Source organism: Desmodus rotundus, chromosome 5, assembly GCF_022682495.2.
Source record: "Desmodus rotundus isolate HL8 chromosome 5, HLdesRot8A.1, whole genome shotgun sequence".
Classification (NCBI taxonomy): domain Eukaryota; kingdom Metazoa; phylum Chordata; class Mammalia; order Chiroptera; family Phyllostomidae; genus Desmodus; species Desmodus rotundus.
Window position 1 is genome coordinate 71693457 of NC_071391.1, and position 60948 is coordinate 71754404.

A 60948-nucleotide genomic window follows, 5' to 3' on the forward strand; every position below is an offset into this window, starting at 1 on the left:
TTATAGATGGGGCTCTAGGCTTATTCAGTTTGGCCCTTGCTTTTTAATTTCCACAAAAACATTCTGTGCTATCTTAAGCAAGGGGAGCTGAAAAGCCCAACTGACAAACTTCCTGGCCCAGCAAGTCCTCATTTCTTTGTCTGAAAAACGAGGGGATTAGACTACAGCAGTATTTTTCAAATTTGAAGGTTTTCTTTCATTAGAAAAAAAAAATTGAATACCCCTGTGTTAACAGAAATGCTTTTTGTTATATGATACATTTTTACATCTGGTTGCTTATCTGTTTTCCCCCATTAGACCGAGGTCTACATTTTACACATTTCCATATCCCCAGCCTATAGCAACTGTCTGGCACATAGTGGACATACAATATTAGAGGAACAAATGAACATATGTATTAATGAGAGAAAAAGTGGTGGGGCGAATGGAGGTCTGATACAATCAGGAGAGTCGCTAAAGATATGGGAATAATCCATGATGTGGTGATGGGTAATCTCTTGGGCCAAAGAATCATGAGAAGAGAGGATAAAATGGAATATGAAGACCTTATTCCAAAAAAGGCATAGATGTGCCCATGTCATGATGCCATCAATGAATGCAGCAATGTCTCAACCAGACCACACGTAAGGTTTGCTCATGTACATATGAGCTAGCACTGTGCTGGGAGCTCCAGAATCAGAAATGAGGAACACAATCCTACATAAGGAAAGATATCCATAGTCCTTCCCCTTAAAAAGTTCATGGTGAGGAAGACAAACAAACATGTAAACAGAATTGTCACAATGTATGAGTCTAAAACAGACTATATCAATCAGTACAAGCCAGTTAATGCTGCAGTAACAAATAATCTCCAATTTCAGTGTCGTTAAGGGCAGAGCTCATGCTATATGCCTATGACCTCTACTTGTGCTGTTCTCAATCCAGGGAAGAGGCTGACAGCCACAGTCTGGAACATTGCTGGTTGCTGTGGCAGAGGGAAAGGGAGCACTACTCATTAGCTCTTAGTGAGCACATCACTTTCATTCAATTTTTTTTTGTCAAACATACACACTTAACTTTAAGAGGGCAGAAGGAGAACTAGAAACATCTGGTGAACAGTGCTAATGGTTATGGCTCAGAGGTATGAGCAAATTGCACTGGAGCATGAACAAGGCTACTACCAACTCTGAGCAGGTAACTGGGGGCCTGTACAAAGAGGAGCTGCCACCTGAACTAAGTCATGAAGTACAAATACTAGTTACACTGATGCACAGTGTGCCGTGAATTACTCTGCAGTAAGTGTAATGGTTTCGGCTTTGCTGATGATGTTATAAGATGCTTAAAATCACTAATGTTTATTGAAGCACTTACTCTGTGCTTGGAGAGGTTTATTGGGTGCAGAGGGTCACCTGAGTAGCTCATTCACAAAGAACCACACATTTAGGCTATGATGCTATATCCAAAAAGTTATAAATGTAATCACAGAGATATCCTGAGAAGAAGATATTCATCATACACAGTTGTATCTAGTTTCTGGACACAGAGTCTACAAGCCCCTTGAGTTAATATTTTCTAGAATTCCTGTAATCATCTGGCATTGTATTTTTGGTACTCAAGTGATCATTCATTAAATGTACATGTTTAAGTTTTCCCCAAATTTATGTAATTGTGTTTTTGCTATTTATTTCCTATCTAAGAGCTGTAAAAGATAGAATGGCCTGAGCCCCTCTTAACCACTCACTCCTCTCACTGTTTAATTTACACAGGTTTACCACCATCCCCACCTTTCTCTTGGGGTTTCTGATTTCAATTGCCCTTCCTGACCCAAATAGTAGGGTGGAGGGAGGGTGACACATGGAGAAGAAGCAAACCCAGAGTCTTTTTTTTTTTTTTTTTTTTAGCAAAAAGTCAGGAAGGAGTCCCACAATTGCACAAGAATCTGGTGGCTCCCACAGAGATAGAATTAATCAATTAGTCAATCAATAAGAAGTTATTGAGTGTCACCTATAAACTCAGCCCCATATTGCAACTGAGTGCAACGGTGAGTTTGGAAGAGGAAAGAGGATTGGGGGCCTGGAGTATAAAGATGGTGAGACCTGGGCTGGGCTGTGATATGGGTGTGTCTAGTTCCCAGATCTGTGCTCTCAGTGGCCAGAAGGTGGCTGTGATTCAGAAAGTTAGAAAGACATCATTTTGAGCTATGGCTCACTGCTCTGGACCCCACAGCCACTGGTTGGTCCATTGTGTCCATATATTTTTAAAATTTTGGGTGTTTTCTCTTTTTTAGATTTTATTTATTTATTTTTAGAGAGAGGAGAAGGGAGAAAGAAAAAGAGGGAGAGAAACATCAATGTGTGGTTGCCTCTTGAGCACCCCCTACTGGGGACCTGGCCTACAACCTCAGTATGTGCCCTGACTGGGAATTGAACTGGCGACCCTTTGGTTTGCAGGCCAGCACTCAATCCACTGAACCACACCAGCCAGGTGTGGCCATATGTTTTAACAGGCATTTTAACAGGCACCCTGGCAGCTCCTGAATGTTTATAGAAGAGGTATTGTGGCAGCCATGTAGTGACTTTGGGTTTTGTTGTGAAATTGCAGTTATATACCTGGCATACTCACTCTGACTTAAATTGCAGGTAAATTTGGGGCAGCTGGGTGGTGGGTCTAGTCCCCCCCCAACAGGCACTGACAAGTATTTACTAAAGATCTTTAACCTCACATCATTATGCCTTTGCTGGGGATTTTATAGGTAAAACAAAGATTGAAGAGAATTGAGCACACTCTAAGGAATGGTGAATTTAGTAAATTTATAACAAACACAAATTAGAAATTGAAATATACCTAACTATGGTGCAGCTCTCATGTCATCTCCAGTTCTGTCTCACTGAGCAATGGGTAAAATTCTTACAGGGAAGACTGGACCCTAGTCTTCTGTTGTGCCCATTGACCCACAACGGTTCTGGGTGGCTCTGTCACAGAAGTCATGCCAGCCACAGGGACAACTTTTTCCCCATTAGCTGCAAGGAACAGAGCCTTTGCCAATGGTATTTCCAGAGTGCCAGCTACTTCTGTGGTGATGCTAGTAGAGACCTGTTTAAAGATGGAACTAAGGTGTCAGGACAGCTGGTACTCAAGGCTCATGACACAGATGAATCACCTGCAGAGCTTGTGGAAATGCAGTTTCCAGGGCCGCAATGCTGAAATTCCATCAGTGAATTGGAGGGGGCCAGGAATCTGCACTCTCCAAACACACCAGGAGATCCAGGTGGGACCACCTGTGGGAAATGCTGGTGTGTATGCTGGTTGAGAGCATGAAGTGTAGTTGGGCAAGTCTCAAGTCTGTACTCCCACCTCTCAAGTCTCATTATCTCTATTTTAAATGGGGAGAAGAGCATCTTCCCTTATGAGGCCAGTCAACTTAGATGAAATATTTTAGCGAAGTGCCCACCATGTCAGGTGCTTAGTACAGGTAAGGCTTTCTAACTGCACAAGGAGGCTTCCCTGACTGAGCCCAAGACCATGCAGCTAGTCCGCAGCAGGGCCCGACTAGCACTCAAGTTTGCTGGTCCTGATGTTGCACTTCACCTGGGTGGCAGAGTGGCTATAGAGGCTGTGGTATGGCCCCTCCCCAGGTCTCCATCCTCTGCAGGCCAAGTGGAGGTGCTGTGACCTTGAGGATTAGAAAAACATATGGGCAGCACTTGGCACAGCGGAGGCCCTCAGAAAACATCTGGATGATCAGACAGTGATTATAGTGATATCATTTTTGGGGTCTCCTCTCTGGTTCTGGGCCTCTGCTAGTGCTTCTGAGCCCTGTGCTGCAGGAGGGGCTGAGCTACACTATCTATCTATGCAGAGACTACTTAGGTGATGGCTTCCAGGTTTTCTCCTTCCCATCTCAGGCCAAATCAGAGCATGTGTCTCCCTTCATGCAGCCTCTCCCACCTTCCACTCTGCCTTTCCTGTGTCAGTCCTCATCTTCCTCATTCATAAAATGGGCCTAATTGGCCCTCTCTCACTTGCAAAATGAGATTACACCCGTCCTATAACATCTCGTAAAGGACGTTTCTAACCCCTCTGGTCCCCTGCCCACTAAAGATGGCCTGCTACATTAGCAGCAACTAGCCCTGAGGTCAGAGAGAGCTCTGCTAGGAGCAAGGGGTGTGGTGCAGAGGCTGGCAGGTGCTCCACGCTTGGATCAGCTCACTGGTGCTGCCTCATGGGTCTGTGAATGCAAGTGACCCTGCAGAGCACTGGGATTTGTCTTGTCTTGGAATTGCTGAAGGAAGTTAGAGATACCTGTGTGAGGAGAATGTAGGGGTTAGTAGGCCTCCGGCAGGTCATGGGTAGGGGGCATCCTTGGGGGACCTCATCGTTCCTGCAGTTCCTGAAAGCTTCACCATCTTCCTAAGAAATAGATCTCAGCAGATTCTGCTGCCCCTGCTGGAGCAGCTTTTCCTTTTCCCTTCCCTTGGTCCAGGGTGGGGGTATGTGGCACACCAGAGGGTTGGGATTCTTGAACATTGGTGTGCTTCAGAGTCCCCAGGAAGGTGTAATAAATGCACACCTCCAGGTGCCCCCTAGAGGTCCTGACTCAGAGGGTATGCAAAGAGGACAAGCCCGCCCACGTGTTCTGATACACATGGTCCTGTGGCTACAGTTGATGCTAACATGACCTGGGCTTGGGAGTCAGGCAGACCTGGGATTAGATCGTGGCCTCCATTTCCTCATCTGTGGATGGTGTGAACGTATTTGCTAGTGTGTGGTGAGGAATCAGTCAATTTAGATAAAATGCTTTAGTATAGTGCCTACCGTGGCAGGTGCTTAGTGCGGGTAAGGCTTTCTCACTGCCCAAGGAGGCTTCCCACCCTGAGCCCAGTCTTCATACCACCACGTGAGCACCAATCCCTTCTTATCTGGAAGGGCTGGGACTGTCTTCTGTGTCTCCTGCCTGACTGCTGGCTTGTTCTGTGGGCTGCAGGAGGACAGAGGTGCCCCGTGATGGAGGTGAGCTGAGGAGAGACAGAGTTCAGCTAACTCCTCTTTACTGGAACCACAGGCTGCACACTTTCATCTTGGACACCTTTGTGCCTTCACTCTTGCAGGTCCCCTGCCTGGAACGTCACCACTGTCCCAGCTTCCATATGTGGTAAATTACAAGCCATGTTTCTAGTCTCAACCCAAACACAACCTCTTCTGTGAAGTTCCCCTATCTGCATTCCTAAACAACACCCATCGTATTTTCCATACTCCTTGATAGCACTTGTCAAATTGTGTGGGATTTACCTTGCACTCTGTCCCTCTGCTACTAGGCCGTGGGCTCCAGGGTAAAGACTGGACCTGGTTCACCCCTAGTGTCTGTCACTGTGTCAGCTACAGAGGTGAAGCATGTCACATGTGAGTTTAGTGAAGAGATGAAGGAATGATGCTGAGCTGATTCTGCTGCCAGAACCTCAGGCCTCGCCTTTCAGAGAGGATCAGCCTGACGTAATGGGTAAGAAAGAGTACAGCCTTTGGAACTCAGATTCCACTTCCTCCTTCAAAAGTTGTTTGGTTTGGTGTGAATTAATCTTTTTTTAATGTAAATATTTTTCTATTGTTGTTCAATTACAGTTGTCCCCATTTCCCCCCCATTACTCTCCCCTGACCTACCCAGCCTCACCTCCCACATTCAGTCCTCCCCACCACTTGTCTTTATGCATGGGTCCTTTATATATGTTCCTTGACATCCATCCCTTCCCCTTCTTTCCTCGGTTACCCCCTTCCCCCTCCCCTCTGGTTATTGTAAGTTTATTCTTTATTTCCATGTCTCTGGTTCTATTATGCTTGCTTATTATTATTTTGTTGTTGTTGTTGATTAGTTTCCACTTATAGATGAGATCATGTGGTATTTGTCTTTCACTGCCTGGCTTATACTACTCTTTGTGACAGCATGGATGGAACTGGAGAGCATTATGCTAAGTGAAATAAGCCAGGTGGTTTGGTGTGAATTAATCTTTATATACTTTATTTTCCACATATGTACAATTGGGATTTACAGAATCTATTTTATACAGTGGTTATAGGGACTGTGATATGAAACTTACCCCCTTTTCCTTCTGTGTGTCTCCTTTATGGTCACGCAGAACATTTCACTTTTTTTTCTTCATTTTTATTGTTGACACTCTTTTGTGGGGGAGCTTTGCTCACAGAGCCCTGTCTGCCGTGGATGAGAATAAGTCTACCAAGACATGATCTGCTTGGGGAGGAAAGGTGGCCAATCTCTCAAAGGAGAAGGACCAGGAGCCTGTTTCTCAGTGAGCTTTTATTGGGTTTAATTTGCATAGGAACTCAGGGAATATAGGTAAAGCTCATCAATCATTGTCAGGCAGTGATGATCAAACAATAAATAACATTCAAAGAACTATGAGGGCTTATTCTGAGTCAGGGTCAGATAGCTAAAGGACCATAAAACTTTGGGGAACAAACTCATTTCATGCTTGGACCCTTATCATTTAAATTGAGGATATTAGCAAAGTAGGTTTCATAGGATTTTATGCATTCTTTCTTAGGCCTGATTGCCCCAGGGAACCTGCCCTGTTCAGCACAGTGCCACACACACCTCTGGCATTGTTTCAGGCTTAGGTGGAGCAGGGGAAGTAAGGCAGCCAAGAGATTAGGAGACTTCTTGCAGAAAGAATGAGGACTCAGGCTATGTCAAGCCAAGGGGCGAGGGTACAGCACCCCCTTTTTCTATAGCCCCCTAAGTCCTTCCCTGAGGGCCCCTTTGTGACCATGCCTGTCTTAGGTGGTCCCTCCTTTGAGGAATTTTACCTGTTATTGGCTAACCAGTCATCTGCCTGGGGCCAAGCAGGGTGAAGTAAAAGTGGGCAGAGGCAGCTCTCTACAAGGAAGATAAGCTTTGTCTCCTTATTGGCTTATGGTCCCAAGGTCTTTTTACTCAGCCTTAGGCATGGGGATTGCAGCTTCTGAAACCAGGCAGGGTGGTTCTCAACACTCTTTCACAGGTTCCCATTTTCCCCCCTTTGCCAACCTCCACCCAGCTCTCAGCCCCAGTTTCCCTCAGGCCATCACCACACTGTTGTCTGTGCCTATGGGTTATGCATATATTTTCTTTGGCTAATCCCTTCATCCACTTACCCCGCCCCTCTGATGTATCTGTTCCAGGCATCTGTACCTCTGTTTCCATTTTGTTCATCAGCTTATTTTGTTCATCAGATTCTCCATATAAGTGAGATCATATGGTATTCGTCTTTCTCTGACTAGCTTATTTCACTTAGTATTAATGCTCTCCAGGCCCATCCATGCTGTCGCAAAAGGTGAGAGTGCCTTTTTTTCTTAAGGCTGAGAAGTATTTTCTTGTATAAATGCACCACAGTTTTTTTAACCACTCACCTACTGTTTGCCACTTGGGCTGCTTCCAGATCTTGGCTATTATAAATAATGCTGCAATGAACATGGGATGCTTATATGTTCTTTCAGATTGGTGTTTCAGGATTCTTAGGATATATTCCCAGAAGTGGGATCACTGGATCATAAGGCAGTGCCATTTTTCATTTTTTGAGGTATCTCCTTACTGTTTTCCACAGTAGCTGCACCAAACTGCATTCCCACCAACAGTGCACGAGGGTTCCCTTTTCTCCACATCCTCACCAGCACTTGTTGTTTGTTGATTTATTGATAATAACCATTCTGACAGGTGTGAGGTGATATGTCCTTGTGGTTTTAATTTACATTTCTCTGATGACTAGTGACATTGAACATTTTTTCATATGTCTATTGGCCATCTGTATGTCCTCCTTAGAGAAGTGTCTATTCGGGTCCTTTGCCCACTTTTAATTGGATTATTTGTCTTCCTGCTGTTGGGTTGTATAAATCCCTTACATATTTTGGAACTTTACCCCTTATCAGGTGTATCTTTGGCAAATATGTTCTCCCATTCAGTGGCTTGTCTTGTCATTTGCAGAACACTGCGCTTTGGACACTGTGGTCACCACACGTGTGGAGGTTTTCCTCTCCCAACAAGCAATTCTCTGCGACACCAGCTGGGTGTCCCACAATTTAACTTAATTCTGATGCTACCAAACTGCAGGCAGTGTCACAGGTTAAGGGCTCAGTTCCATATGACTGCCCCTTCCATTTCAGAAGCCAATTGCAAGTCGTAGGTCTCCAGGTTACCCACAATTTCTGTCCAAGTTGGCTACAAATTGGAGGTTCCCAGGGCCTCCCCACCCTGGGATTCCATTATTTGTCGAGCAGTTCCCCGAACTCAAGGAAACATTTACTTATATTTACCAGTGTGTTAAAGGATATGACAAAGGATATGGATGAACAACCACATGAAGAAATACATAGGAGAAGGTCTGGGAAGGTCGCAAGCACAGGAGCTTCTGTCTCTGGAGTTGGGGTGTGTCGCCCTCCTGGCACACGGATGTGCTCAACAACCTGGAAGCTCTTGGAAGCCTGTGTTATTGGGACTTTTATGGAAGCTTTATCACATAGGCGTGATTGATCATTAACTCCATTTCCAGCTCTCTCCCCTCTCTGGAGGACGAGGGTGGGGTGCAGCAGAAAATTCTGAGCTTGTAATCATGGCTTGGTCTTTCCGGTGACCAGCCCCCATCCAGGAGCCTGCCCAGAGTCACCTCATTAGAACAAAAGGCACTCCTATCACCCAGGAAGTTACAAGGGTTTCAAACCCCCTGTGTTGAAGAGGTTCTGATGATGAAAGACCAGATACTAGAACAAACGGTACTCCTCATGTTCTTATCACTTAGGAAATTATAAGTGTTTCAGGGGCCCTGTCTCAGGAACCAGGGGCAGAGACCAATAGATATATTTTCTATTATCTCACAACCATCGAATAAGTCAGTACCTGTAAAATATTTGGCACAGTGCCTGTGTTAAATTAACAATCATAATTCCTGTCAAAGGACCTGGTCAAGCCATTTGACATGTTAGTTGATGTTCATTTTATTTTCTGTATATATGCTCCAAATTCTCCCCCTGTGAACATATATTACTGTTCTGACTAGGAAAACATGTACATACCTGCTGCTAAGTCCCATCCGCTGGGCCCCCACTCTTTGGGGCCTGGATTCGAGATCACCAGAAACCTAAATTCACCAGGCTCCTTTTGAAGTCTGTAATTTGGATAGATTCTTAGTATGAGACAACCACTAAGAACCTCAAAATGCAGTGAAAGATTACTGTCTGACAGTTACTGTATTTTTCAGACCGTAAGACACACCTAGGTTTTAAAGGAGGAAAATAGGAAAAACAATTTTGAAGCAAAAAGTGTGGTAAAATATTTAATAACATCCTTTAAAGCAGAAATCCTGTAGCAAACCAGGTAAGCTACATGTGGCCTATAAGACACACCCCCATTTTCCTCCCAAATTTGGGGAAAAGAGTGCGTCTTATAGTCTGAAAAATATGGTAAATTGTAAGGCAAACATAAAGGCTTCTAATGAGAACTAGCATTAGGCTTTGCCTGCCTGGCCTCAAGCACTTTGCGCTCCCTCATTGAACCCTCACAGTCATCTTCTGATGTAGGGGGTATTCTGCCCATTTTTCAGTTGAGTATTGAGTTGTAAGGAGCTTGAAGTGCTTCCTGAAGTCACGTGGCAAAACCACAACTAGGAGCCAGTCTGTCAGTGTTCAGAGCCCACCCACTCAACCCTCTTTGAATCCACTTGAAAAAGAATTCCTCTAAAGCCAGTAATGCTTGACTGAAATGTTTCATGTTGCTAGAAAAATATGTTAGAAAATTATGATGTTGTTTCTCTTCCTGAGCAATTCAATTCCCAAATCATTACATGGGCAAAACAAAGCGGGTGTCTGTGGAGAGCTGCAGCTTGGTGCGAAGTGTCAGCACCGGGGGGTGAGTGAGGTGGACAGACACGCAAGCATGACTGTGACTCCTGCAAGGCAGAGGGACAGGGCTTGGGAGAGGTGGCAGTGAATGCAGGCTTTTGACTCTGTATTTCTATGTTGTCTGATTTTTTGGAAATGAGTATGTAATTATGAATAGCTTACATCATCTTTATTTTAAATTAAAAGTAAAGTAAAGGAGAAAGAGAAAGGTGGAGTAGAGACTTAGAGGAGCAGTGGGCTGTTTTGGTAGTGAGGCTGGGAAGCGGTGGGTGGAACCCAAGGCTGGAGCGCTGAGATCTGAACTGTGTGGTCTCCAGCAGCGCCCACAGAGGCGCATGAGCTGGGAGGCCGGGTTCCTGGGATAGCTTCCCAGCCCCCTCTCCAAAAGCTCCAAGGTTCCCTCCCCCTGGGCCCATCTGGTTTATCTTTGGGGAGTCTCTGAGTCAGGGATATTCCTGAGTAGTTTTAAAAATGCCCGTCACTCTGACAACCCTCCCCTGTCTTTGTTGCTACTTGCTTGGGGCCCAGAGACAAAACTCTCTACTTTGGGAAAAGGGGAGGTTTTCTTGTCCTAGAAATGAGCTTTCCACAATACTTACCCAGCGTGATGTTCCACACAGGGTTCTATGAAGACACTCTAAATGATTTCCCTTGCACTTAGCCTTCGTGGGTGGGTTTTAATTTGAAATAAGATAATAGCTATATTTGTTGAGCTCCTTGGTTCCTGACTCCAGGCGCATTATCCCACTGAATCCTCCCAACAGCCCGGAGAGGTAGATTTGGTACAGAAAAATGTATTTTAAATGACTTCCCCATGGTCGCCACTTAAAAGTATTAAAGCTAAGGCACCAAACCAGTTTTTCTGATCAAAACCCAAACTGAAGTTCAGTATACCAAACTGCCTTTTTAATTTTACTCCAAAAGTTTGCTTGGAACTTTTTAGTTTTCACACGTGGTTTACTTTGTGAACAAAGATAATACTGTTAGACTTTTTTTATTTTTAAAGCATTGAGGGTATTCTATGTGCTGGCACTATGTTTAGTGCCTTATTTAGACAATCCGATTTAATCCTCACCCAAACCCCATGACTCCTACGTTACAGATGAGGAAACCAGGACCCAAGGTCTCACAGCGATCAGCGGGTGACCCTGAGGCAGAACTCTGGCAGTTTGTCTTGAGCACCCTTCCCTTTAACCACTTGCCTATGTCCCTCACCCCAAAACCACGGGAAATTCTCATTGACTTGTGAAGATTTAGTGAGCTAATGTGTACTTAAGCCTGTTTAATCAGAGCCCCTCAATGGGCAGACGGCTCAGAAGAGAAATAGTTGGAAACAAAGCCGGAGTCTTTCTCAGCCTTCCCCTCCCTTTTGGCCACCATCCTTCCCAGGAAACTCCATGAAGCCAAGGGCCTATTGGTTTGTTCAATTTTACATTCCCATTGTTGGTCACAGTAGGAATTTGAAAAGCCTTTGTTGAATGAATGAATGCCACCTCACCTTGCTGCTGAGCAGAACTTGGTTATACAGGCTCCTCACTGGAGCTTTGTATTGAATAGCTAGGGAAAAACTGATCATTTTTGGTTCCCTGCCCCAACTCTATCAGTGCTCGAATGGAACTCACCAGCTCAGTGAGAAGACCAGTTCCCCAGCTGATGTGCTGAACAAAGACTGCCCTGGACCATGCGGGGACTAACCCCCTGGCACAGACTGCAAGCCTGGAAGCAGGTGCAGTAGAGTGGAAAGAGCTCTGGGCTGGGAATCTGTGACCTGGGGTCTTATACTCTTGGCCTCCTCCCCTCTCTGGGCCTTACTATCCTTGGCTTTAAAAGGAAAGAGTGGACAAATGAGCTCTGACCACAGGGCTTTATTTAGCAAAAAGATAGATTGAGTGAGAGTATGAATTCATGGCCCGTGCAAATCGCTGCCCCAGACTGGTGTCTCTTCAGCAAGAGCTCAGAAGCAGAGCCACTGGGAAAGAAGACCTAGCATTTACTGAGCACTGTGCAAATGAATTGCCTTTGTGCTATTGTGTGGGATCCTCAAAACAAGCTTGTTGTAGAACACCCTTCGGCAATGAAAAGGAACAAACTATTGATACATGCAACAACTTGGACAATTCTCTAGGGCATTATGCTGAAATGAAAAGGTTGTATGCTGTATGATTCCATTTGTATAGCATTCTGGAAATGACAAAATTATAGAAATGGAGAACAGATTGTGGTTGCAGAGAGTGGGGATGGGTGGGTGGGTGGGGGCCTGACTATATTGCAGTAGAGTCCTTTTCTGTTTATGGAACAGTTTTGTGTTTTGATTGTGGTTGTGGTCACACAAATCTGCATATGTGATGAAGTTGCATAGAACTAGAGGGGAGGGGGACGGGGGATAACGGGGGAAAGAAGGGGAAGGGTCAAGTCAAGGAACATGTATAAAGGACCCATGGACAAAGACAACGGGGGGCGGGGAAGGATTGAAAGTGGAAGGTGGGGGGTGGGTAGGGCTGGGGAGAGTAATGGGAGGAAAATGGGGACAACTGTAATTGAACAAAAATAAAAAATTTAAAGAGGAAAATAAAAAAAGGACTATGCACAGACACGCAACGAGTGCATGTAAAACTGGTGAAATCTGAATAAAATCTGTGGATGGCACCAATGTCAATGTCCTGGTTTTGATATTTTGCTCTAATTAAGTAAGATGTTAATGATTGGGTAAAGCTGAGCAAAGGGTAGAGGAGGCCTTTCTGCACTATTTTTGCCATTTCCTGTGGGTCTCTATTTTCATTTACAGATGAAAGACCTAAGGGTCATGGAGGTCACACACCTCTGAAAAGGAAAGTGAAGATTCAATTCCATTTTTCTCCTCTGAACCCAGAGTTGCAAGCTTCTCTCTCCACCACAGGCCTTGGGTGTGGAAAGGGAACTGCCAGAAGTTGGCCCATGCAACCCTGTTATTCTCCACTCCAAGTGAGTGCGAGGAGTATTCTTTTTTTTTTTTTTTTTATTCCCACTTGGGCAGTGAGACTGTATGACTGAGCCAACCCATTGGTGGGAAACCCTTTTTGGATGGTCTAAACCATGCACTCTTATTAAACTTCTTTACCCAACCTTCATCAAGGCTTTGACTGAAGAAGCAGTGACCTTGAACACCTGCAGTCTGATTGCTCTCAGAGGAGTGAAACACATTTCTTTACCTGTATCTTCACTTTGTCTCAGCTCCTTTTCACCTCCCTTCATCTTGCTCTGTGTTTGGCACTTGCTAGACTGAGGTTGGGGTGGGGGGATCTACTATGAAGGCACCAAGACGAGAATTGGACAAGGATGTAACAGAGCCTATAGCCTGTTTGAGGAAAACAAGTAACAAAAACAAACAAACCAAACAATGACAGCAATTAAGGCAAGAGAGTATGTGGGTTGGAGAAGCAGCCACCAGCTCTTACTCCAGGTTAAAGCTGCTTCAAAGGGAGGAGGTATTTAACATGCATCTCGTGAGTAGGAGGTATGTACCACAGACTTGTTGAATTTCAAGATAGCAGAGAATATACATCCATTGTTTCTGATGGGAGGGACAGGTAATCTTTCAGAAAGGAGTTAGACTTCAAGGGAAGAGAATCCCAGGCCCAAAGAAAGGGATCACCAAAGACACAAGTACATTAAAATGCATGTCGTTATGGAGGAGCAGCCATGGGGAACCCATTGATTTGACCTATTCTGTCCTATATGGTAACCACTGGCCACATGTGACTACTGAGCACTTTAATTTTTTAAAACTCCCATCCTCACCCATTCCTCTTTAGCAACCATCAGCTCATTCTCTATATCTATGGGTTGTTTCTGTTTTGTTATTTATTTTATGTTTTTAGATTCCACATATGAGATCTTACAGTATTTGTCTTTCTCTGTCTGACTCTTAGCATCATCCATGTTTCCACAAATGGCAAGATTTCACTCTTTTTTATGACTGAGTAACATTCCATTTTATATAAGTGCCACATCTTCTTTATCCATTTATCTATCACTGAACATCTAGGTTGCTTTCATATCTTGTCCTTTACTACCAATGCTCCAATGAAATGGGGATGCATATATCTTTTCAAATTAGTGTCTTTGTTTTATTTGGACAAATACCCAGAAGAGGAATTGCTGGGTCATAAGATAGTAGTACTATTTTTAACTTTTGAGGAAACTCCATACCATTTTCCACAGTGGGGGCACCAGTCTGCATTCCCATTAACAATGCACAAGGGTTCCCTTTTCTCCACATCCTCACCAACACTTGTTGTTTGTTGATTTATTGATGATAGCCATTCTGACAGGTGTGAAGTGATACCCCACTCTGGTTTTAATTTGCATTTTCTGATGATTAATGAAGTTGAGCATCTTTTCATATGTCTGTTGGCCATCTGTGTGTCCTCTTTGGAGAAATGTGCATTTAGGACCTCTGCCTGCTTTTTAATTGGATTGTCTGGGGGTGGAGGGGCCAGTTGATGTCAGGTTGTATGAGTTCCTTATATGTTTTGGATATTAACCCCTTATCAGATATATAATTTTTAAATATCTTCTCCCATTCAGTAGGTTGTCTTTTCATTTTGGTTTCTTTGGCTGCGCAAAAGCTTTTTAGTTTGATGTAGTCTCATTTATCTGTTCTTTTGTTTTCCTTGCTTGAGGAGAAAGATGTTGCTAAGAATGATGCCAAAGAGTTTACTGCCTATGTTTTCTTCTAGGAGTTTTATGATTTCAGGTCTAACATTTAAGTCTGCAATCCGTTTTGAGTTCATTTCTGTATATGGTGTAAGAAAGTAGTCTAATTTCATTTTTTGCACGTATCTGTCTAGTTTTCCCAACAGCACTTATTGAAGAGACTGTCTTCAGCCCATTGTATATCCTTGCCTCCTTTGTCATAGTACTGAGCACGTTCAGTGAGGCTGGTCTGAAATGAGATATGCTGTAAGTGTAAAATCCATGCTGGATCAAAGACTTAGCATGAAAAAAAACATGTAAAACTCCCAATACTTCTTATATCTCCAGTCCAGGCCTGTACGGGAGGCAACCGGTCAATATTTCTCTCTCTCTCTCTCCCTCGCTAAATGATTTTGGGTGAGGACTAAAAAAAATTACTTATGTGGCTCTCATCATATAGCCTGCCTAGACCACCCTTTTCCTAATGCTTGCTTTTTTTTCATTCATTTTTGAAGCAGCCATAGTTTGGAGCAATTTCTTTTCTTTTTGCTTAAATGAAGCCTCCCTTCTCTCAGGGGATGATATTACTTATGAGGTACTTGAAAAGATGGTGAAGAGCCTCCAGGGCCGCTATGCTGAACAATACTGCCTTTGTAACAGACAGTGTTGATATTTAAAATGAATAAATGCATTGAGTATTAGAATCTTTGGGGTCTCTTTACTTCTGAAATTACCATTAGAATATTTTGTTTTACATTCCGTAGGTTTCCATGGAAGCTTGGGTTCTATTGGCCTCTTCATTTCTTGAGGTGTAATGCAAATTATTATTTCTGGGGATTTGGAAGTGATTTTTGATAGCACTTTAGTTCCTCTTGTTTTCCTTTCCCTTTTGTATGAGAAAAGACACATGGAAACATTAGAACAGGGCTCTTGGAAAATGAATTTTGATTTTCCTTCATCCTCCACACTTGACCTGCTTCTCTTTTCCCTGAGCTGTCTGGTCTCTGGTGTACCACAAGGAGCATGTATTTGTTCCTTCTCTTTGTTCATCTAACATTCAAGAAGGGGAATACAGAGCTGCAAGCCCAGGCCAGCAACCTCCAGCTGGGGGGTCCCTGCTTAACCTGTACTTCCCCTGGGTGGTGGTGATGGTTGTGGCGGGGAGCATCATAGACTGAGCCTCTTTCCTGACCAGGCACAGTCTATGAACAAATCATTCTCCTCTTACTACAATGGTGTCAGTATTTCAAATCAATACTAGGCCAAACTGCTGGGTTCAGATAAGATGGTGTATGTTAGTACCTTTAGGAAACGATGTGAGGCTGCTCGGATGCCAGTTAGCATGAGTGCTGGTGGAGAAACCAGCAGCAGGGAAAGCTCCTTAGAAGTGCTTCAGAAAGGGCCCCAGAGAAGCCCGCAGTCACTAAAATGGGAGGATGGAGGATGCCTTGTGCTTGGCCACTTCGAATTGGGCAAAACGGGGGGGAGCGGTAGTGAAAACTAATGATTGGCCCGAGGATGGTGCCCTTCAAATCCGATGCTCCTGTCCACTGGGCATCCTCAGGAGATATTCATGTGGGACACGAAGGCATAAATAATTCCTTAGTTTCTGGGTGGGTGTCAGGCTGTGGGCCAGGTGCTGGGGATACAGGGGCAAGGGAGACACCACCACGGCCTTCAAGGGCCTCCCAAGCTAGTGGCGGCAGGCAGGAACACCATGCAGAACTGAACAGCACCAAGCACCGAGGCCGTGTGCCACCACCACTGGCACGGGAGCAACACCTGAATCGTGGCAAAAGGAGGGGAGAGGTCACACAGAGCATCCTGCAGGAGATGGCAGAGTATAGTTCTTCTATTGTTGTGAAATACCCACAACATAAAATTTACCATCTTAACTATTGTGTTCAGTTCAGTGTACAGTTCAGTAGTGTTAAGTACACTCAAGTGTAATGCAACCCATCTCCAGGACCCTCTTCATCTGGCAAAACTGAATTCTATGTCCATTAAACAACGCTCTGTTCTCCCTCTCCCCAGCCCCTAGAAACCACCATTCTCCTTTCTGTGTGAACTTCACTGTCCTAGGGACCTAACATAAGTGGAATCATATGTATGGTTTTTCCCTTTCGTGTGTGTGTGTGACTGGCTTATTTCACTGAGCATGTCCTCAAGGTCTGTCCATGTAGCATGTGTCAGAACTTCCTTCCTCCTAAAGGACATTATGCATGTACCATATTTTCTCTAGCTGTTCACCCACCAGTGGGCATTTGGGTTGATTTTACCTTTGAGCTATTATGAATAATGATTCTATGAATATGGTTATATAAATACCTCTTCAAGACCCTGCTTTCAATTCTCTTGGGTATATACCCTGCTGGTGACTGAACTGTTCCCCTCTGCAAAACTCACATATTGAAGCCCTAACTCCACAATGTGACTGTATGTTCAGATATGGTCTTTAGCAGGTAATTAACGTTAAATGAAGTCATAAGGGTGGGGTCTTAATCCCAGAGGGGATGAATTTGTAGAAGTGGGTAGGAGGTCGGCCTTTTGTGGATTCAGTCACAAGTTTGTTCTTTATCCTGAAGTCCATGAAGAGTCCCGAGGGACTTAAAATGGTGGGGGAGGGGTGGTGGAGAGGGTTGACACAATCAGATTTAATTCTAACAGATCCACTGAAAAGAATGTGGAAAATGGGTCAGAAATGATGAGACCTTTAGAGGAATTCAGGAAAGAAATGGCCAGAGCCTGAAAGATATCACTGGGCCTTGGAAAGATGCTGAGGACATACCACAGGCTCAGAGACAGAGAGGTTGGGATTTAGGACAACTTCCACGGCAGGCAGACCCTAGGTGGCCCCCTTGATTCCTCTGATGTTCATGCCCCATATAATCTCTACCCCACCCCCACGCCCAAGTGTGGGCGGGACCTGTGACTTGCTTTCACGCAACAGAATATGGCACAGCTGAAGGGATTTCACAGATCTTAAGTTCACAGAACTTAAGTTTCCAAAGCAGTTGATTCTGAATTAACCAAAAGGGAGAGTATTTTGAATGGCCTGACGTAATCAGGTAGAAACCCTTAAAAGAGGGCCCAGGCCCTACCTGAGGTGAGACACAATCCTAGGGGCTTGATGACATAAGCAGTCCTGTTAGAGACACCCACAAGGCAGGGAAACGTGGGCCGCCTCCAGCCAACATTCAGTAACAAGAAGTCAGTCAGAAGGAAATGAATTCTGCCAGCCACCTGAGGGAGCCTCTGATGAGACTGTAACCCACCCACACTTTGACTGCAGCCCTGCCAGACCCTGAGCAGAGGACTCAGCTCAGCCACGTCCAGACTCTTGACCCAGGACACTGTGAAATAATAAATGTATTCATTTAAGCTGCTGAAGTAGCAATAATTTGTAACACAATGATGGAAAATGAATACAACTTCCAAGGTTCCTGGACTACCACCCTAGGAAACAGCTGGGGAGCAGGAGGAAGCAACGAGCAAATGGGAAGGCCGAGAATGTCTCCAAGCATTAGTCTGTACGCCTTCCTCTCCAAGGCAAACAATCCCCAATCAGAAAAAGCACGTGACTGCTGCTTTAGAATGCCAGAATCTGTGGGCCCTTAATCAAGGCTTTCTTCCTTTAATTACCGCCAGCTGGATTTCCGTAAATACTATGAAGCCTACTGAATCTGATGTATCCAACAGACAGGAATGAGCCTCAAGACATTTCAGGACTCACCTTCTGCTACATCTTCTCTGAAGAGAAGGCAAGGAATACTAAGACACATTTTTCATTACTCAGAGAAGTTTTATTTAGGTGGACACAACCATGTGGAACCAAAACAGTTTCCCCTTTATGTATGAACCCCACGGCCTTGACTCCAGCCTTTCATCCCCCCTTGGATGAAGTCAGCGTGATCAGAATGCAGATCTCAGACAACTGGCTCATATGGAAACACGAAATGTAATAGTGATAACCATCAAAATGCAAAGCTTTCAAATCGCTTGTGCTGTTTTTAAGGATAACTTTCTAAACCATGATATGTTCTCATCTTTTGACTTTTTTGTGGACTAGAAGCCCCCCTTCTTACCAAATGACACAGTAATGAGAACATACATGTTTTTCTTTAAAAGTTTTGAAGAAATTTAGTCATTAAGGAGAATTTAAATTATACGTAGAAGCACTATTAAATTGTAATTATGATGCTTTTAAAAAGCCAACTTGTCAAAGAGGAGCTGATGGCTTCGTTTTGCAGGGAACATGTGACCTTGTAGAACTCTACAAGGCTTCTCCTCCTCTGGTGGACAGGGGGCACACACTCAAGGCATGAGAAACTTTTACAACTTTCAGGAACTTGAATAACAATTACTGATCAAACCGCATGCTTTAAGTGAGAAAGTATTTTTACCACTAAAAAGGGAACCAAGAACAAAAACACTTCATTTAAAGCAGGCAAGACAAACCAAGCACAGATTAACATTTACGACACTCCGCAAATAACACAACATCATCTTTGACAACCTGTTTTTTAAAGGTTTTACTTTACTTGTGAAAAATAGAGCCAAGCCAATGACTGCCCAGAAGGAGCTAGCTCATTGTAGTGTCCTGAGAGATGAAACCTTGATTACTGATAATGGCACATTTCAATCAACAATCCTTTCCATGAGATTATTCTGGTAAATACAGAGACCAGGACCTTTAAAACTTCAATTTCTCTAATCATTGTGAGACAACACTCAACTTGTTTTGAATTTGGAAAGTGATAATGACTAACTCCACAATAAAAAGCTACAGACTGTCACTATTTATATGTGGAAACCTATTCATCTGCAGAAATAGTTCCCTCTCCACCAAGAAGCTAAATGAGCCTCCCTTCCTCTCTCCTTCGGAGAACCATCTGCCTTTTAAAATCAAATCACAGCTGTCAAAAACCCAGGACTTATCACAACAGTGTGCTCATGCATACAACAAATATTGGAGAACGCCTGTTACACAACAGTCATTGTTTTAGGAGCTTGATGTACAGCACTGGATAAACACTCCCGCCCTCATGGATCTCCTATTTACCCTGAACTGACAATAGCAAAATAAACCAAACACGAGGACATTTAAAAAGGTGTGTATCCACCTGCGTCTAAGAGCTGAACTAATTCTCCCAGGAACAAGCTCCCAGTGCCCTGCTGCCCCACCTTTGCTCATTCTTGGATGGGAGAAGATACGCGGTGAACACGTTGTTTCCACAAACGAAACAAGAACATCAAGACCACCACACAAATGGAAGTTTCTAGCTTTGTGACAGAACCACTACGCGGTAGGACAAAGCACTTTACAAGTGTTATGCCACCCTCCTCACACTCCAGTGAGGCTGCACGGGGACAGTGATTTGGGTGTGGAATAAGATTACACCTGGTGGCCAGAGAACAGTGGTCACTGCCAACTGCCCGATCATTCCAGGTTACCTCTTCCAACTCACTCCTGCAACTGACATTTCCAGTCTGACTCTAGAAAATGACGTTGGTTACTCAAAATGTGCACTTCGTTCAAAAATAAACATATAGCTGTGACTTAGTGTTTCCACAAAGGCAGCAGGGGCTGCTGTTCTCTCCTGCGTGGCTTGGCCTTCAGCCAGTAAAACACAGCTTAACCCTGGGTGGATGGACTATGACCCCTGAAGGTTTCTTTAATATTTGTGTATATCTGAAGAGAAGGTCCATAGCTTTAAGAAAATATTTTCAAGGGAGTTTGTAACTTCCCAAAAGTTTAAGAACCTCTGCATTGGAGGGTCTCTGCCTGACCCTTGGTAAAATTATACATGCAGCTGGTCACTGCGTTCAGAATGATGGGTCCCAGTCCCAGCTGCAACATGAATGTTGTTATGAATCTGGTTTTGAAGCCCCCTGTTGGTTTACTAGGAAGACCCGGGCCAGGGACAAGGTCAAGCCCTACCGGGGGTGATCATTTAGGATCTGTTTGTCTCCTTTAACAGAGCAATCAAAGACTCCTCACCCTCAGGAGTTTGGCTCCTGAAACGCAGACCACTAGGCCAGTAACTCACCATGGATGGATGGGTTAACTTTCCTAATAACACTTTTTGTCTAAGCCAAAATACATGCCCAGACATGCACATCAGTCTCCTGGTGCCATGACTGTTGTTCATGGGCAGCTCCATGTGCCCCATCGGCTTGTGCCCCCCACCCCCTGCCAGGCAAGGTGTGACAGGTGGAGTGACTGGAGCACTTACTGTTCAAAATCCCCATCTCTGATAGGGTTTTGTCCAAGCTGTAGTCTGGGGAACATGTAACTAGAGCCTCTGGGAAAAATGTAAGTAGAGTCTCAAAAGCACCAGAACAGAAACTACGAGAAAGAAAAAAACAACATGGTATTTCCCAGGTACACAGAGCACTAGCTGTGAGTTTTCTGGAAGAGACTTTATGGTGGCTACTCTTCTTCTCGGTACCTGCCTCTGTCTTCACTGTCTTTTACTGGACTCTGAACTCCTCAAAGATGAGGACCTGTCTCATTCACACCCATGTAGTCAGTGACTAGTGTGATGTCTGGGACATCACAGACCCTATCGGAGCTCAGAATGTAGGAATGGGGAAATGAACAGAAGCCATTTATAACTCTGATGAAAGGATGACACATGATGGGACCTAGAGAGTTCCTTATCTCCTAAATAATGTGCCCACTTTTACTGCTTCGAAATACAAATTAGAGGCAGTCCACAGAAAAGATGAAGATTTTTTGGGGAAAAAAAAGCATTTCATAAAAAAATATATCTCAGAAATCTTTTCAAATGTAGAATTATGATCAAATTTTCAAATTTTCAAATTCAAATAATTCAAATATTCAAATAATTCAATAATTCAAATTTTCAGAATTATGATCAAACATCTCAGATACAATGATATAAATATGTAACAAAATTGGTTATTTAGGTTACTGTCATTTCCATTACAGTATTACAATTTAATTGTTTATTACCATTGCAATTTAATGGTAATAAACATCAAGAAATAAGAATAATTTAAAGCACCGATTGTATTCCTGGTTATTTATCATTAGCTATCCATTTCAGAAACCACCACAAAGCACACGCACACACACAAATCTGCTTTTATGAATTTCTGAAAGACAAAGAGCAGCTTATATAACTTTTGTTTTTCACCAAACAGTCATGAGATCACGTTGATAACTGTCCCTAAAGCCACATGTAAGCTTTGAGGTTCCTGAGCATTACTCACTTCAGCAATGTGTTAACTTTTTAAGAATGAAAATGAGGAGGTCCACAGATGTCATTTTAAAGAATTTTGTATAAAATATAATGACGATGCATTTACATGGTCAGAATTCGTTAAAGTTTTTATCTGTTCTGAATATGCCTTAAATGTTTATGAAATGATACTTGGATTTATATCATATACCCATTTGTATCATTTATTCTCTAACTGTCCACCAGTGATAGAATGCTCTTCCCAAATGGCCTCAAGTCTGACACCATATGATTCTAAGTCAAAATAATAATAATAATAATAATAATAAAATTTTTAAAAGATGTGCTTAATTATAAATAAAGTAAACTGCTAAGTTGTTCTGGCACCAGGAACACCATATGGCAGACGTCATTGATATGTTCTGATCAGAGGCAAATGTCCCTCACTTGAAGCATTCTGCATTCGGGGAATTTGTTTAAGTAACATCCTATTTCAAATGCTTTTGCTAACAGAGGAAAGCACTGAAGAACACCCTTGAAAAGTGACTGAATTAACCTGTTCCATAAGTTCCAATTTCCCCACTGGCTCTTTTGGAAGCATTCTTTCCTGTATGGAAGTCACAATTAAATATCCTTTAAATTCTATCTTATACGGAGCAGTGCTTGGGCCTGGGCCCTTCACAACAGATGGTAACAAAAACTGGTCAGAGAACTTCAGTGAGCCAAGGCTCACAAGCAGCAGTGTGAAGAGAGCCGGGGCGTGCGAGACCAAGGCTGGTACCAGCATTTCTCCCAGTTTAGGATGAGGCGAAGAGCAGGTGCATCTGGGTCCACAGCCAGTGAGTGTTTTTCTTGTCCAACAGTCAGGGTTTGTAGGAGATCCACATTAAACTGAATCCTGACATGCTTATTATTACTTCATAAAACAAAACAAAAAATCTCCCCAAGTCCTTGCTTTCCAGTAGCTCTGAGTCTCATCGCACAGTCTACACAGAAAAGTGTTTCTCTGAGACACCAAAAGGGCTACTACTCTTACTTTGATTAGTCTTTCCCATTTTCATTTGGTGAGAACTTGCTGTGGTTTACTTATCTCTGCATTTCTTCTCAAAAGAAGTTCATGAACGGTTCTCCCACAACATTTTGCTCATCGTCATTTTCATTAGGGACTCAGTAAGTCGTGTTCTACCACTACCAAGAACCATTTACTGCAAACCAGCTGAAACCTGACAGAGGCACTTTAGCCAAAATGAATCCCATGTCACAGAAGTCATGGATCTAAAGTTGACAAAAAATCATCAGCAAGAAGAATCCAGAAGTCTCTGTCGAGCATTCCCCTCTCCATTATTTGCTTTAGTTCCACTGTGTACATTCAAATCTGTCAAAATGGAAAACAAATATCTATGACAGGAGGCACATAGCAGGAACCATTAGCATGAACTAACTTCTGTTCTGCTATAAATCTTTCATGTTCTTTGCCTTACCAGGTATTGCTTCTTAGCCAAATTTCAATGCATAGTGAAGTTAGGTCAGGGCAACAATTAAACCAATAAACTTTTGTTCCTTTTTAAAAGAGACAGAGAATGAAAAACAAGAGGATTAGAGGTACAGGGAAAAAAGCCAGTAAAACAAGAAAAAAAAAAAAGCAAGAATGACAGCAAGGAGGAATGCTTGAGCAAGAGGCAGAGTATGAAACAGAAGGAATGAGGAGGAAAAAGCACAGTCTAGGGAAAGCACAGATGCTTTCCTTCTTTGGAAATTTGGGGTAGCCCCAATTCTTTCCCTCTCTCTCCTAGTACTTGAGTGTTTCACCTAAGACCATTCTAGGAGAATGGTTTAATGCCCAATAGTGGGCATGACAAAGACTGTCAATCATTCATAAAAGGCAGCTGCAAAGAGTCTCTGTGGGTTCCCTCAGCCAATCCCTGAAAGCTAACCTTACCTTTGAGGTCTGCCATCTGGTTCCCCTGCTCCTCTCCCATCGTCTCATCCTGCTTGTGATTTTTGCCATCGACAACTTTGCCATCAAAAACATCCATCTTGATCGTGCCGAGGTTAATCAGGAGAACCAATGGGTCGATGCCCTGACAGCTGCTTTTAATATTCTCCAGTACCTTAAGACACTTGTATGACTTGAGTTCACTTATATTCTCCTCCAAGAAAAGATTGTAGAGACTCAAGTCATTGTATCCTTGAGACTTGAAATGCAGAACATCAAAAGTGGGCAGGATTTCATACACTTTGAGAACTTCTGTCTTCTGCCGCAGTGGAACAAACAGCGTGTAGACAACTACGGGAACCAGTAGAACATAAACCACGAGGTTAATGAAACTGAGCAACTGGAAGATGCCAACGGCGATGAGTTTGCACTGAAACCGATCAGGGACGGTGCTGTCATTTCTCAGGATCCCTGATTTGATGCTGCAGACAAACTCATCCGAGAGGGAAGAGAGGCTAACGTAGTAGCCCAGGTAGACACATGCTAACAGTACGATGCTGAGTGTTAGCACCCGGCCGCTGATGTACTTGACAATTAAAGTATTAGAGTTTTTCTTTGTCTTCAAGTACTGTTCCACAATTGGGTACTTGAAGTGGCTTTCAGATATCTCCCACAAACTAAAAAGAAAAAGAAAGAAATTAAAAAATTAAAGCCTTACCAAGACCATCAAATATTAAAGAAATAAACACATTCAACAACAGCACACTAAAAATCTCAAACACCTTCCCTCCCATACTCCTCTACTTGTAACTTCACTTAAGTACAAGAGAAAAAAAATATCAGTATTTTTAAGAAAAGTGAAAAGCAATAATAAAATACCTTTCTCCTTAACATTTTAAAAAAGGGTCTAGTTTGTTAAATGAGTTATTTGTAAATTCTTAGAACACCTGGTACCTAGTAAACGTACATGTTTGTTAAGTAAATTTGATAGTTCTTGTCCTGTTGCTTTTTTTAAACTATAATTTTATGCTCAAGTGTGCAGAATAAAGTAAAAAAGAATTTTCCAGCCCAGCCAGAACACATGGGCTTCCTACTGGCAAAGGGCAGGAAGCAGTGGTGTGGTCTCAGGCTGTGGGCCCAACAGCCCTGGCTCAGGTCCCACCTCCCCCACTAATGGCTACAGGACAGTGTTTTTATCTGAAAATGGAGGGAGAGAGAGATAAATGCACTCAGTTGAAAATGATGCTCTGAGGGTTAAATGAAATAATGTACTTAGAGAACTCAATATGGTATCTGGGATATATTAAGTATTTTAAAAATAAGAGCCATTACTATTATTGCTATTGCTAATCACAAGAACCAGAGGAAGAATGTGAAAAAGGCAAGGCACTGCCTACTCATTCCCTACTTCTCTCACACCTGCTCAGGGGCCTCATAATCCTCTGGGCTTCCCCATTAAGGTGGAGGTGAAAGCAAGCAAGCGACACCTAGTACCATACCCTGTTACCTCTACTAGAACTGCATTTTAGAACATGAGATGGTGATGCTTCACTCAACAAGGGGAGGACTCTTGATGGGAGTGCAGTGCTGGGGTATGCAGATGGGGGTAAATTTAGGGACAGTGAGACTACCTGGCTCCCACAAACTGTCACCAGGTGGATGATGGCCCCCATCTGCTGGCAGTGGGAATCTGAAGCCCAGACTGGCAGGAAAAGGGCAGAAAACACGTGTACTGTAAAACCCAACTTGGTACCTGCTGGGGACTAAGTTACCTTTGCCCTACGTTCTCATTGGAACCAGGAACTGGGGAGACACCATCTCTCAGGTCGAGGTCACGTGCGCTCTTTGCGGCTTTAATTGCGCGGTTGTAAACTTTGTCAAGTTCTTCCAAGATGAACTTCAAATCTGAGCAAATGTGTGGAGCAGCTGCAAAACGCCAGAACAGGGAGGGCAGGTACAGGAGGATGGCAACCAGCAACAGGATGTAGGGGAAAAACTGAAACACAAGAGAGCAAACCATGGGATCAAAGAACCTCCCACTAAAGTCACCTAACCATGCTCAGTGCTGCTCTGGCTTCCTCATTTTTAGACAAATGTGCATGCCCATATCACCTGTGGAAATAAGGCTCATCACCTAGTAACTACTTCTTATGGCTCAATTCGCTTGATACTGGTTTCTCCTCTTCAATAGACTTTAATTGGAAATAATTGGCCACTACATGGTGGCACTAGGTGTCTCTTCTAATTACAGAAGGAACCAAAAAAATGAAATTACTCCTATGTTCTTTTGAGTAATCCCTCAACAAATCCCAATGAAGGAAGAGGTAAATGTCGCAATGGCCTCTGCTAGGTTCTTTATCTTGTTGTTGTTGTTTTTAAGAGGTCATTAAAGCGTAGAGCTCTCATTCCCCAGCTCTGGAATCTGGGAGAATAACACAGAAATGCATAACTTTGCTCAAAACAAATGAGAAAAATTTTGGCTTCAGCAATTTACTAATCATCCCATCCAACAACTGAAGCAGTTAGAAATCACAGAATGAGGAACAAACCTTCTATATTGGGACAGACGTGAGCACAGCGCAACACCCTCATTTACATACACAGCCGGATAATCTCCAGTGGGAGAAGCCCACCGCATGGACAACAGTGCCAGGAGGAGGACATCCGGACGCTGATATACGTGCAAAACAAACGAGGGGACTCAGAAGTCAGAGAGGATGAAGAGCACCCGAAACCAAGTTAATCGGGTGGTCAGGAAAGGCTTAGCCTCAAGAAAAGACACAGGAAGTCCATGAGCTAACTTCAGGCAGCGCAGAACTAAATTCAAGCTCAGCTTACTGGCCTTGGGCCACTAAGGGTCAGAGATCATTGTGCCTCGGACCCTCAGTTTTCATGTCTATGAAAAGGTCATGTAATACAGGTCTTATGAAGATTAAGTTAGACTGCTTATGAAAAATGCTTAGTATGGCACTTGGCATGTAATAGGCACTAAAACATACCAGCTAAAACCAGTGAAGGGCTACCTAATAGGCACCTCACCTTCAGTCGTCATAATGACGCTGGTAAGGCCTTTATTGATGGCTGCATTTTGCAAGGGGGGCGAGGGAGTCCACAGCAGCTTACTGGCTGCAGAGCACAAAGCTGGTGACAGAACCAGAATACGAAGCCTGGCCTTTAATCCCAAAGCCATGGCTTTTCCACCATAAGACACTGCAAATTATTTCACTTCTCTGGAAAACTCCTCCCTACTTCAGATTGCTCTCTCCCCGCAGTTCCTCGGAGTTATAACAGGAAGAGGCCCTGAACTGACACAAAACCTCCACTTCACACATCTCTGGCTGTGGGCAGCGGCAGAGAGGGTACAGAGAGTTCTCAAATACCCTTCACCCAGAGGTCCCCACTGTTAACATCTTACATTTCTAGGGTACACCTGTCGAGACTAAGAACCCGTCATTGGCACATTACTATGATCTAAATTCCAGACTTTTGGATTTATCCAGTGTTCCCATGAATGTCTTATTTCTGTTCCAAGAGCCAGTCCAGGGGATCCACCTCATTTAGTTGTCACGTCTCCCTAGGCTTCCTGGTTCTGTGATGGCTCCTGAATCTTTCCTTGTTTTTCATGGAGAACAATATTTTTAAATGCATAAAACACTTCAAACAATTTTGCACATGATTCTTTATTAACACACTTGATAGAATCTAACAGATGGTCCGGCAACATGAACTGTGAAGTAGTGAAGGGGAAACAGTATTTCAAGTTATCTGTGATTTCTGTGGATAACAAAGTCTTAAGTACCACTGATACCATTATGGATTGTGGCACACACACACGTATTTTTTAATGTTAAATTTTAGTCAGAAGAGCATAAAAGATTAAGCTGATGTGTTTCCCTATCCCAGTTACACACTCCCTGATACCATCACAGACCTCATGTTAGGGATCCCTGCTGCAGAGGAAAGAGAGAAATCCCACAGATGGCTCTGAACTTTGCAAAGCCCTCTCACCAATATAGCCGCTTCACATGGGGTTCTGGCATGGGCTAGGGCTTCTCAAAATTAACCCAATTTGCTGCACAATGTCACACGGAAGAGGCTATGATTAGCTGAGTATGGGATGCCCAGTGCAGGGCTGGCTGCAGTGAGAAGCAGTTTCCTTTGGTCCTCGCCCACCCTGGAGGGTGCCCATTAGTATACAAATGCAACTGTGCGACCTGGAGTCCGTGCTGCTCGCACAGCCCAAAGGGCCCTGCACCCTCTTTGGGAATCAGAGGGAAGTATTTCTAACTTGGGAATGTGAAATATTTTTACAGACCACTTTTATTTCAAAGCTATTTGAATGACAACATTTAACCTCAAACTGTTCTTCTGAATTAAAAAGTGACTGTTTTCAGTCTGTGGCAATTTTTCTAACATGCCCACTTGAAGTATTAGTTAGTACTAATGAGCAGTTCAGTACAGCTTATTGTAATTAGAAAAATGAATGTTTCAAGGAATTACATATTGGATGTTTGATTGCTCCAAAAATATTCTTGTACCTTGATCACCCCTTAGAAATGTAGTTGAATGCCCCTATTTCTTGGTTTTCTACAGTTAAACCTCTGTTTTTCCCCATCAAAAATAAAAGGCGACTTTCAGTGAATCTGTTACATGGTAGTATTAAAATCAATTCAACTAAAACAGCCATCATAAAAGCATTATAGTCTTTAAAATTCTTTTATCCAAATAGGAACAAGGACAAACTGCTGAGTTTCACGACTGCATCTACTGGATGGACTGGAGCGGCTTTACTTGTGGCTGTCTCCTCCCATCAGTTCTCAGTGCTCAGTGCGCAGCATCTCTCCATGCTGTGGCTACACTGTGCAGCGTGATGCCCATGGTGGTGCTGAGTTCTTTCAGTGAGAATGAAGCTTCTGAAAGCAATGTGGAACCAAACACTTGGCAGAGTTTTCAGTCTATCTATCTGCCTTAAAAAAATTCTGTGTTTTTCTGAAAGGGGCTATAGTCACAACATAACCCCCAGACAGAGGGAACCGTGGAGGGGATCAGGCATAACCTCCCTCAGTGTTCAAATCCTCCCCACCTCATCTAAGGTGAAGAACTGTCCAAGTAGGACTAAACAACTCCTCCCTGAAATGTATGTGATCAGGTCTTATGGGATTAAACGCAGGTGGGCAAATTCACTACTAAATATCTTCTAGGCTCCTTGCCTGTGCTACTTAGTGGGCTGAAAGCACGGCCCCACAGATGAGGTGTATGGAGTCTGCCCTAGGCCAGGTGAAAACGCAAGCTAATAGTTGAGCAATCAAAACATAAAAGTGATGGCCACAAGATATGTAGGTGCTGAGGGAATAGAAATGTCCTTGGGGCCCTGGCTGTTGTGGCTCAGTGGATTGGGCATCATCCTGCAAAGCGAAAAGTTGCCAGTTCGATTCCCAGTCAGAGCATATGCCTGGGTTGTGGGATTGGTCCCTGGTTGGGGTTGTGCGCAAGAGGCAATCAATCAATGTATGTTTCTCTCCATCTTTCTTCCTCCCTTCACCTCTTTCTAAAAATAAATAAATAAAATTAAAAAAAAAGAAAGATTGTCCTAGGGGAGGTCAAGGGAAGCTCTGGAAAAAAGGTAACATCTGAGCTATGTTTTATTTTTTAATATATTTTATTGATTATGCTATTATAGTTGTCCCATTTTTCCTCCCCATTATTCCCCTCCGTCCTGTACCCTCCCTCCCACCAGTATTCCCCTCCCCTCATCTTAGTTCATGTCCATGGGTTGTACATATAAGTTCTTTGGCTTCTCCATTTCCCATACTATTCTTAACCTCCCCCTGTCTATTTTGTACCTACCATTTATGCTTCTTATTCCCTGTACCTTGTCCCCCATTCTCCCCCTTTCGCTCCTGGCTCATAATCCTCCATGTAATTTCCATTTCTGTGATTCTGTTCCTATTCTAGTTGTTTGCTTAGTTTCTTTTTGTTTTTTTGGTTCAGTTGTTTTTTTTTAAAGTATATTTTATTGATTATGCTAGTACAGTTGTCCTAATTTTTCCCCCTTTATCTCCCCTCCATCCTGTACCCCTCAACCCTCCAGCATTCCTCCCCCGCCCTTAGTTCATGTCCATGGGTTGTACATATAAGTTCTCTGATTTCTCTGTTTCCTATACCATTTTTGGCTCCTCTCCATCTATTCTATGCTTACCAATTATGCTTCTTATTCCCTGTACCTTTTCCCCCTAATCATCCCCTGCCCCACCCCACTGAAAACCCTCCATGTGATCTCCATTTCTCTGATACTGTTCCTGTTCTAGTTGTTTGCTTAGTTTTTGTTTTTGTTTTTTTTAGGATTTGTTGATAGTTGTGAGTTTGTTGCCATTTTACTCTTCATAGTTTTTGATCTTCTTCAATTTCTTAGATAAATCCCTTTAACATTTCATATAATAAGGGCTTGGTGATGATGAACTCCTTTACCTTGACCTTATCTGGGAAGCACTTTATCTGCCCTTCCATTCTAAATGACAACTTTGTTGGACAGAGTAATCTTGGATATAGGTTCTTGCCTTTCATGATTTTGAATACTTTTTTCCAGCCCCTTCTTGCCTGCAAGGTTTCTTTTGAGAAGTCAGCTGATGGTTTTATGGGCACTCCTTTGTAGGTAACTGTCTCCTTTTTTCTTACTGCTTTTAAGATTCTCTCCTTATCTTTAATCTTGGGTAATGTAATTACGATGTGCCTTGGTGTGTGCTTCCTTGGGTCCAACTTCTTTGGGACTCTCTGAGCTTCCTGGACTTCTTGGAAGTCTATTTCTTTTGACAGTTTGGGGAAATTCTCCTTCATTATTTGTTCAAATAAGTTTTCAATTTCTTGCTGCAGTTCTTCTCCTTCTGGCACCCGTATGATTCGGATGTTGGAATGCTTAAAGTTGTCCCAGAGGTTCCTAAGCCTCTCCTCGTTTTTCAGAATTCTTGTTTCTCCATTCTGTTCTGGTTGAATGTTTATTTCTTCCTTCTGGTCCAAACCATTGATTTCCTTCCCTTCACTGTTGGTTCCCTGTCCATTTTTCTTTATTTCACTTTTCATAGCCTTCACTTTTTTCCCTCTATTTTGCGACCATACTCAACCATTTCTGTGAGCATCCTGATTACCAGTGGTTTGAACTCTGCATCTGATAGATTGGCTATCTCTTCATCACTTAGTTCTATTTTTGGAAATTTGATCTGTTCTTTCATTTGGGCCATATATATATTTTTTGTCTTAGCATGCCTGTTACATAGTAAGAGGCAGAGCCTTAGGTATTCACCAGGGTGGGGCAACCACGTTGAGGCATTGTGGCACTGTCTGTGGGAAAGGGGTTAGAGAGGGAACAAGGCTGCTTGCTTGGTTCTTGGCTGGCTTTCAGTCACTTCCCCCACTACCCACAAGCTAACTGGACTCTTTTGGTGCTAATTCCTGAGTGGGTGGGCTTATGTACGTTCTAGGACCCTGAGGGTCTCTCCAATGAACTCTCCTGTGAGGATGGGAGTTTCTCTTACCACACAAATTCCCACAGGTTTTTATAGCCAGAGGTTTTGAGGCTTTATTTCCTTGAGCTGGCACCCTGGGTTGCATGGTCTCGCTCCCCAGTTGTTCCTCCCAGTTTATCTGCATGAGAATGTGGGACCTCCCAGTCTGCCAGCGGCTGCCTCACCTGCACTGGTCCTCCAGCCGCCACCTTGCCGTGCATCCTCTCTGCCCCAGCTGCTGGTCTCTGCCCCTCCTACCATTCTGAATGTTTGTTTCTTCTTTAACTCTTCAGTTGTCGGACTTCTATACAGTCTGATTTTCTGTCAGTTCTGGTTGTTTTTTGTTTTTAAATTTGTCTTTGTCCTTCTTTTGGTTGTGTGAGCAGGCACAGTGTATCTAGTTACACCTCCATGTTGGCCAGAAGTCTGAGCTATGTTTTACAATGAGGCAAAAACCAACCAACCAAACAAACAAAAACACACAAAAAAACAAACCCAAACATAACACAAAGTATTATTATATTAAGACAGTTCAAATTTCACCTTCTCTGTGGCCCTTTGGACTTCACCTTTCCTTATCTTTCCTTTGTTAGAGTCTTTTCTCCTTATCTGCTTGGTGAATTCTCATGCATCTGGGGCACCAAATAAAATGAGCAAGCCCATGGTGAGTAGTCAGAGCCGAGGCTGGAAGCATGTACTAGGTTGACTCCTCCCAAAACTCATGTCCACCTGGAACCTTTGCATGTGACATTATTTGGAAATACAGTCTTTGAAGATGTAATTGGTTAAGATGAGGGCATACTTAATCAGGGTGGGCCCTAATCCAGTGACTGGTGTCCCTCTAAGAAGGCCATATGAAGACACAGAGACACACAGGGGAGAAGCTATGTGAAGAAGGAGGCAGAGATGGGAGTGATAGGCATTTACCAGCCACCAAGGGTTGCTGGCCACCACCAGAAGCTAGAAGAGAGGCATGTAACAGATTTTCCCTCTGGACCCTCAAGGAGGAACCAACCCTGCCGACACCTTGATTTCTAACTTCTGGCCTCCAGAACTGTGAGAGAAAAAATCACTGCTGTTTGAAGCTGTCAACTTTGTGGTAATTGATTATAGCAATTTTCAGAAATTCACACAAAGGGTTAGCAGGGACTGAATTATGAAGTCCTTGGACTGCCACTGTACCCACAATGGGAAGCCACTGGTGGACGACATGACCAAATTGATTTAGAAAGACTATTACAACAGTGGGGAAGGGAGCACACTGCAGAGAAGAGAGACCAGGCAGGAAGAGATAAGCACAGAGCTAAGGCACCAACAGTGGGCGAAGGGAGGGTGGATTTGAGAGCTACATGCAGGGGGAAACATACACTTCACTGCACACTTGGAAGTGAGAGATGGAATAGGGGAAGAAATGAAGCTAATAGTTCTGGCTTATCCAAGGGCGTTGGTGGTGGTTCCATTAGTGAAAATCAAGAAACAAGAAGGCACAAACTCACAGTAGAAAAGAATGAGATGGAAGGACAGACCTAAGAGGATGAGAAGTTTTGAACATGAGATATCTGTGGTCAAGAACATCTTGGTAGACACATTCAGTAGATAACTGAAAATAAAGGAAGAAAATCTGACTGGCCACCTGCTTCAGAATTTTGCTGCATATAGATGGTTGAAGCCAAAAGCACGGCCAAGAGCATCCAAGGAGAATGTGTAGGAGACAAGAGGAACAGTTAGGGATGTGAGGCCCTACCATTTAAGGGTTGGGCAAAAGAGAACTGAAGAGACAGGAAGGAATGGGCAGAAAGTAGGAAGCAGATAAATCAAGAACAAACTGTATGAGGAAGTGAAATAAAGACACACACAAAGGATGCTTGTTCTTGGCTCCATGATGTTCAGACAGTAACCAGCTTAAAAACAACCCCAAATATAGATGTCAAGAGGGAGGAGCTACCTAAAAAAGCTAGTGCATTCCATGAGCAGCTGACAGATGACAGAGAAGAGGTGGTATGCCATTCCACTCTGCACTCAAGGGAAGACACCCAAAGCTTTGTGTTGGGTGATATTCTGGGAGGGACCTAACGTAGGGAGAAACCTGGAAGAGAGAGGATGGTAAACAGAGCGTTTGTATGCGGAAGAAGAAAAAGACTCCTGTCAATGGAATTAGAACCCAGTTTCAAGGAAGCAAAATGAAACTTTCCTAAAGATCTGTAAGAAAGTGGAGGAAGTGTCCTGTGAGGCAGGGAGTTTCCTTTCAACGAATCAGCTGGGAGGGCTTTGTACTCTAGATCAGGGGTGGGCAAACTTTTTCCTGCACAGGGCCAGACAGTAAGCATTCGAGAGCTGTATGGTCTCTGTGGCAACTACTGAACTCTATCATAGTGTGAAATAGACACAGGCAATGTGCAAATGAATGAACACGACCGTATGCCAATAAAACTATTTGTACAAACAGGTGATGGGCTGCATGTGGCTGGAGCGTGTATGTTACGTCATAATTTGCCAATTCTTGCTATAAGTCCTTGCTTCTTAATTTCAGCATTGCCTGGGAACTTGTTAGAAATGCAGAATTCAGGCCCCATCAGACCAACTAAGTCTGAGTCTATATTTCAACAAAATGTCTGGGTGATTTGTGTGCACGTGGAGTTTGGGAAACATGAGTCTAGATTAGTGGTATCTACACAGGAATCCAAGCTGGGCCAACAGTACCAGGAATCTCCTGAAAGTGGATAAAACCCATATTCCTGACATTAACCCGACAGGTTCCTATTCAGTGGTTTGGATGGCGGTCAGGATCCTATATTTGCACACAGATAATGCTAAGGTTTGAACACCTCTGGTCTGGCAGCCTCAGAGGACTCCTCCAAACTAAGTTCCTATAAAGCCACTTTAGAGAAATAAAGAAAAATTTGACAACTCTGTTAATTTTATTTTCTTGTTCTTATTGTTTGCTTCTGTTTTTCAGTACAAAACCCCCCTGCTTTTCTGTTTCAGAAAGAAATCTTGCCTACCAGTTGCCAACATTATGAACTCAAACTTGACAAAGAACACTTCCAAAAAGGCGTTATCAAAGTCCTAAGGCGCCACCTGCTGGTGTCTTTGAATGAACCCACATTTGCACAAAAGACTTCCCTTAAGAGGTGCCAGACCACCAGAGAAATAAATGGAATGGGAAAGAAAGGGAAGAGGAAGAGGAAAGGAGAAATGAAAGACGTAGGTGGGGAGAACTTACAGTGTTAATTATACCACTGCCATAAACTCTATGCTGATGACAAACACATTTAAATATTATATGGAGTAACTTCTTTGGGGGAAATTTGAGTCTCCTGGTTTTCATTCTGGTTTTGAAACTGAACTGGGAAGTGTCCACATAATAAATCCTGTGTCTTTCACCCAGACTCAGATGCTCGTACAGAACTACGTCTGGTTCTGAACAGGACATACAAGCTACCTGTTCCTCTCCTCCCCTCCATGCATGTGTTTTGCAGACCCACCACGCACTGTGCACTGTCCCAGCTGTATGCTCATGGAAAAGACCTGGGCATAGCATCTGCTTATATGGATCTGAGTCCTAGAAATAAAGAACCAGTGAAGTAGAATTAAGGCAAGGAATTAACATATCCCAGGGCGATTCCAGGAAAAGTGCAGATCTCTGGGAACGTACAACCAAGCAACCTGGACCAGAATGGGGTGTGACTGGTGCTCTGCTTAGCCAGCACCCCATTTTTAGGACCTGTCTGTCTTAGGCAGAGTGTGGTTTGCTGTCCACACAGAGGCCCCACGATCTTATTCCTTGAGGCTTCACACTGACCCACCTGGCTCTGGCAGCAATTTGAACTGGCAACAACCTTCAGTCTAGAAGCTCAGAGGAAGCTTCTAGGTGGAAATGACATTTAAGCTGAGACCAGAATAATATGTAAGGAGTTAGCCAGATTTGGGGGAGGGAGGAGGGTTGTTAGGTGAAGAGTGTTCAAAGCAGAGTGTGTCTGAAACAGCCAAGAAATACGAGACCCGAGGGAAGTCAAGGTCCCTGGAGCACATGGGTGGTGAGGATGGATCTAGAAGTGAGGCGGCATGGTTCACAGGGGCCAGAGGGAGAGTGAACCTGGTTATAGAAAATGGTTTGTTTTTTAAAAGAGGTAAAGACATTTCATAGGGATTTGAAGTTTTTTTGTTTTGTTTTGGGGAAATGACAGTCAGACAAGCAAAAAAAAGACCCCCCCAGAATTATGTGGAATTGGAGAGCAGGAAGGAACGCGGCAAGGTGAGCGATGACCACTGGGTGCCCTAGAGTGGTGGATGTAGGAATGAGGGTTTCTGAGCTTTTTAAGAAAGCAGAACTGATGGGGCTCAGCAACTTACAGGAGGAAGCAGAAGGAGTTGAAATGGCTCTCAGATTTCTGGCTGGTGTCACAGGTCCCAGTGGGGACAGGAAGGGAAAGTGAGTTCAGCTTCGAACAACTTGTGTTGGAAGCACACGCCAGACCTTCAAGTGTTCAAGCTCGGGACACAGCTGGGTGTATGGATCTGGAGCTCAGGAGAGAAGGCTGGGCTGGAGATAAAAAGATCTGGGTGTTGATGGCCCATGGGAGATTAGATGATCTAGGGACAGGCTACAGCATGAGAAAAGAAAGTAGCCTCGACAGAGCCCCAGAGGAACCCCAACTTCTCAGAGATGGACAGGAAAGAAGGAGCATTACCCATCCAGGGAGACTCTGCCCCAAGAGCAGAGAGAGCACCTGCAGGAGGGCGTGGTCCACAGGACTGGATGTCAGACAAAGTCAAGTAGGATGAGCCCTGGTGAGTGAGAATTAAGTTCTCAACAGAGAGGTTGTTGGTGACCTGGGCAAGATCAGTTGAGTGGAAACAATTGTGCTAAAATGTTAACAGAAAGAAGAGCATGTAGAAAAGAAGGGTTGAAGACACAGAGGAGAAAAGTGGGTAATGAGGATTCCCTCAAACAGGGATTGGGGGGATCTAGAACACAAGTGGGACGCAAAGGGGCCCAGCCTTTTTCCATTTATCACACGGGAGGGAAAAGGCTGGTGCTGCCACCGGGACATCTGGTAGGGCTGCTGGCAGGAAGCTGAGCATGTTTTTAGGTGGGAGATTCCATCTTCTCTGAAAGACATGGGGGAGGCCCTCAGAGGGCAGGAGGCAGTGGTAAGGAGAGGGACTCCCCAATTTAGTTCCAGGTAACAACGAACTCAGAGCGAGGAGGCCACGGCAACGGATGGCAAGTGGAAATGATGTGAAAATTCTTGGAGATAAGACAGAGAATGGTGAGTCAGATGTGATGTCTGGGAGGGCACAGACCTTACCTTGGGATGGAGACATCTTACCAATGACTAAGGGGGTGAGGATGATGTAGCTGGGTGGTGAGTACACCTTAGGAGCTGGGGTTTTACATGAAAGACAGGCAGCAAGGGTGAGCAATAAAGATATGGGAAGAGGGTACACATCTTCAGGCCCACCCTGAACTAAGGACCTGCTGAGTCAACAGTGGGTTCTGCTGCCAGAAGCAATTCTACTGGAAAGACCTAAGGAGGCTCAAGCCGAAGTTCACCACCTGGTAACTTTTACCCACAGGTTAGAGTGCAGACTTCTGAAGCCATGCAAATTAAACCTGCACCTTTTCACATGTGATAAACTTCTGCAATCTGAAGGAGGCCCCTTGCTCTCCCACTATCTGTCCATGGGACCTTGGACAAGGCATCAACTACTGTGGTCCTCAGCGTTCCCCTCTGCATGAGATGATCCCAGTCATCTTAACAGGCACATATCCACTGAATGTGGAAAAGAAAACCAACAGGAAAAGTTTTCAACGCTTGAAGAAGAATCCAGCAATCCCACATCTGGGTATCTGCTCTTTAAAAGAACTGCAAGTAGAGACTCGAACAGATATCTGTACAGCTCTGTTCATGGTGGGCATTATTCACAACCACCAAGAGGTGGAAACAACCCAAGTGTTCATCAATAGATGAATGTACAAATAAAACGTGGCATGTACATATAATGGAATATTATTCAGCCTTAAGAAGAAAGGGAATTCTGATAAATGCTATAACATGGGTGAAACTTGAAAACATTACACTAAGTGAAATAAGCCAGACACCAAAGGACAGATATTATTTGATTCTACTTGCATCAGGTTCCCAGAGTAAGTAAACTCAAAGAGACAGAAAACAGAATGGTGATTGCTGGGGGTGGGGAAGGGGGAAACAAAGAGTTAGCATTTGATGAGTACAGAGCTTCAGTTTGGGAAGATGAAAAAGTTCAGAGGGACGGTGGTGAGGGTCATACAACAATGTGAATATACTTAACATCACTGAATTACACACCAAAAGTGGTTAAAAAGGTACATTTTATGTTGTGTATATTTTGCCACAACTAAAAAAAAAAACTGAAAAAGAGGTCACTGTGAAAATAAGGCAGATGTGATTACCGAATCTGGCCTGGCTCAGAAAGCCACAGTAACGTTCAAATCCTCCAGTTAGGCCGGACTCTGGATTGCTCTCTGACCAGCGCACTGGTCTCTCTGCACTGGTTTTCTCGGGCTGCCAGAACCCCTTCTGACAAGTTGGGTGGCTTAGAACAACAGAATTTTTTTCTCTCACAGTTCCAAAGGCTAAGAGTCCAAACTCAAGGTGTTTGCAGGTCTATGCTCCCTTCAAAGCTTCTAGGGGAGGAGCCTTCTGTGTCTCTTCCAGTTTCCGGTAGCCTCACGCTTTCTTGGATAAGGACGGCAGAACTCCAGTTTGCCTGTCATCATGTGGTCATCTCCTCCCCGTGTTTTTACATCATCTTCCTTCTGTGCATGTCTGTGTCCAAATTTCCTTCTTTTTAAAAATTTTTTTTAGAATTGACTTTAGAAAGAGAGAGGGAGGGAGAGAGCGAGAGAGAAAAAAACACTGACCTGCTATTACGCCTATCAATGCCTTCATTGGTCGACTCTTGTATGTGTCCTGACCTGGGATCAAACCTACAATCTTGGCATATTGGGACAACGGTCCAACCAACTGAGCCACCTGGCCAGGGCCTCAGAATTTCCTTTTGATAAGGATACTGGTCATATTGGTCCAGGGGCCCAGCCTACTCCAGCATAACCTCATCTTAACTAATTATTATATCTGCATTTAACTAACTCCATCTATTTCCAAATAAAGTCACATTCTAGGGTGTATGTGGTTAGAGCTTCAGCATATCTTTTAGGGCACACAACTGAACCCAAGACACCAGCCAAATGCAGGGCTCCCCTGAGTCTCAGTCCCTCAGGGCGGCATTTGACACAGGCTGTTATCCTGACACAGGCCTTCTTTACAGGGTGTCCAGTCTTTCATTTGTACAGCACACACTTCTCATTTTCCCCACGACCCCCAGTGTTGGCTCCTTTGCCAAGACCTCCTACTCCACCACCTCTCAATGCTGGAGCACCTCTCAGCCCTCGTCCCTGTCCACGCTCACTCCCTGGAGGACCCCATCCAGTCCCACAGCTTTAAACTCCATCTATCCTCTGACAGCCACTAGACAGGGTGGGGCAAAAGTAGGTTTGCCGTTGTATGTGAAACATGGAGTTTATTCTTGTATTATTTATTTATTATTTTTCCACACAAACAACTGTACACATACTTTTTCCCCACCCTGTATTTATGCCTCTACCCACCCTCGGATCTCCAGAACCATAGCCTACTGCCTACCTGACACCCCCAGGGCCATCGAGTATCTCTGATTTCACGTGTTCAAGCAGAACTATTTGGTTTTCCTCCTAAACCTTCTCCTTCCCCGGACTCCTAAGTAGCCAATGGCCTCACCTTCACCCAACATCTAAAACCTTGGCCTTGTTTTATCCTTGACTCTGATCTTTCTCTCTTCCTCCCACGTCCAATCAGTATATCTTGTTGGCTCTACCTTCTGTGACACCCCAAATCTGTCTCCTTCCCACCAGCCCCACTGCTCTCAATCACCTGAGCCCAGAGGATGGCACACTGCTACTTGTGAGCCAAGTGCAGCCACAACCAAGTGTGCACATTTCATCTCTCTTGGCAGAGCTGAGTAGCTGCAACAGTGCCCATGACCGGCCATGATGAAAACATTTGCCCTCTGGCCCTTCACAGGAAGGTTTGCTGGCCCCTGGTCTAAGCATCTGATACCGCCTTGACTATTCCTTAGCGTAATCCTTTAGTCAGCAATTAAACACCAAGTGTTTCACTTGTTTGTTCTTTGCCTTCTTGGAAATGACAATGTCTCCTCCTTTCTATTTCCTGATCCCCACTCTGTGCCGACCAAGTGGCTCTCCCTGCCTCTCTTCCCTCCTGCACACCATCCCTGAGGGTTAACTCCTGGAAACACCATGTTCACCCTGCTCAAGCACCTGCAATGGCTCCCACTGTCCCTACCATTTAGCCAGAACACCTATTCAGTTTTCAAAGATCCTATATAACCTGGCCTGACCCTCCACATTTGCTCAAGGCCCCACTGCTCCCCAACAGGACAAACTACCGCCTTCCCCTCTCGTGGAAGGTGCCATGTGCCCTCCCCAGACAGTGCCTGTCAGCCTCTTCTCTACCTTCTTATTTCCATTAGCATTTGAGTATGTTCAAAAGGCTCTCCTAATAAGAAATCTTTCTAGACCCCAAACCTTCCCTCTAGTTATCTAGCTTGTTGCTCTCCTTTCTAGGTCAGAGATTTTCTAAAAAAGGAAAAAAATCTGAAGGAATTATCTATGACCGTCATCTTTATTTCTTCACACTGCCATCTGGTGCCCATGTCTCCACTAAAACCACTCCTGCCGGGGTGACCAATGATTTCACCACATCCAGTAAGTTTTGTTTCACCCTTACTGCATGGTCTTCTCCGCAGCAGCATTCAACAGAGTTCGCCGCTCTGTCTGCAAACGTTCTTCCCTTGGTTTCTATGATAACCACACTCCTTTTCTCATCTAGCTTTCTGTTTATTCCTTCTCAGTATCTTCTTTACATGTGAGTCCTAGAGGAAGGGACCACGTCATGTGTGGTCCTCTGGTAACAAACATACTAGAAGGTATATGGCAGGCCTTCAATCAATGTTAGCAAAAATCCACTCTCTGCCACGTAGAGTTTTCAGTTTGAGAATTTCCGTTTCCCTATGAAATTCTCCATACTATCTTATTTCTTTGAACATAATATTAATGATTATTTTAAGTGTGTGTCTGATCTATGTATTATCTGTGTCCCCTATGGGTCTGTTTCTAGTTCTGTTTTTTTTTTCTTGGCTTTCTTGAACCCTGCTTATTTTTAATTGAGTGCTGAACATTACATGTGAAAAACTGGAGCAAGAATCTGAATGTCTGGAGGAAGTGACCTTCTGCCAGAGAGATGGATTTATTTTTGCTTCCGGCAGGCAGGTAGGCTGGAGATGCTGACAATCCCATATCTCCCTCATTCAACTGGTATTGAAATGATTCAAACCAGATCTCTAGTCCCTCTGAGGGGTGGTTTAATTTTGGATTACCTCTTACTCATCGGCAATGGCCTTTTCAAACATGGGTTGTTGACCAGGGTCCTTCCAACTTGGCAGGTCTTGACTTCAGTTTCTGTCTCCAGCTCTGTGAATCTGGCCAGAGCTCTGCTTAGACCCTGAACCAAACTTCCAACCAAACAACCTAGACTACCACCTCCGGAAAGAGAGCTCCATGATCCCTAACTAATACAAGGACCCTAAGGCTTGCCCACCCGTGCTGCTTTGTGAGAATTCCCCTCCCACCCTGCAGGAGCAATGGGAGCCCAGAGACCCGATTCTAGTCTCACAGCCAGCAACTAGTCCTGTGACTCCTAGGCTTGACCTTTCAAGTCCCCTTATCCTTATATGTAAAATGCACCCCAAACAAAATCTTTGAATTTCTTCCTGCTCTAAAAGTTTTGTAATCTCTAACTTTTCTAATGTAAGGACAATCCCAAGCTATACATTCTTCTTTTGTGAAGCTACCAATGCCCAGCCTGGAGACTGATTACAATTTTTCCATTCTCATAAGACCATTATAACACAAAGACTTGAACTATAACAGTGTGGATTTAGATTTGCAAACAAAGTTGTTCAATTTCTGGAGCTGTGCCCTTTCCTACTGAAGATCCTTATTACTTATTGCCCTGGCTACGCCGTCATACAAAGTTGATGAGGACCCAACTACGGCTAAGGCTGAAAGTCAAAGAGAAAAGCCCAGCCCCAAGGAAGAGCGTCACTGTAGGGCATCACCATGCCTAAGGCACGCAGTACATAAACATGAGGGAACAGGCCTGAGTCAAAGCCAAGGACTTAAATTGTTCTTTTTAAAAAATAAGGATGCTGACTGTGTTGGCAAGAGCCAAGGCAGGGGAGAATCAAACAGACTTCAGCCTTTGGCTTTCAGAAGCTAAAACACCATGCTTTCCCCAGTGCAGAATGCCAGAAGATACACAAACGTTCTGTTTTCATCACGGACAAGAGGACCAGTAGTTGAAAATAATGACAGGCTGAAGCAAAGTCCTATTCTCACAAACTCAGAGAAGACCTAATGGAGCCTCTTCACTGTGCACAGAACATTGACCTGCACAAACCTGCCAATTCTGGCCCCAGTTCCACATAGCCCAGCCTCTATGTACCGCCCCCCCCCCCCCAAATCCCCTACCACAGAACTCCTGGTCTGTATGTATCTCTTCTCTATGGGACACAGCTGTCTCCTGGGCAGTTTCTCCCCTTCCTTGTGGTACCTGCACCCATCTGAAAGCAAAGGAGTTACCACTGGGCTTCTCGATGCCCAGTGTGATGCCTCAGTAATGCACTGGCTACTAGCAAATGAACTCTGTGTTGGTCCTTACTGTTTCCAAGAGGCCATGTGTGTGGTGGAAAAGGAGCAGCCAAAGCTATGTTTGGGTCCTCGCCCTGCACTATCTAACAGCGCTCATTCAGGCATTAAAACTACTGAGGTGCCACTACAGGCCAGACGCTCTGCTGGGCATTAAGAACAGAGAGGTGACTAGGACACATGAGGTGCCTGCCATTGTGGAGTTAAAATCCAAAAGCACCTGAGTTTCCCCATCTGCTAAATGAAGGTGCTGGACAAGTATCTCTGAGGTTCCTTTAGATTTTAAAGTGCTACAGTTGTACAGCTAGAGCTACAGCCCTAGTTGGTAATATGTGTCTGTGTGGCGTGGACTGGCACAGCTATTCTGGGCCTCAGGTCCCACATCTATACATAAACAGGTGAAATCTGAAAATGTCCCAGTTACCTTATGTAGCCACAGTGGAAGGTTCCCAGAATCACCATGCAAGGACGGCTTCTGCTGAACAGCAGCCCAACAGTAAGAATCCACAAAGGCAGCCTGACGCCAGGAGAAAGAACTTGGGGAGAAACAGCTTATCTGTGTACCTAAGAAATAAAAACAGATCATTCCACATGAATGAAAGCACAGTGTCTGGACCCTTCCCACCCCACTATGAGGCCTCGCTGCCTCAGGCTTTGAAGTGTTAGCTAAGCCTGGGAGCACTACCACAGGGAGGCACTGAACCAAAACACCCACGTCTGAAGGAAAGCTGAGTATTTGAGTCTTTTGGCCAACACTGGTCATGATGGTAGATTGGGCTCGGTTGGGGAAAAACTCTTGAAAGAAGTGAAACCACCATAAAAAGAAAAAGTGAGCAGGAAAAGAACCAGAGCCAAAATGTACACAGGAAACACGGCACAGAGTTCCTTCCCTTTGAGATGAGGACTGAGAAAAGGGAGGGAGATTAGAGGAGCCAGGGCAGACAATTACATGGGAAGAAAAGGGCCTTGTAGAACAAAGAAACAAAGAACTTGTAGCCTGAAGAAGAGAAGGCTAATGGAAACTTGGTAATACTTGGCTGGGTGACAAATCAGTTTTCCATTTCCTCTAACAAAAAAGGCACAGGCTGAAGTGGCAGCCCAAGCGGTTTACATTTGGAAGACAGATGCTTGGGACGGCAAACCTCCAGACAGGGAGACGGGCGCTGGATGGGGATCAGGAGAGCTGGGTCCTGCTGGAGGCTCTGCCATTAACTAGCTCTTCCAGGAGCTCAGAACTGTTTTCTCCTCTGCAAACCGGGGACTACATCAACCTGCCAATACTACCATTACCGATTACCTGGAAGACTCTTTGTGCTCCTCAATGCCTATGTACCCCTGACTCACACAGGCCATGTGGGAAACTGGCTGGGACTCTTGGGGTGCAGGGCCACAGCTGTGTGCCCCTCCTTCACAGCAGGCAGAGCACCTGGTACTGAGCCTCTCCTGGCAGCCCCTAGCCCAGCCCTGCTTCCCTGTCCCATCAAGCATGCACAGGAGCCTGTTCGTGTCGCAGGCACAGGGACCAGCTGCTGAGGCCAGGAGCAGGCACCCTCTCTTCCACATCCTGTGCAGCGTGAGGGGTGCTCAACGCTTGGGCTCCGATGTTAGCTGTATTGGAACCTAACTGCCACTCATAGCTGGGTGAGCTCAGGCCACCTACCCTTCCAAAGCCAGGAATCTCCAAAAGGGTGATGACATTAATGTCTACACTCTTAGTACAGTGCCTGGTTCCCAGTAGTTGCTTAATAGGCAGTGCATCCTTCTATATGAAGTAACTATTAACAGTTTATCCTTTTATAGCTTTAAAGACTGCAGGCATGCCCAGCATTCTCTCTTCCCTTCCTAGAGAGGGAACTGGGATGGTAGAAAGACCCTGAACTGGATTTCCCTAGTCCCTGGGACATAAAACGTCTCAAAGGGTCACCTTCACTGAGGGAGGGGGTGGCCTTTATACTTGTGACAGGAGAAGGTAGTGGTGGGGACCCCAGGCAAGGCCCTGAGCACCCCGTCTTCTTCATCGGGTGCCTATATTGTCCACAGACAACTGAGAAAGGACTTCTCAGGAAGAGCTCTGGGAGGAGATCACTGTGGAAAGTCACATGCCATCATAGTGTGTCCTATAATAGGCTAAGTTCTTGCCTGCTAAGTATGGCTTAAATATGAGTTGGGGGGTAGGTAAGGGATTTCAAGGTCCCTTCCAACTCTCTTACCTTGTTACAACCTCACAACCCAGTTGAGAAAAGGAGAGCAGGGAAAGGGAGGGAGGGCAGGGGTATGGAGAGAGAGAGAGAGAGAGACAGACAGACAGACAGACAGACAGGCAGAGATGGACAGGTAGAGATAAAGGGCTCCATGTTATCTTCATTTTATCCTGGAAGAACCCAAAACTCAAAGAAGTTCAGTAATCCCTCACTCAACCTAAAAAATGGCAGCATCAGAATTTGAATCTGTATCCAACTCTCATTCTCTTAAAACACGCCCCACTGGCCCAGTCACTCCAGCAAGGCCAGGCTGGAGGAGGTCCCAGGAACCAGGGATTAGTCGGAGTTGAGTGGTTTGAACAAGTTGTTCCTCCAAGTGACCAGAATAGGCAGAGCTTTCACGGAAGATCAAAGACAAATCTGGGGAAACAGATTAAAGCCCAGGTATTGGGTATTCCCAAGCCCAAAATGGGAAACAAAGGAAGTCAAGAGCCGGGCAGGGGCAGAAACCAAATTGGGAGTGAAGAACAGGAGCAAAGGAAGGGGCAAAGCAAGAGGGTGCAGGGGGACCAGCATGTGCTGGGTGCTGCAGCCCTATACCTTCACCCAGGACATGACAGGTCAGCATGACTTAAAGGCACCCATGTTGGGATGCTCAGCTGTTGCCATGGGGCTAGGCTGCTTGGGTCCTGGACCATCCCGACCTATCTCCAAAAGTACGCTCACCTCCTTTATCTCACTCTTCAAAATATTATTAAAAGGTGAGCAGGTGTTTTATGTATTTTCCTAGTAATTTTCCCATAAGGAAAGCTTCCAGTTTTTCCTTAGATTATTCATCCTAAAGCTCAGCTCTGATCTTGACACTCCCTTGGCTCGACACTTTTCATGGGTCCTCCATTGCACAGTATATAAATCCAAACTAATGCTCCAACTCAATCCAATTATTGCTGTGGCTTCCACAGGCCTGATTCATTCCTAAATCTGTACCTTTCCTCACACTGTTCCTTCAGCCCAGGGGCCCTCTCTCCAATACTTGTTTGTTAAGTCAGGGCTCCTTTATGCCCACCTCAGATGGCCACCTTCTCCATGGAGCTCCTTCCCCAGTGAGCTCCCAGAGCCCTTGAAAACCATCAGAAACATGCAGATGCACCTTCAACCATGCGGTATAAACATGCAGGTATGTCTTATCTCCTTTATTAATATCTCAACTCTTGGCTGTTAGGGTAGACAAAGTCAGTCAGTCTCAGTCTCTCTCTCTCAACTTAACACAGTACCTGTATCAAGTAAATAACAGCTGTCTGGTGCTTTAAATATTTCAAAGTACTTGCCCCGGCTGGTGTGGCTCAGTAGACCGAGTGCTGGTCTGAGAACCAAAAGCTCGCAGGTTTAATTCCTGGTCAGGGCACATGCGTGGATTGTGGGCCAGGTCCCCAGTGGGGGGCTTGCGAGAGGCAACCAATTGACATCTCTCCCAATGATGTTTCTCCCCCCTCTTTTCTCCCTCCCTTACCCTGTCTCTAAAAATAAATAAAATTTTTTAAAAATATTTCAAAGTACTATCATAACATACTGTGTCAATGTTCAAGTATCCCTGTAAGAAATCTCTGTTCCGTTTGGTAGCTGGGAAAGCAGCCCCCTGACCTGCAGTGATCCTCAGGCCCGAGTCCCACGCCCGAGTCCCACGCTCTACCTGCTCCACTCTGTTGTGTGTTGGCTGAGTGAGCACTCTGATCTCTAGCAAGGAGGTTTAGTGAGATAGGCACTGCCCCTCACAGAGGTACAGAAGTCAAGAAACGAGTTTCAGGTTTATACTGGGAACAACAGAGAACACTGTTTTCACTGGCTGAGAGAGCAGAGGGAGCTGTGGGCTTTATATTTGTGTGTGTCTGGCCAGATATGATGAAAGACCACAAGGAGGAAACCTGTGTTCATGGGCACTGTGGAAACAGCTACATCAACGCTAGTAAGTAACCTAACCACAGACATCCTCCCTGTCCCCCTTTTCTGGCCCAGGGTGGGGGTCACACCTTCTCCCTGAGTGGCAGCCCAGGGGGCCCTTGGAGCAGCTTAGACCTGTGGCTGCTGCAGAAGCCGCTGGCGGGGAAGCAAAGGACAACATGGCCTGGGGGTGGACAGGACCAGGGAGGGCAAGCCTGTCCAGTGGTTTCTCAACGGCACCAGCACAGCTTGCGCCAGGCCCTCTGTTCCCAGTCCAAACTCGCTGACAGGGACTTTGGCCTAGTTTGCTATTGTCCTTCTCCCTTTAACAAGCTTTCTTTTCATTCTTCTGCATTATATACTTCTGAGTGAGACCTTGTGCCTTCTGACAAACATCCATCCTCTCTCCCAGGGTGCTGTGTGGGAACGTCTCCTGCATTTGCTTCTGCATTTAAATGCTCGATGTAACTGTGAGGTGACATAGGAATCAGGCCTCCTGAGGAGTTAGGAAAACTCATCCAAACCACAAGTTTAACAAGATTAAAAACAGGAATAGAAAGATCTAGGTAACTGGCTGAGAGAACTTTAGAAGAACTTTTAAATGGAACAGATTCAAAGCTGAACAACACACTGGAGAGCTTGTAGAAGGCAAGCACAGGGAACGAGCCCTTGCTGGGGACTTTGGCCCTAATTTTTAAGATGAGATCATGTAGGTAGGAGGTTGTAGAGCTGGTATATCAACTGGGTCTTCATCTTCATCTTCCAAGAGCAAGAAAGAAGAGGCATAAAGCACAGGTTATTGACGAAGGTTGGGTCATGGATGGTGGGATGGGAAAGAAGGAGACAGTAGAGTTTCTTCAAGCGGAACAGTAAATCCTGGGGTTGCTGTTCTGAGGTACAAAGTGAAAATAGAGTAAAATAATGATTATATCAATTATAATCATTACCATAGAGTATAATAATGATTATATCAATTATAATCATTACCATCTACATAGCATTTTAAAAGTTTATAAACTATTTTTATTTTGCAAAACAAAAATTTAGTTTAAATTCAAATTAATATAAATTATACATGTACACACAACTCACACATATATACATATACACAGGAGCTAGACAGATCATATTATGACCTATTGATATAAAGCACTGAACTTGAAAGTTCTGCCTTAAGATTGCCAAAAAACCAGAAAACTATTATAAACCCTCAAGTTCAATGAACACAATCATATAAAGAGGACCATGAATGCATAGACTAGAGAGAAAGAGATGGGTAGTGGTCAGATCTTAGATAATAAACACAGAATAGTAACAAGCACTCACATGGGTGAAACAGGTCTGAATCTGTTTAAAGTAACTTTGACCGGAACATAACTAAACCAAATGACCCAAAAGGTCTGCCACAAAGGATTCTACCTTGTCAAATACTTAGAGCTCCCAACTATCATAAAATACATTAAAATTCTAGGAATCTCAGAATAACTTCTCTTTCTTAAAAAGAGCCAAGGAATACCTTTCTATTTACTAGATGGGATGCTGCCCGATTCATGAATCTTTCAATAAAGCCAATTAGATCTTTAAATTTTTTTAAAAAGGAGCCAAATCCCTCCCCTTTCACCTCTTCATCAGACTTCCACCCAAACCTCTCTCTAGCTTCAAACACAAGGAAATAAATACATTCTGGAAGTCCCAACCTGTCCATTACTGCCTTCGTTTTTACAAGAACTGAGCCCAAGGCACACAAGTTTTAAACCAGTACAAAAATATAAGTACTCTCTGTAGCCCAAACAAAACAAAACTGAATTGAAATGATAGTTTTCTTTTCCTTTAAACCAAATTGATTCACCAGGTCTCTTGTCCACAGCTGAGCCTGGCTTTTAAAAAGAACCCAACAGGAGCTAACATCGGCTCCTTTGCTAAGATGGACATAATCGAATGTAAACTTTTAAACAAGTTCCAAGAAGTACCCAGACACTGCACTATCCACTCACACTGTACAGAGCAACACACAACTGCTCGGCATTTCAAAATTAATGTTTCCCCTTCTGGGTCTAACTCATTGGATAAAGGCCCCCTCAGTGCACACTGCTCTCACTAATGGGGGGGAATATAAGCCTATACTTACCGACCACATGGTCCAGGATGTGTGACCACTGGACCACACGGCCACAGGGAACACAAACCAAGCTGGCGAGCCTCAGATGGAACCTACAAGGTCTCCTTTAATTCAATCAAGAATGATGGCCTAAACAATACAATATTATATAGCCTGCTATGTGCAAGAGGAGCGAGAGAAAAGGAAGCTGGACTGAGACGACAGCTCCAAGGAAACATGAAGCCAGACTCTATGCAGAAGAAGAGACTAGAGAACTGAGCAGCAGTTTGAGGGGTTTCTCTCCTGTGGTGGGGACCTAGTCCCATAGACACCCAGAAGTCTACACCACACAAAAGAAGAACTTGTATAAATCCAATGTAAAACCTAACAGTTGTCCAGTGAAGAAAATTTTCATAACCTGAGCACCAGGGGAAGAAAGGTATACAAAACCTCAATGTTCTAGTAAACATGCAAAAAAAAATTACTTGATGTATCTAAATATTATTTTATTAAAAAATTTGTTCTCTGAGATTAACTCAAACATACAGAAAATTATAGAAAAAGACATAACAGACACCTAGGAGTTTAAAGTAATATTGACATTTTGCTGTAGATACCTCATCTCTTTTTTAGACATGTTATTTTGAATTTTTTCCAGACCCATAAAAATGTTACAAGAATATTACAGTGATATTCAGCCATAAAAAGGAGGAAATCCTGCCATTTGTGTCAACATGGATGCACCACGAGGGCCTTATGGTAAGTGAAGTAAGGCAGAGAGAGAAAAACAAGTCTGTATGATCTCACTTACATGAATAAAACGGAACTCAGAGACAGAGCAGATGGGTGGTTGCCAGAGGTGGGAGGTGGAGGGCGGGGGAAATGAGGGAAGGCGGTCAAAGTGACAAACTTCCAGTTCCAAAAAGTGTCACGGGGATGTAATATACAGCACGGTGACTATGCGTTGACAACACTGCACCGTGTATTTGAAAGAGGTTAAGAGAGTAGATCTTAAAAGTTCTCATCACATAGACAAAAATTATGACTATGTGAGGTGATGTGTGTTAACTAGAGTTACTGTGGTGATCACTTCATAATGCGTACATATGTCAAATCATCATGTTGTAATACCTGAAACTTATACAACGTTATATGTCAATTATTTCTCAGTAAAACTGGAAGAAAAAATAAATAAAAATTTTAAACCTGCATAAAATACATTATTATTAAAAAAGACTACTTCAATGAAATCCCATACACTCTGTAACTGAGATTCACTATCAACATTCTACCACACGTCCTCTCTCTATACAGATGTATATGTAATATTGGGCTGGCCAAAAGTCCATTTAGTTTTTTCCATAAAATAAAAGACATTCTTCATTTTCACTAATAACTGTATTGACTTGGATATTTTGAGTATGTCGGCTATCTCCCACATGGTTAACATTGATTGTTCTCTATTAATGTCTCGATTTGACTGCTATCAACTTCAACTGGTCTACCCGACTATGGAGCATCGTCCAGCGAGAAATCTCCAAGCCGAAACTTCTCAAACCACTTCTGACACGATCAGTCACAGCACCTTCTTCACACACTGCACAAATCTTTTTGTGTGTTTCCACTGCGTTTTTACCTTCCTTGAAATAATCCTGGGACGATAGGCTGGGAAGTCCAGGCTGGACTCTATGATAATGGCAAGGAGACCCTGGGGCGGGGGGGCAGCTGTGTTTTAACGTCCTCAAGTCTGTAACCCTTGCATGCCTGGTTCTGATGACCCACTGAGACTGCAGTGGTTCAGGAACTGGGGATGGGGCTGGCCATGGCTCTCACAGAGCGGGCACCCTCTCCAGGGTGGGTGTTGAACAGGCAGAGCACAGAGGGTTTTCAGGGCAGTGAAAATACTCTGTATGAGACCATAATGACAGATACATATCATGCATTTGTCCAAACCCACAGACTGTGAGACTCTGGCGGGGAATGCTGATCGCAGAAAAGGCTACGCGTGGGTGGGGCCAGGGAGGATGAGGTAAATCGAAGTACCTTCCCCTCAGTTTTGCTGTGAACCTAAAACTGCTCTTAAAAAGTAAAGTATTAATAATACACACACACATACACACAGTAGCTGTTAACATTGGTCCTAAGGATAGCAGGGGAAGGAGGGCGTTAGGGACAACTGCCTAAGTGCAGAGGCAAGAGGCAACGTTTCCCTCAGGACACCCACCTCTCTGGCTAACTGGGTGTTCACCTCCAGGGCCAGGGTCAGGGCCCCCAGAACTGTGGCTTTTCATAGACCCTCAACAGACAGCACTTCCTGCTCTGCCAGGTGAGGAGGACCAACTGCTAGGCCCACCCAGGACCAGGCTTCCACACTGGTCCTGGCTCATGCCCGCCAGGCACGGCCTACTTCCTCACCATACCTTGTGCCAGGCCAAGCTTCGAAGGTGACCATGAAGCCCCAGAGTACAGCCGCTGATGGGACCAGCTCAGGTCCTTCTCAAATCAGCCCTAGCATCCTGGGACGAATGGGAGGCACTAGGTGTTCCCACGAAGCTTCCAGCAACAGCTCCTGATAAACTTTTATCAAACACTTGTCCCATACAAAGTACCATGGTGGAGTCCAAGACACATTCGGCAGTCCTGTCCTTGACGTGCGCATAGTAAGCCTGAAATTAACTGCAGTAGCCCCTGCCTAGTCTCTCCACATTTCTACTCCGTTCTCACAAAGAATCGGGGTCAGGTAAAAATGCATATCTGATTATGTCACTTACAGCTAAAAGCCCTCTGACTGCTCTGGATAAATTGTGGAATCCAAATCCCACAGGGCCCACCGTGATCAAACCCCTGCCCATCTCTCTAATCTCTTCAGACCACTTACTCTCCCCGCTGCTCAACAGGTCCCAGAAACACTGATCCTTTTTTTGTTTCTCCGGAAAACCATGGCCGAGGCTTCACAGGTGCTGATGGGTAACTTGGCCCAAGTGCTGCTTCTCCAGAAAGCCATCCCCAACTGGGCAAGCCTCCCTGCAATGGTGCTTGTTCCAAAGTACTTACCGCAGCCAGAACTCTGGAATTGTGGGAAGCCATCTCCCCCGCCAGGTTGCAAGCTCCCAGGACCATGTCTGTCTCCTTCACTGCCATAGGCCACATCCCCCCAGGGCCTAGTGCACACCATAGCAATAGGGTGCACCTAGTGCACACCATAGCACCATACGTACAAGCGTGATTGCTGTAAGGCGGGGCGTGAACCATACCCTCCGAACCAGCAGGGCACCGGGATGCATCTAATAACTATTATAGGCCAATGTCCTCGTGTTACTAGGGGTGAAACTGATTCTAAGGTGAGATGCCTCTGGTCACACATGCTCCACACAGCTGCTCCACACTGTTAATAACTGTCATTACAGTGTTCCTACAATTCTTAAAAGTACACCATTTTTCTGGTATTCACTTCAATGTGCGCAAGAAAGGAAACATACTCATAAATAAAGGCTTAGAGTATTTGTAGAGACTTAAAAGGAATGAAGCCTTAAGAAGAAGAATGTCAAAACCATCAACCCCTGGATGCTCCTCCCTCTAAGGGACACTGGACAGAGGAAGGGAGACAAGTCAGTTACCATCACCCAGACTCAGCCTGGCTGAGCTTCCCTGTGCCCAACGGAATGGCTCCTGAATGTGAGTGAGAACTGAGGAGAAGCCTGAGGCCTCTGTCGCAGCTTTGCTGGCTGCTCACAGTGTTGCAAAGTACCTTCAGATCGCAGAAGCCCAATGCACACTAGTTTCAGAGTTAACCAACACGTACTGACGACAAGCCATGTGTTAGGTCTTTTCCCATGCATTATCACATTTAGCAGGTGTTATCGCATTTCCCAGGTATTATCACATTTATCATGACCTGTTTTGCAAAAGAAAACCTAGTGCTGTCAGAGAGGAGAGGTGAAACTCAGCAAGCAGGGGTAAGAACTTCCCTCTCTCTGAAAAGTAACCTCTCCACACGGGAGCAACTGTGCTTTTTGTAAACTCTGAGAACCCTTGCATTCGGTCGTGAAATGTGAAGCAGATGTTAACATTAAATAAATGAAAATTGCTAGTTTTGTTAGTTGAGCAAATTTAAACAGAAAACAGAGGGCTCAGAGTGAAACAACATTTTTTAAACTTTAGTTTGAAAAAAAAAAGACCGATAGTTAAGATGTATTTGGAGAGGGGTAGATTTCATAAGCCAGCGATAACCAGCTAAGGCCTGATCTCTCTCTAAGATCAAACACCCCAGGCCAAAGGCCCGACGAGTAGCCTGGAGAGAGAGGGCAGTCCCCGGAACGCGGCCAGTGTTCCAGCCAGAGCCCAGAGTTATGTCATGTGAAGTCCCAGTGCAAAAGGGAACTACAAAGTGCAACAGCGAGATGCCATTTCCATCGTAAGAATGGCAAATCGGAAAGCAGTGCGAACTGGCAGTCTGGAGGGCTGAGAAGCCCCTTAAATCCGAAGTGTGCTCACCTTTGACCCTCTACCTGTAAACTCCACCCTCAGGGCTGACCCCAGAGCCATGGTTCTCCAAGTGTGGTCTGGAACCGGTGACTCTTTCAGGAGGTTCAAGACCTTAAACATGCTTTCACAATGATACGAGGTTGTTACTTGCCTTCTCGTTCTCATTCTCTCATTAGAGTATACGGTAGCATTTCCAGAGGCTATTGACGCGGGTTATCGCCACATAATGAATGAGAAGCAAGTAGGAGAATGCAGGGGTCTTCTATTAAACTAGACATTAAGGAGATTTGTAAAATTGGAAAACAATGCCACTCTTCCTACTAAGCCTTATTTTTGAAGTTATTTTTTTTCCAGAAAAATATGTATGTTAACACGTAATGGGGCTTATTTAAAATTTACAAAAAATAAGTATTTTTCTGTCTTAATTTCTGATATGATAAATACCTATAGATATTGACGCAGATCTTGGCCCGCAAGATCTGCTGTTGAGGTTTCAGTATTCCCATACACATACACACGGACTACAGAGGTCCTGTGGGGGAAAAGGGACTGCGCGGCCACTCCCTCAAGAGGAGAGTGCTTCTGAGCACCTCAGCCACTCCCTCAAGGGAGGAGCTCACTGACCCTTGCCTTGACAGGTTTTTATTGTTTTTCTAGGCCCCTTACATCAAAGAAGGTCCTCTTTCACTATGCAAAGGTTTGTTTTGGGTGGTTATCTTTGCAGACACAGGAGAGGGTGTTGCTGAATACATCAAAGGAGGATATTTGCAATGTAAAGAGAGAAGTGGTCCAAACAGCTAGGTTCCATACCTGGAGGGTCTAGCCCAGATTTTAGGAAGATAAAGATACTCTAAACATTTGCTTGCCTCAGGATGAGGGGGTTTTAGCAAGAGCAAGTCTCATAGCAGCCTAGGTACAATGCAGGCCTGATTTCCCACTGGAGAACCTATCCATGGACGTGGGTCCTGCCCGCCAACCTCACTCCCCACTGGCTTTTCCGAGTGGGGGCTGAGCCACATTTCCCACGCTTGGAAGGGTTCCCCACAGATATAGCCCACAAACAAAGGCTCTTTGGAATCCTTAATAAAATGTAAGAGGGTAAAGTGACCCAAAAGTCTGATACACATTTTCAATGAGGCACGTCCGAGGATGTTTACTGAACCACTGTTTGTACAAAGAAAATGTGGAATGAACCTACATGTCCCTTAATAGAATGGTTAAATTTTCCATAGTCATACTATGAAAAATTATGCCACATCTAAGCAAAATGAGGCAGATTTATACACACAGACATGAAAATATCTCCAGGACATATTACAGGTCAAATTGCACATTTTTAATACACAGCATAATACTGTTAAAAATTTAATAATGGTAAAATGCTAATAAAATCATTCTTTTTTCATTAGAAACATTAAGCAATGGACGTAAAAGGAAAAAGACAAAAACAGTAACAGTAGTTACCTCTGGGGAAGAGACCAAGGTTGGGGTGTGTCAAAAAAAAAAAAAAGGCAGGGCTCTCATTTCTTCTTACTGTCTGAACTTTACCACAAAGACACAGCCATGCAGACACCTGGCGAATAAAGTATCTGGCAAGTCCTCTTTGCTGCCCTCAGGAACCCCATGGCACACAGCTGTGCCTGCCTCAATCCACCAGGGCCTGGTGCTCCCAAACTGTCTCCCCTTCTCCACTCTGTCTGAACTCTCATGGCCCTGGTTAGGGGGTTGAGAAGAAAGCAATCCAAGGATGCAATCTGCAGAGGAAGTGGGGTGTGCGTGGTTTTTTAAAAACGAAGTCACAAATCCAAACCTAGCTCCTGCAGAGGTTCTGAGACATACAAGTCTGTTCGCTTTTTGCTGGGGATGGGGATTCATCTACTTCTAAATAATGGATTATTTCCCACAGCCTCATTTTCTTTTCTTCCTTTGTGCTTGAGGTGGTGCAGTGGGGTGACAAAAAAGGGAGTAGTAAGTAACTAAACGTGGGTCTTGTAATTCATTGGGTCTTTTGAAATCAGGGAACGGTATGCACAGAAGCAGAACAAACGCTACTTGGGTAAGTTCTGGTGTATTTTAAAAATTGATCTCATCATTACTGAATGTTACTGAATCACATCTGAATTACTGAATCACATCTTACAGATAATATAATAACCCTTGGACATCCTACTGACACCCCTGGTGATTCTTTCCGTTTGCACCCCTACCGAATGTGTCCTATCCGCCAAGTTTTCTGCTGGAACTATTGCACAGAGCAGTCATCCCCACAGAGGACAGAGGGTCCCTGTCCCCAGTGAAAGTCCAGTTTGGTGGACAGACAGTATTCAACAAATAATACCAATAATTACCTAGCTGCTACTTGCAGTGTCAGGAAGGAAAGTTACAGTGTGCTCCAAGGACACATCAGGAAGTCCCCTGAATGTTGCAATTTTACCCCTGAAAGGGGGGAGCACATCAAAATGCCTCCTCCAATCTTCTGATAGAGTCACAGTTAGAAGGAGTTAGAGGTGGAGTGTATACAAGGCGGCATTTTTTTCCTGCTTACTTGAAATAAGACCTCAGGAATGCAAACTATCTTGGAAGATGATTTCATCCTTCTGGGAAATAACACTGCTCTCCTCTCTCTTCCTTTCAACGTTGGAAGGAGGGAACATTGACAAAGATTTATGCACACACAAGCTTTATGTGAAATAGTAGAAATTTTGAAAGAACCTAAATGTACATCACTAGGGGAGTGCTTAGATGAGTTATGATAAGAATATACTAGGTTATGGAATATGCTGCCTGCCCATGAAAACGTAGTGAGGTGACCTGGCCGTGTGGCACAGTTGGTTGGAGCATCGTCCCGTACACCAGAAGGCTGTGGATTCAATCCCCAGGTGGGGCACACAGGGGAGACAACCTATCGATGTTTTTCTCTCACACGGATGTTTCTCTCTCTCTCTCTCTCTCTCTCTCTCTCTCCTTCCCTCCCTCTCCCTCCCTCTCTCCCTCAAATCAATAAGTATGTCCTCGAATGAGGACTAAAAAAATAGGGAGGTGACACATGTGTTGACACAGAATGCTGTCCCAAACATATTATGTGAGAAAAAGCAAACCACTGTGGAATGACTCAGTTTGTTTTAAAACATGTGTACACATGTTAGATTAATGCAGCAAAGGGAACTCTAAGGCTGTACAAAGTGTGTCCACATGGGTCACCTCCAGCACACGATGAAGGAGGTTTATGACTCCTTTAGCATGAGAATATATTTAGTACAATGTATTTAGGTACCATTTGTGCAATAAAGACACAACAAAAACATCAACAAAGAAAACCACACGCACAGCGGCGGCCTCTCTGGACACCAGGCGTCCTTCTGGAAGGGGCCAGGGGCTCTCCGGGCTCTTTGGTTTTCAGTAGGAATTGAAGATGTGCTGTGACAGGGTCTATCCCCTGAGACCCTAAACATTAGCCCATCTTATAAATACCCTAAAAAGAATCAGCCAGCTTTGCCATCTTGTACATGCTGAAAAGCAGCCTAAACCTATTCCCAAAGATGTGCCTAAATTCAGCCAGGACAGAGCAGATGACTTAAGCCTCTTAGCTGCTGACTCACACATAAAAACACAGGGCCACTGCAAGCAAATAGTATCAGAAGCAGCTGCTTCTGTCCTTCGGCTCTCTGGGGCTGGCCCAGTGCCTGCCTGTAACGATGGCAGCAGAGCACAGCTAACCCAAAGGGACCGGATCCCTCTGTCCAGAACTGTGGCTGGGAGGGCGGCAGGACGAGAAAGCTCCCTGGAGACCAGACTCCCTTTCCCAGGGGTGTACTGGCTGCCTCCACTGCTCATCTGGTCCAGCCGGCCAAGCTCAGGGCAAGGAGCACCCTGGTAGGAGAGAGGGGGTCTCCTTTCCTAGGGTCTCCTAACCCACCAGGTTAGGGCCCCAGAGAACCAAAGCAGCCCCGAACAGGCCCTGCACAGCCCTCAGCCTAGTGTACTACGAACCTTGTCAAAAGTCCCCAAGCACATGAATTCCATTCAAAGTCTGGTCTACTGAAAGGTAGCGCACACCTAAGGAGTATGTTTCTTCAGTAGTTTAGGTAAATTCTGCTACAATTTCAGAGCTGGAAGGTCACGTAGTCCAATTATGCTTTTATTCTCCAGAGAGATGTCACCCAGCTATTTCCTAAATGTCTCCCTCCCTCCCAGGGTGAAATGTGCTGCACCTCTAGAGGCATCTGGGGACAGTTGTATTAGAAATGAGGGCTTTCCTGGGGCAGAGAACGGTCTCCCTGCAGTTTCCACACTGGGCCTGTGTGAGCTGCTGAGGGAGGCACGGGGCGGAATCTCTGGGGAGTGGACTCCACTGGCAGCTTGCACCCAGCACAGCCTAGCTCTGCCCATGGGTCTCCATGCCGGGGCGGGTTGTCCCTGGTTTCAGAAAGGAACCCAGTGTGTTGAACTAGTGAGAAAATGGGCCAGAGACTGAGGAGAAGCCTTTAATATGATACGCAGATTGTTTCGTCAAATGAGGACATTGTTTCTAACCTTCAACAGCCCCCTCCCTGCATTGGCCAGCTTCTAGGGGCCAATAGAAGATACATGAAGTATCTTGCAGGTGGGGCAGCCACAGGAACAGCTTATAACACAATGTGCAAAGTACGACAATGAAAGACTATCCCTGGCACCAGAGAGGCAGGGAACACTTGTCATGAGAGGGGGGATGGGCCATGCCGAAAGTCTGCAGGCCTCTTTCATGCTCCTGGGGCTGGGGCTCATTCACCAAGCGGGTGGGCAAAAGTGCCTGCTCCATTTGAATTACTCCTCTCTCTTGTTGTTGTTCTCCTTCATTGCTTTGTTTTTGTACAAAAGCTGAATTTGCACAAAACACAATGTTGCATGACTCGACCCCACTGTACTGATTCCAGGCAGTAACTTACATACCTCGCTTCTCCTCTCCAGAGCCTTTCTTCTGGCTTTATGTAATGTGTCCTCAACCTGATAGGTCTTCCCTGGTCCTGACGGCTTCACCCCACAAGCCTGTCTTCCTCTTGGAGGTCCTGAAGCTTTTGAGAAAACACGGGGATCTGCTCGACAGCTCAACAGCTCTTCAGCCAAGTCCTGGCCAACCTTCATCCGCTTGGTGTTCAGAGCTCTACACTATCTTGTTACCTAATCACACACAACTAAACGAGGCTGCCTGTCAGCATGTCTGTTCTAGCGCCCAGGTGGGTGGTAAATTCCCGCAGGGCGGGGACAGGACTGTGCCTCACACTCCTTTCCTGTCTCCCTCGATACCCAGCATTGCTATGCACACAGCAGGAGGCCATGCCTTTGCTGCACAAACCCATTCCCAATGCCAACTAAATGCCTCTCAGGCCCCATCAGTTTGGATGTGTGCAGAGCATTACTGGTGCAGGTACTTCAGGTGTCCCTCTAACACGTGGCCAAGCTGAAGTTTGACCATGGATGGTAACCAACTCCTCGCTCGTAGCATCAAGTGCCCTGGACTGTTGCTCCTCTGTGCCAAGGACACGCCTCATTTACGCCTGGGTCCTCGGTGCCCAGCACTGGGTCCAGCCCACAGCTGGTATACTCAAGAAACAGTTCCTGAAGGGAGAGACTATCTCCAGGACCCATGTTACTCGGTGGTTTTCCTTTCTACTGGAAGCCTCAACACCTGCCCATCTGGAAGGCTGGAAGGAAACCCCAGGGCCATGCCTACCCACAGATAAGGCAAACTGAACACTTATTTTTCCCCAATGATGGCAACTTCCTGAGAAGTTGAACAACTTAGTGCCAGAGATCATAAAATCAAACTCATCGTAACCCTTCCCTAACCAACTCTTCTCTCAATTTACTATTTCTGTCAATAACAACACCGTTCTCCTCTCACCCAGGCCTGCAGCCGTTCCAGAACTCTGACCAGTCTCTGCCCTTCGTGGCCTATTCAAAATGAGTACCCAAGTGCTGCTTGTTACTCCTCAGTCTCTCAGAAATCACCCTTTCCCATCCTTTCCCTCCACTATTGGCCCCCAGAGATGCACAAGACCTCAACTGATGCCCCATTGTACAGCATCCAGCCTCCTTAACTCCACTCTCCCCTCCTTCACAGACCCTACGCGCCACCATCAGACTATTATTTATTAAGTGCTGTTTTCAACCAGTTCATTCTTTGCTCAAATGAGAATTTCGTACTTTTAAACCACCAAGTCTGTACTCCTCTGTTCTAAGTGACCCAGGCCCACATTCACTCTCCTATCTCAGGAACACTGACTAATCCCTCCTGCCTTAGCTAGAACATCACTGTGTCTCCCCTTCCAGGAACATGGAACATTTTCTGCCATCTCCAAATCTTGGCAAAGGTCTCACATCTGCTGATCCTAAATCCCACCCACACTCCAAGGCTCAGGGCCAGCCCGACCTATCAGAGGTTCAGCTCCACCAGCTCTGCCTCTCTCTCCTCCCCCCCAAGCAGAACTGTCTCTAGCTGTCTGTCATACACTGTCTTCCTGCTGACTCATAAACACTCTCCCCTGTGCTGAAAGTCAGAAGAGCTGAGGAGTACCACTATACACTTTTCAGCCACGTGATGCTGCCCAAACCACCAGACTTTCGAATCTTACAGAACTGCTTTGATCAGGTGAGAGTTTACATGAAGGGGACTCATTCGTTTCGCATTCACAGTAAGTATGTGCAGGTGGAGGATGTTGATATCTCTCTGTTACCCGCCAACTACAGCTATTTCCTATCATTCAGAATCCTGCAGTGCTAAAGTTTCAGTTAATATCAATTAAAATGAGATAACAAAGGGAAAACATACCTACATTTCATGGAGCACCTGTCTCCATATCCAACGTTTTAGCCACTCAGAACTTCTCTGGTACAAAATTTTAGGTCATGACACAAATGTGTGGAGGAGAGAACGCAGACAGTTGTTCTGGGCAAAGCTGGTGGCGGGTCATAAGTGTGGAACAGTCGGGATCTAAGCCACACTAAGCCACAGTCGAGACCAATGGGACGCAGGAAACAGAACTGAGGAGTAGGGATGCGAGCAGAGTCCACAGGAATACAAATGAAGCACGTGGACGTAGTAAAACTGGGGCTACCTTTCTTCCCAACGTTCACGCCCATCTCAGCAATGAGCACTGCCAGGGCCGCAGGGTACAATCACTTCTCCAGAGACCCCGGCACCGCCCAGGATGCCGACTAAGCACCGGTCGCTTACCCTCTCCGGCCCGCCACGCCCCTCCCGCCCCTGGCCTTACCGATCGAGATTTCCTGCGCGTAGGCCAGCGAGATGAGCAGCAAGGGCATTCCTACGGCGATGTACGTGACCATCTTGTCCACGGCCAGCTCCAGCCGCAGCCCCTTGAACTTGGGCTCCGTGGGCTCCTTCAGTAAGAAGTCCGAGAACACGTACTCGGTGGCCAGGTGGGCGATGGCCATGGCTGCTGCGCACCGAGCTCGGCCTGTCAACCCCCAGAGGACAGACAGGCCCGGAAACTGCCGGTGTTGGGAGGGAGGGCTGCGCGGCGCCTTCACCCCGTCACAGGCCGGGCGCGGGGCTTTCGCTTTCCCTTTGCGTGCTCCTCAGCTGCACGCACCTCGCCAGCCTTTGTGTCTCGGTGCACCCGGCTGCCAGCGACTCCGCCTCGCCGCCGCTGCCTCTGCGGGGCTCCGGAGCCCGCGCGCTCCCCCGCCCTCCGCCTGCGCAGGTGCCCACTACGTGCGCGCCACCCGGGTTTCGCGTACAAGGGAGGCGAGAAAATCAACCAGGGAACTACGTGCTTCCCTTTCGCCTGGCCCCTTCGCTCCGTGCCGAAGTTTCCTCGAGGCCAACTCGCGCCTCCAGCCCGCTCGATCGCACTTCCCCGGAACTGGGAGGGAGACCGTGGACTCAGGGGTGGGGGGTTTCCGGAAACCGCGGTGACGCGGAGCGAGTGGCACAGCAGCATCCCGCGACGCTGGCATCTACATCCCCGAAGGGATCTTCCCATTCAGAGAATTGCCTCAGTCTGATTATCTCACGCCCCTCCCATCCTTATTCTCCCACTTCCGGGCACCCGGGACTTTTCAAAAACATTTCTGAAAGCAACCCCTTACCGGGTGGCCCCCTTTTACGCCCCACCCCCAACATTTCCAAATGGTGAATCAGGTTAAAAGGAGCTGCGGATGCTACAAAGAGCAATGGGTACCGGAAAAGCCAATCGCGCAGTGTAGGCTGAGCATGTGTGGGAAGAGGGAGCTCTGGGG

At 45.1% G+C, this 60948-nt stretch overlaps 1 protein-coding gene across 1 annotated transcript; it reads right to left on the reverse strand.

The window, feature by feature from the left end:
- Window positions 1-18329: 18329 nt before the first annotated feature.
- Window positions 18330-60554, reverse strand: PANX1 (pannexin 1). The gene is made up of 5 exons (XM_024574638.3): window positions 59961-60554; window positions 42410-42549; window positions 25449-25672; window positions 23680-24353; window positions 18330-23115 (listed from the first exon to the last, which is right to left on the reverse strand). Exons 1-5 carry the CDS (start codon window positions 60139-60141, stop codon window positions 23036-23038), a joined length of 1299 nt encoding a protein of 432 aa, XP_024430406.1. The 5' UTR covers window positions 60142-60554; the 3' UTR covers window positions 18330-23035.
- Between the last annotated feature and the right edge of the window lie 394 nt (window positions 60555-60948).

Coding starts and splice junctions, on each gene's coding strand:
- PANX1 (XM_024574638.3), bottom strand. CDS start 60,141: ATGGCCATCGCCCACCTGGCCACCGAGTACGTGTTCTCGGACTTCTTA. Junction 42,550..59,960: donor CGCGCAGGAAATCTCGATCG/GTAAGGCCAGGG, acceptor TTTATTTCTTAG/GTACACAGATAAGCTGTTTC. Junction 25,673..42,409: donor TTCCACTGTGGCTACATAAG/GTAACTGGGACA, acceptor CTTGTGTTTCAG/TTTTTCCCCTACATCCTGTT.